The following is a 60948-nucleotide window of genomic DNA, read 5'->3' as shown; positions in this document are numbered from 1 at the left end:
ATAGTGCATATAACATTGTAGAATATATTGTTAGCACTTAATTATTGACCAAAAATGTAGAATATATTGTAAGCATTTAATTATTGACCAAAAAATGTAGTTCAGTGTGAATTTCGAACTAACTTCGAATCAATGCGATGATGTGATGATGATGTCATGGAAACAATCAACAAAATGATTGATTGTGGTTTCCACTGTGTGTGTATTTGAATTCACGATGCAAACGATTTGCGGATTATGCATCGTTCGAGTTGGTGACTGTCACTGAAGAAAGAAAGAGAAGGTGGACGAAGGGTATACACTAGCGTGCATGAAATGGATTGTACGCTAAAATCCACCTTGTATGAGTGTTGGTATTCGTTCAGAGGCGAGAGGTTCGGTTTTTATGTATATAGCGACTTCTCGACATTCTGTTGGCTAATCTTGAAGCGGCATGTTGGCGAGTCTTGCGAGCGCCTGTTCAGGAGCGTTTTCGGTTACGACAAACATCTCATGTCAAGATTCTCTATATCAAGTAGCTATATCACCAATCTGAACGTAGTCTAAAACTTATACTGGGTGCTACGGGCTGGAGCACGAAAGGAAAGCAGCCTTCATGAGGCATATCCGCCGATGCGATGTGTGCTAGTTCTCCGTATGCAGCCAGCCGGACTCGAACTGCCATAATGCAGCGACCGACGAACCAGTGACGAATTGCAAAAAATTGAGAAAATTATCATTAACTCTCTTGATGATGATGATGATACTACCATCTATTGTAGCAAGGCACCTGCCGATAGCACTGGCCATATCTGATAAACGATTTGATCATGATTATACTATTGTTTGTATTTCATCAAACTCCTGTATGAAGGGCCAAAAATGGGTGGGGTGGTTCCATAAGCAGAGACACTTATGCGAATCCACGGGATGAATAGAGAATCTCCTTCCAGAAGAAAGTTCGTACATACAATAACATAATCTAGCCCTCGTTTCCCAGATTGACCCAATAGATGGGGAGAAGAGCCCGCCCTTTATCCACGAGATGTTAACAATAGGAAGTTGGCGATTCCACTCTTCCAATCCAAATCGCTTCAATCAGTCGCCCTGATAGTTTTTTTATGGCATATAGTCATATAGTTTCAATATAATTTGTCAAAAAGGTATATATCCAGCTTTTTATCCTATCCAGCTATAATTTTTGAATCACCCCTTTTGACATTAGCGTTGCCCACTATAAATTTGCGTAGCATAGATTAAAGTATGCTGTACTATGATGAAAAATGTTTGTTTACAATGAAACTTCAAACGTTTCTATTATCGCTCAAAAGATCCAACATTCAATTATCAAACTGTTCCTCTCAATTCATTCCTTTTCTCTACCTTAAATTTTCTAATCATTTTAGGTTCGGTGGAAATGGTCTTCAAGAAAGCTTCAATCGTACGACTAATGTGGGACGGAATATGTGAGACACAACCGTACGGCGGAATTCAAATTTTATTTGTCCACATTCGAAGCATATGAAAAGAGCACGATGCACGATGTTTCAATGAATTCAGGGGCTCGAGAAATTTATTTGGGAATATGACTTTTGATGAAGTAGGACAAAGTATTCGTAAAATTGGTGTGATCCACTCGATATCTTCGTGGTGTCAATCGAAAGAGCCAAAGACTCTCCCTTATATTAGATTCAGACTTTTCGAAATTATCAGCAGAGCATCACGGTAGAGCGCAATATTCACGAGTAGTTTAGAGTCAATGATACATATATTTGAGGGACTGTTTGTATGGCTAATATAGGCCTATAAAATATGACTATCCTCATTGACGCACTGGTTGATCCAGCAGATGCACTGACGAAGATTCGTGGAGAGATGGAGTAATATAAAACCTCCATTCGTAGGCTTCCAAATAATGACAAATTCATCACAATCGTTGACAGTAAAGAACATAGTCCTTTCCGATTAAATTAAGGAACCGTAGAGCACAAAAAACATGTGTTCCTGCCGCACCAAAGTAAATCATTGCGAACATCAAATTCGTACAATTTTCCTATCTCGTGTCACCAGACTCGCTAGAATGGAAAAAATATATAATAGTTGTAGACCCAAATTACGTTACCGTGATTTGTAAACATTCACCCATTAGTGAAAATTTATGACAGATAACAAAACAATCCAAAATCAAAGTCTACTGCGATGCTCCTACAAACTTCTGTACACAGCATCTGTCATGATTGAATCACCCCCTTTTCAGTTTATGGATAGCGTAAAAAGCTTGATAATGGAATTCTCTCACCAAGTTTCAATTCACATATCCTGGATGAGGAGGGACCAGCTCGTTAGATGTATGCTGTCTTCAGAGATGGAAAGGAAATAGTTCGTCAAGAAATTGCCTGGTTTGAATCAAGGAATATGCTTCATTCTAGTTCAAAGATCGAAAAATAGACTTCTTGATTTCTGAAAAGATGAAATAAAAAGACGGATGGCAGTATCATACATATTAACATAAGCGTTTAGATTAAAATAAATATGTAAAATAAACACGATTAAAATAAGTATTTCCACAAACATTTTTTAATACATTGTAAAAACAAACAATTCCTATAATTATCATTAAACAAAACAACTGTATTTAGGTCCAATATGTTGAAAGCAATATATAATTTTAAAATTATGCTCAGAAAACGATTGAGGCATTCGAGGAGACGCCCCGTTGAAAAAAAAACACCTGCGAAAATGCACTAGTTTTACACCACGTATACGAGACCGCATGAGTGATTCCGCATGAAGAAGTCCCGGAATATTAGAAATCGCATTTTTCACACCTATAAGCATGTATAGAATTTTTCTTCAGTTGGCATAGTTTTCAAATAGGGACTCACTAACTGAGGCAAAGCCTGGCAAAACCTAATTAAAAAGCAGTCAAACATAGAAATGTTATGCCCAAACAGGGTTGAGATTTCCTTTTCGCGATTGGAGGGATCGATTTACTTTGGTGCATAAAGTTTTTCAATGAACACTTTTTTCTAGGTACTATTAGCAAACTGTACACTGTATGGGATAAACGAATCAATTGAGATTTTCTATTTGCTGGCAAATGGAATCCCAATTGAAAAGATGAAATAGATTTGATTAGATTGAACATTTAAATTTTAGATATGATTTAATACGGCTGAAATTTCCTTTACATTCTTTTGAAACATATCTATATATACTCTCTTGGCCCTGATAAGGGCCGAAAATTAACTTATCCAGGGACAACTTGTTGACCGAGTGAGTTTCTTGCTCGAAACCAAACCCATACAATTTTTTTTATAGCAGATTGCAATTCCTTCTCTTGCTTTTCTTTAGCCTGTCTCGGCTCGATGCCAATGCCGCCCGGCCTCGGCTCGACTCTGCGACTGCTGCCGGTCGGGTCTACAGGGTGAGCTGCTTCTGCATCTTCTTCTGTTGCTGTACTGGTTTATGCTTCGGCTGATGCTGGCCCCGACGATGCCGATCCGAAAATGCGGAATGGGTACGATGCTACCTGGCTAAAAGGCTCGAGTGCCAATCTGCTGTCGAATCGATGCTGCTTGCTCCGCTTGTCCCAGTCAGAATGAAAGAAAAAAGAATAGCGTTGCGCTATTTTATGCCTTTTCGGCACACCCAGCGGCAGCTCATTCGCTGGAGTCTATACCAATCAGAAGATGCTAAAGGAATGATGCAAGAATGATGCGGTACCCATATTTATAGGTTCCCTTGAACTCAATGTTTTGCATTGAAAACAGTTTTAGGCCTATTGAAACAATGTTTTCGGATCTTATCAAGTATGGACATGAAAGGCATACTCATAATCTGTCGATTTAGGGGCTTACCGTATAAATTCGTTCACTGAGACGAACGATATTAACGATTACAATCTTTCAACACAACGTAACGCGGTCGATTTAGAAATTTTGAAATGACCGCCTGAATAAAAAATTCAGTAGAATAACAATACAATTTATTGCAACACTACTATTAATAACATTAAATTGGCAATAGATTATATTGTAAATGAAACCATACAAATACATTAGAATGCATTGTTATGAACCATTTACTCAAATGTAAATGAAGTTTTCGCAATAGAATGTACACGTAAAAAATAACCTTATATGTTATGGCAAAAAAACCATTTGAAAATACTTATACTCTTCATTATGCTATCTAATGAATGATCCCATATCAAAAAGCTAATAACATTCATAAGTTAATGAAAAGTATAAGTTTCGGAATGTATGTGACTAATGCGATGTATAAGTTTTTTTCTTATACATATCATTAAGCGCCTGCTTCGGTAAAAAAATATTAGAAATCTTAATAATATATAACATTGAATTTTTTTACGTGTACGGGTTGTTAAGTATCGTAACTATACAAAATCTGAGATTTTTCCATACATTTTTCGTCACACAATAGAGTGTACGGTTAATATATTGTTGAAATATCCGAACAAAACTATTCAAAATACAATGGATTGTATTGTATTTGTATAGTAAAACAATACGATTTTGATTTCTTAGTTGTGACAGCTTTACTGTTCAACAATGCAATTTAAAGGGAAAAATGCATATTTGGCGCTATGAGGCAAATATTGTTATATAGTTTATATGTAATGTAAAGAAACGTTTCAAATGTTATCAATGCATGAATCTTATGTACGAAAACGTTTCTAAAACAATTGCAAGTATTGTTACATTAGCGAAATATGTTGATGTATTGTATCCTCAGTGTTGATACAATCTGTGCAACCATCAAGAAACAATGTATCCTATTGTATACCGTACATTGTATGGTAAATCAATTGTTTACACTATTGAACCAATAGTACATTTTTATCCGGGCGGTATACTAAAGAGAGACGTAAGTCCTAAGTCAAAAGCATCACCGTATAGTCTCCCATGGGCCTTTTCACGAGACGTTTAAAAACAGCTGATTTTATCGTCAATTGACAGTTCTTCTATGAAAGTGACAGCTTCGGACTTGCAGGCCTGTTCAGCGGTTGTAAACAAGTGCAGTCTCGGCAGTGTCACATGAAAAGGCCTATTTTGCTTTCGCGCTGCAGTCAGGGCTAATTTATTTTAATGTGTAAGAGCATCATTATCGGTCGCGAGCATTTTAATCACCCGCGCAGCGCTTTCATTTTAGTTTCGTCACTCGTTTCCGTATCGGTCACTATTTTCGGCTCTCATTTTGGTTGCTGTATTCCGTACCGGTGACGTTTGACAGTTGAAAGTTCATCAAATAGCAGCGCTATTATCGCGCTACCAAATTTGGTCACCTGTCAGTCGCGCTACTGTTATAGCAGCGTGTTTAGTAGCGACCGGTAAAGTGTCAAGTAATGATACTGCGCTGCCAAACGGCTTAAACTCACCACTGACACAAACCGATTTATCAAAAAATAATCTGGCTTCCCTGATTTTGAGCAAATTTATCCGACATTTCCAGTCACAGGGCCTAGAAAAGAAAGTTTGGTCAGTTTGATACAACACTGAAGTCTTGTCCGTGTAAAAAGTGTAATTTTCAGCTCTTAAATCATAGGCCCGGGGCGAAATGAACCCGTTAATCTCCACCGGAGATGACCTACTGGATGTGTAAGTAGTGGAGATCCGCATAGCGGCCAGACATCGCGATGAAATAGAGATCTTAAAATTTGTTTCTTATAAAAATTTGCTTGCGTCTTCTTTTTGTCTTGCTTATTTATGTACCTACACATGAACACACGCACACCACTGCGTTTCCGGACCGATGCTGATGCCGATGCATTCGATCCGGATTTAGGCCTAGTGGCGATCCGGCTAAATTTTGCCGCCTGTGCTTTTCGGAGCTTGATGTTGAAGAGCTGTTCCCAGATGGGCAGGGAATTCGTCAGGATGTGATCGAAAGGATCCACAAGTGCACCGGGATTCAGATAACCCTGGAGGATGACTATCCGTCGGCAGTGTGTTGGATGTGTTTGATGTCTTTGGAGCAGTTCCAGTGGTTCCGAGAACGGTGTTTGCGGTCCGATGTGTTGATACGTTGCAAACGTAAACAAATGATCGCTAAAAAGGTCGGCCCGGTGGTGGTCACGAATCCAGAGTTTCCTATGATAGAGGATGATGATGGGGATTATGATGACGACGATGATGATGAGCCCGATGGACCGGTGTTGCGGATTTCATCTGTTCAAGAAAATGTCCAACCAATGGATGAAGACATTTCAAAGGTAATACCGCAGTCGTATGAACCACCGGCTGAGGAGCAAGACGTTAAGCCAAATGCAGAAGCGCTGGCAGCTTTTGCCACACATTTCATGGCCGGTGGCGATGGGTCGGACAACCTGGACGCGACGTCGACGTCGGAAGATGCAGAGAGGCGGTTCAAGTGCAACCTGTGCAGCAGAAGCTTCAAGAACAAAGCAAACCTTTGGGAGCACAATCGTTTGCACCAGGGCACTCTTCCGTTCCCGTGCGAAGACTGCGGAACGATGTTCAGCCGGCTGAAATCGCTGGAGGCTCACCGGATAAAGTACCACTCGAAGGATTCCACCGAGGATCCTCCACTCCGCTTGCAGTGCCCATTCTGTCCGCGGGTATTTCCTCGGAAGGGTGATCGCACACAGCACGTCAAGATGGGTCATCCGGATTTGTACGTTCCGAGTATGATGGATTCATCGACACCGACGTTGTCGAGTGGAAGGAATACGCCAGCGTCTGGCTTCGGAGGTGAGTTCAATGTTGCTGATTAATGTTCGGCTCGGATGTCGGGTCGGTTAATTCGACATCCTTGTTGTTGGCTATTTTCTTGTTTATTTCCACCACATTGTTAGTTTATCAGTGGCATTCGCCAATTAATATTTTTCTTCATCCCCAGCAGCTTCATCTACCATGCAAAGCATGCCGGACAAGAAGACCATTGTCACCATCAAGCCACCTCCCCCTTCCAACACACCCACGCCGAGGAGGCGAGGGCTTTTGGCTTATGCCGGACAGGATGGTCCCAATCTCAACTGTACGATCTGTACAAAGATTTTCCCGTCCGTTCGGGAGCTGGAGGAACATGTCAGCAAGGATCATCCCATTGGTTCGATCATGGCATGTCCGTTTTGCCCCAAAACGTTCAAATCCAGACAGACCATCCGGATGCATATACTCAATCATCAGGGCAAGCTGCCATTCAAGTGCGACGATTGTGATGCACGATTTGATCGCAAATTCTACCTGCAAAAGCATCGCGAGCGCTACCACCAGGGTGACGATGCGGATAAGACGCTGAAGTGTCGCTTCCGGTGCAAGTTTTGTCCAAGAATTTTTCTGCGCAAAATTGACCGCAAAACGCATACCAGACTCGTACATCAGGCAGAGATCAAAGTAAAAAAGGAGAAGCTTGACCCGGAAATTGACAGTAATGAAGTACTGCAGGCGCAGGAATCGAACAGTTCAACTCCGAGTAGTCTGCAGCAAACCGAGCTGAGTTTCGGTTGTCTCCAGTGTGGAATGCAGTTTCGATCAGCGGAAAAGCTCCGTAGCCATACCGCCTTGCATCATCAGAAAAAAGACGTCAAACCCCTGGTGGCAACCAAGAGCCAGAATCCGAGACCAACCCGACTGGGGGTGAACGTTCGTCGGCCGTTCAAGTGCCAGTACTGTCCGAAAACCTTTGCTCAGAAATATGTCATGAAGGAGCACACGTTCATTCACACTGGATCGTTGCGCTACCCATGTGACATCTGCATGGCCATGTTCAATCGTCCGCATTACTTGCGGGCTCACAAATCAAAGTATCATAGCGAAAATTCAACCTTCGAAGCAATCAAGTGTCGTTTCTGCACTCGGACCTTCGTGCGGAAGCAGGACATCAAAATCCACGAACGGGTCGCGCATAATGTGTCCGATTATGACGATGCAAACGTTCAGCGGGAAATTTTTCAGACATCACAAAACGGATCGTTAGAGGAGGCCGCCGATGGTGACGGTGGAGTAGAGGGTGAAGAAAAAACCACGAATCAATCGGGGAAAACGAGTGTGGTGCCGTACACGATCGACGAGGAAGTGGACGATTTCGATGGCGATGATGACGATGACTACATTGGCGAGGAAAACGTGGAAGAAGAGACTAATGATGAGTAAGTTGCTTTGGTTACTGATTTAACTACTTCCTGTATTTTTTAATCATTAGGTAACAGTTTTACCACAGACAAACAGACATAACACTCAACAAATTTCCATCATTCAGTGATTTACTGGTCAATTCAAATAATCATTAGTTGGCCAATCGATCACTCGTGGCGCGCACATCGAATTTGCTCTAGTTTGACGTTTGCTTACTACCGCCATCTGGGTCGTGATTTGCCCAACCAACTGAAATCAACAGATGTCGTTAGTGTTTAAACGACGATGAATTTGATAAGTGAATGTTCAATGTGTTATGTCTGTTTGTCTGTGGTTTTACATTATTTATAGAGAAAAATAAGAACATCTCTAGGAGAAAGCAAAACTTTGCTAAGGTGCTAAAAACTTGTTCTGACAGTTTAAAAAGCTTTTCTCAAAAGCATACACAAATTTTGCATAAAAGCTTTTTCCGAAAGTTTTAAGAGCTTTACTTAAAAGCTTTCAATTCTCGCTTAACTTTTCAAAAGGACCAGAGTAACATTTTTTCATAAATTAATTTGAGTAGGTACTACAATCAAAGGCTTTCATATTGGATTATTGATTGCAATATTCAAATTAATTCATGAAGGAAATGTTACTTAGGTCCTTTGAAAAGTTAAGCGAGAATTCTCGCTTAACTTTTCAAAAGGTCCTAAGTAACATTTTTTTCATGAATTAATTTGAATACAGCAATCAATTGCTTTCATGTTGTTCTTGATTGCGCTATTCAAATTAATTCATGAAAAAAATGTTACTTAGGTCCTTTTGAAAAGTTAAGCGAGAATTAGTTTTTTTTTCACGAAAGCCTATGCAGCTTTAAAAGCTTTTCCCGAAAGCTTGGAAAGCTTTTCCCAAAAGCTTGGAAAGCTTTTCCCAAAAGCTTGGAAAGCTTTTCCCAAAAGCTTGGAAAGCTTTTCCCAAAAGCTTGGAAAGCTTTCCCCAAAGCTCTGGTGCTTTCCCAAAAGCCTGGAAAGCTTTTCCCAAAAGCCTGGAAAGCTTTTCCCAAAATCTCAGAGCTTTTCCCAAAAGCTCGAAGCTTTTCCCAAAGCTCAGAGCTTTTCCCAAAAGCTCAAACTTTCCCAAAAGCTGGAGCTTTTCCCAAAAGCTCAAGCTTTCCCAAAAGCTCAAAGCTTTTCCCAAAAGCTCAAGCTTTTCCCAAAGCTCAAAGCTTTTCCCAAAGCTCAAACTTTCCCAAAAGCTCGGAAGCTTTTCCCAAAAGCTCAAACTTTTCCCAAAAGCTCAGGCTTTCCCAAAAGCTCGAGCTTTTCCCAAAGCTCAGGCTTTTCAAAAGCTCAAACTTTCCCAAAAGCTCAGCTTTTCCCAAAAGCTCAAGCTTTCCCAAAGCCTGACTTTAAAGCTCAGAGCTTTTCCCAAAAGCTCAGGCTTTTCCCCAAAGCTCAGAGCTTTTCCCAAGCTCAAGCTTTCCCAAAAGCTCAGGCTTTTCCCAAAAGCTCAAAGCTTTTCCCAAAGCTCAAAGCTTTTCCCAAAAGCTCAAACTTTCCCAAAGCTCAAAGCTTTTCCCAAAGCTCAGAGCTTTCCCAAAGCTCAAAGCTTTTCCCAAAAGCTCAAGCTTTTCCCAAAAGCTCAAAGCTTTTTCCCAAAGCTCAAAGCTTTTCCCAAAAGCTCAGACTTTTCCCAAAGCTCGGAAAGCTTCCCAAAAGCTCAGGCTTTCCCAAAGCTCAAACTTTTCCCAAAGCTCAAAGCTTTTCCCAAAAGCTCAAAAAGCTTTTCCCAAAAGCTCAAAAAGCTTTTCCCAAAAGCTCAAAAAGCTTTTCCCAAAAGCTCGGAAAGCTTTTCCCAAAAGCTCGGAAAGCTTTTCCCAAAAGCTCGGAAAGCTTTTCCCAAAAGCTCGGAAAGCTTTTCCCAAAAGCTCGGAAAGCTTTTCCCAAAAGCTCGGAAAGCTTTTCCCAAAAGCTCGGAAAGCTTTTCCCAAAAGCTTGGAAAGCTTTTCCCAAAAGCTTGGAAAGCTTTTCCCAAAAGCTTGGAAAGCTTTTCCCAAAAGCTTGGAAAGCTTTTCCCAAAAGCTTGGAAAGCTTTTCCCAAAAGCTTGGAAAGCTTTTCCCAAAAGCTTGGAAAGCTTTTCGATTGTCGGGCCGAAGAAGAATCTTTTTTCTAATGGGCCAAACACAATGCATACGTTTGCGTGCGTTTTGACAGTTTTCCCATGGAAAAACTGTCAAACCGCACGCAAACGTATCCATTGTGTTTGGCCCATAAGTCTGGCGAGAAACATCTTTCACTCGCTACTTTTTTTCTCTAGAACAAGCCTGAAAGATAAAAGAAAATCGTGCCTACCTGATGAAATTCTTTTTTCGTTTCATCGTTCTTACGCCTCACTAATTTTTCGCAAAAATTTTCAGTTTGCATTTATAAAAAAATTATGACCGCAACGGGATTCGATCTCAGAACACCAACAAAAACGGCACTTGGTTGCGCTCACTCTAGCCACACCACCACATCGACTGCTTGTTAGGGAATAGGCTACTTGTTCCATAAAAGCTACTCTTGTTTGCATTGGTGAAGTAATGAAAAGGATGAAAGAAGTGAGAAAACGAGCAAATAAACTTTTCGCGGCATTGACAGTGAGGGAGAAATAGAAATAGTCTCATCAGGTCTTTTTTTCTTTCCCGCAAAATGATTTTTCGGTGAAAATCTGCGTGAGTGAGCATGAGGGAGCATTACGATCTCTGCTCTGGACTAAACATCTCCAGCACTCGAAACTTTCGTATTGGATTTCAAAGCCGCGGTCTAATTTTTTCGAAAAATTTCTTCACTACCAATAAGGGATTCCAAACTTCAGTTAATTTTTGGTTGCATCTTGAATCGCGGTCCGAGAAAGAAACAAATAAATGAATTTCCGAAACTGACTAATTCTTTCTGGACTAAACATCTCCAGGACAGCACACAATCTTCTATTTTGGATTGCAAAGCCCTGTTGCAAGGCGGCTTTTCAATGTTTGTATGGAGGTCTGAGAATGATCAGTCTGGAAGAAGTTGATTGGCATTGACAATTTCTAATTAATTACCTCACTAGCTTGTGCTTCAAGATGCAATTAAATATTAACCAAAGTTTGGAGTCCCTACACAGAAAAAAATAATGAAAAGTAAACAGCGTGTAAAACTTGAGATGCGGAAATTTACGCTTTTCTACGCTGAAACGGTGCCCTTCCTAACAAGTTTGCTTACAACTTGCATGCAATATTGATGATTCACGTCAAATATTTTATACATTTAGGCCCTATCCCGCATGGAATTACGCTAATAATGGCGTTCCATTTATGTGCATGATTTTTAGCGTAAATTGCAGTGGATTTTTTTATCTGTGTAATTGAGCCAAGTACATATAAGCAATTTAGAGTGGGTTGCATCATAGAAGTTTGGTGTCTTACACAAAGTTGTTGTAATTAGGCCTTCATATGGTGATAAACATATAGTTCGGAGCTCTCCCGCTAGGGCGGCGCAACAGCTAACTTTTTGTATAAGCATGATAGGATAATGGTGCCTCCAGCAAAAATCAAGAATTCAGTATTATGAGCAACTCTTGTGAAGGAACTATCTTTGAAACGGCTTTTGATTCTGAGATACAATGCATTTCATGTATAAAATGTGAGCTTTTATATCCAAAATTTGATTATTTTTAGTTTAATTTCGTATCCACGTGCAATATTCATCTTCGCATAATTTTCCTGTATCTCAGAGAGCAATATATAGTGTACCGTGCACGCACCTAACTTTGCGCATATTCCGGTTATTTTTGTATAGAATGCGTTTAAATTGAATTTCGAAATATAATTACAATTTGTCAGCACAATATACATGTTATTATGACAGTGCATGCATTTTTCTGCAGTTAAATGGCACATTTTTCATTTTAATAGTTGAAATGTGTACTGAAAACAGTGAAAATGACCAAAATGGCGTGTTCTTAGCACAAATGACAAGTGATGGTCTACCCGAAAAATTGTATTTTTTGTAATTTTTTACGTTCGGTGACAACTAATTACACATGGATCCAATAATTATAATATTGTTGAAGCCATCTCATGAGAATTTGGTTTGTTATTTATATTTTTCGTTAAAATATAGTATGCGCAATGTTAGGAACCATTTTTCAATACAGTGTACCTAATTTTGCGCACAACTCGTATTTCTTCGATATTTTAAACATTTATGATATACCTCATCGGAAAAGGGTTTGCGCCAAAAAGAACTTTTGTTAGCTGTGTTCAATGTACATAAATGAGGCTGTACATACACCAACAGACGTGAAAATATACCAAGTATGTCAAATCATATGAAAATAATGCCGGGCATCCTCATTTTCTCAAATATGCTCATATATGCCTACAAATGAAATGAACATCATTTGTAATAGTAGTATTAGTTGAAAAAATAAAATTTGGATGAAAAATTGTATGATAGACGCTTGCTTCGTGTTAGAAATTTTCCATGTTATGTGCGCAAAGTTAGGCATATAATAAGGGGTCTGCTTTGAAGTTCAATTTACTATTTATTTTAAATTTTTGTTCCAAATTTAGTTCTCAAACAATAGTATGATAATAATATTACAGCATGAAAACTATTTCAGGCGGATAGCTACTTTCTATAAGTTGCACGAGTTGATTAAATTTTGAATTTCCTTAACTGCGCAAAGTATGGTGCATGCACGGTAATGTCTAAAACGATTTGACCATGAAATAACTTGGAGAACGCCTTAATCATAGTAAAATATTCAAAAATATGATGAAAAATCGATTTATTTTCCTACTCCCTCCACTTTCCGCTAAGATTTTTATCTCGAATAGAATTTTTGGGTTATAAAGAATGTAACAGACGCGAATTCGGTTGCAGAAATTTGCCGTAAATCTTCCACAGTGTCTTATTATTTATTGAGTTCCGCATGTGTTCGACGGACCCGACCCGAAGACGAGAAACAAGCGTTCTACGCACAGCTGGTGCAGACATACGATGGATGCCCACTGCGGGACGTCAAAATCGTCATCTGTGACATGAACGCTCAGGTAGGAAGGGAGGAAATGTATAGACCGGTCATCGGGCCGGATAGTCTGCACACCGTATCGAATGACAACGGCCAACGATGCATAAACTTCGCCGCCTCCCGCGGAATGGTAGTCCGAAGCACCTTCTTTCCCCGCAAAAATATCCACAAGGCCATATGGAAATCACCAAATCAAGTAACGGAAAACCAAATCGACCACGTTCTAATCGACGGTAAATTCTTCTCCGACATCACGAACGTCCGCACTTACTGCAGTGCGAATATTGAATCCGACCACTACCTCGTTGCAGTATGCCTGCGCTCAAAACTCTCGACAGTGTACAACACGCGTTGAAGTCGGACGCCGCGTTTTAACATTGTGCGGCTACAAGACAGTAGACTAGCCAAAGAATACGCACAGCCGCTGGAAGTGGCACTCCCAACCAAAGAGCAGCTAGGCGCAGCATCTCTTGAAGATGGCTGGAGAGGTATTTGATCCGTCATTGGTAGCACCGTAACCACTGCACTTGGCACGGCGCCCCCGGATCAGGAAAACGACTGGTATGACGGCGAATGCGAGTAGTTAGTGGAAGAGAAGCATGCAGCATGGGCGATATAAACGGACGCGGAATAGACAAAACTCGGTTTTCCGGAGGAAAAAGCGCCAGCAGGAATATTGAGACCGTGAAGAGACGGAGCAACTGTACAGCGCTAATAACACACGAAAGTTCTATGAGAAGTTGAACCGTTCACGTAAGGGCCACGTGCCACAGCCTGATATGTGTAAGGACATAAACGGGAACCTTCTTACGAACGAGCGTGATGTGATCCGAAGGTGGCGGCAGCACTACGAAGAACACCTGAATGGCGCTGTGGCAGACGAAGATGGCGGTATGGTGATGGACCTGGGAGAACGCGCGCAGGACATGCGACGCCCTGCTCCGAATCTCCAGGAAGTCCAGGAGGAGATCGGCCGGCTGAAAAACAACAAAGCCCCTGGAGTTGACCAACTACCAGAAGAGCTGTTTAAACACGGTGGTGATGCACTGGCTAGAGCGCTGCACTGGGTGATTACCAAAGCTAGGGAGGATGAGGTTCTGTCGCAGGAGTGGATGGAAGGTTATCTACAAAAAGGGCCATCTACTACCGCGCAATCACATTGCTGAACGCCGCCTACAAGGTACTCTCCCAAATTTTATGCCGATGACTAACACCAATTGCAAGAGAGTTCGTGGGGCAGTACCAGGCGGACCAGGTGTTCGCCATTCGCCAAGTACTGCAGAAATGCCGCGAATACAACGTGCCCACACATCATCTATTCATCGACTCCAAAGCCGCATGTGATACAATCGATCGGGACCAGCTATTGCAGCTAATGCACGAACACGGATTTCCGGATAAACTGACATGGTTGATCAAAGCGACGATGGATCGGGTGATGTGCGTAGTTCAAGTTTCAGGTGCATTCTTGAGTCCCTTCGAAACCTGCAGAGGGTTACGGCAAGGTGATGGTCTTTCATGTCTGCTATTCAACATCGCTTTGGAAGGGGTAATACGAAGAGCAGGGATTACAACATAAGTGGTACAATTTTCAATAAGTCCGTCTAGCTATTTGGCTTCGCCGACGACATAGATATTATGGCACGTAACTTTGAGAAGATGGAGGAAGCCTACATCGGACTGAAGAGGGAAGCCAAGCGGATCGGACTAGTCATCAACACGTCGAAGACGAAGTACATGATAGGAAGAGGTTCAAGAGAAGACAATGTGAGCCACCCACCGCGAGTTTGCATCGGTGGTGACGAAATCGAGGTGGTAGAAGAATTTGTGTACTTGGGCTCACTGGTGACTGCCGAAAATGATACCAGCAGAGACATTCGGAGACGCATAGTGGCTGGAAATCGTACATACTTTGGACTCCGCAAGACGCTCCGATCGAATAGAGTTCGCCGCCGTACCAAACTGATAATCTACAAAACGCTCATTAGACCGGTAGTCCTCTACGGACACGAGACCTGGACGATGCTCGTGGAGGACCAACGCGCACTTGGAGTTTTCGTAAGGAAAGTGCTGCGTACAATCTATGGTGGGGTGCAGATGGCGGACGGTACGTGGAGGAGGCGAATGAACCACGAGTTGCATGAGCTACTGGGAGAACCATCCATCGTTCACACCGCGAAAATCGGACGACTGCGGTGGGCCGGGCACGTAGCCAGAATGTCGGACAGTAACCCGGTGAAAATGGTTCTCGACAACGATCCGACGGGCACAAGAAGGCGAGGTGCGCAGCGGGCAAGGTGGATCGATCAGGTGGAAGATGACTTGCGGACCCTCCGTAGACTGCGTGGTTGGCGACGTGTAGCCATGGACCGAGCCGAATGGAGACGACTCTTATATACCGCACAGGCCACTTCGGCCTTAGTCTGAATAAATAATAATAATAATGCTGAGGGTGGCTGACTTCGATTCCCGGTGCCGGTTTAGGCAATTTTCGGTTTGGAAATCGACTCTCGGCATAAAAGTATCATCGTGTAAGCCTCATGATATACGAATGCAAAAATGATAACTTGGCTTAGAAACCTCTATTAAGATTTGAAAGATTTTACAATCAGCTGCTCACGATTCTTAATGTTATGTGTTTGCAAAATACATTCACTCTCCTTCTATGATATGATTTAATCGATTCTAAAATAACTAACTAATACGTAAATTTTTATTTCCAGCATTCCGGAAAATCCGGAGATCCGTGACGTAGTTGTGACGTTGGAGCGCATCCCTGACGCAGTATTGGAAACGCTGGAAACTTCCTACGATGATTATGAAGGGGAAGAGGAAACGGACGACGAAAAGCAAGACAATGAACCCAACGGCGATGCAGAATCTGGCAGTAATCGCACTGACACCCCTCGGCTCAACATGAGCATAACCCTGCACCGATGTCCAAAGTGTCAAAAAGTATTCAAAACCCTCAAATCGCTCAAGCATCACATGATATACCATCAAAGTCAGTTGCCATTCGCGTGCGACGAGTGTGGAGTTCAGTTTGCCCGCAATCGGCCGCTTCAAATTCACAAAGAACGCTACCACTCGGAAGATGCTCCCTACCAAGGACAGCGCTTCAGCTGCGACTACTGTCCGCGAATCTTCCTACGCGATCGCGACAAAGTGTTTCATCAGAAGATTGTTCATTCGATGGAACGCAGCTACCACAACCGGGACGATGGTACCCCCGAACTAAAGAAATCTAAGATTAAAAAGCGCAAAGACTATGTATGTCTAACATGTTGCGAACGGTTTGAGTCGGAAAAGGCCTGCCAGCGGCACATCAACCTGGAACATCCCGACGAAACGATCGACAAAATGGCTTGCGATTCTGTTATTCCTGCGTTGTTGGTCACACCCAAGCTGGAACCGGATAGACATTCTCCGGGAAACCCCGAAGACAAAGTCAACATTCCAGACTCTGAGCAGCCTCCGCCACCTCCTGCGCCATCCACCAGCAGGCCATACAAACTGTGCCGCTGTACCATTTGTGTGTCAACGTTTAAAAATCGGGATAATTGGGATGATCATCTGGCGAACCACCCGAACGTACGCCCGCATCACTGCGAGACGTGTCTAATCAAACGCAAGAGCCGCTCGAACCGCAAGATCACGTCCGTCGGGTTCAAGTGTCAACACTGCCCCAAGGTATTCACCAAGGCCAACACCCTGCGAACGCATTCCCGTTTGCATACCTCAGAGCTGCGGTTCCCCTGCGACGAGTGCGGCATGATGTACGACCGCTATCGGTTGCTGCAGGCCCACAAAGATAAATACCACTCGGAGGACTCGTACATGCATCCACCGCTGGAGACGTTCCGCTGTATGTATTGCCCGCGGACGTTCATGAGGCAGCGCGATTGCAACTTCCACCAGGAGTCGGTGCACGCGGTCTAACGGAATTGGAATTAGGTATTTTCAAAACACTGTCAAAGCATACACACTTCTATAATAGGGGTGATTGGGGGGAAATAATCGATTTGGTTTGGTTCGATTCTGGGCCGGATAGTGGCTGGAAGTGCCGGCACAATGCGGCGTAAATGTGTTGTTTTTTTTACAAAACTGTGATGATTATGGCGGCAAATCAATAGCGTTTGATTTGAAGACGAATTTTTATTTTACATTGTTTGTCAAGTGGCATTTTTTTGTGTAATTCAAAGATGTGAAGGGATTTTTTTTCGTTCTATTATGGATGAATGAGATTACCGGTAGAAAGTAATTTTTATTTAGTTGCGGCGGTTTAGTCTTTCTCGTATTTTCAAGGTGCTTCCAGAAGGAAGGCATATGCTGTAGGCCAGCTCGATGCATTGAGGTGATTAAGGTCTGTTTGTTTATGTGTGTGAGAGAAAAAAACACCTTTTGTTACTTACAATTTTTATTCAACGGGGAAAATTGTTTCATTGTTTTCCTTTGAAATAGTATCAGATCGGCTATTATTTTCCGGAGTTTAGGGCAAAATACACGACGAAAACGGAATTATGTAAAAAAGTGAAGGCGCCGTTGTGTGTCCTCACTTTTTATTTTTTCTATGTAAATCAAAAATAAAATTAAAATTGATTTAGATATGCAAAACTCGTCATTGCATATTTTTTGCGTATTAAATCCGTAGATAAGTCACCAAATTCGTTTCTCAAGAGTTTCCTTGAGTTTTTGTTTTAGTTCAGCATTACTTTGTTTTTTTTTTGACTGCGCTAATACTTCCTTAGGTAAAAGTAGGTGTAGTCAACGCAGGTAAAAGTATGTTCTAACAATGTTATTTGAACTCCCATCAAATTCCTTAACATATTTCACTGCCTCTCTAATTCCTAGAGGATCAGCGTTGTCTGGCATTAAGGTTATATCTTTATTTTCTTATTATTTAATTCAAGCCTCCCTAATGCTTAGTGTAACGGTGTAACTGATTTTTATATCCTTGATATAATATAATATATGGATGAAAAGTAGTTCAATTTTGATGATGATCCTGAAAAAAGACAATCGTTAACGTTCAAATTCTGTGTTTATTTGCTATATTTATCTGATGTGTACTGCCGTGAATCGCATATCTGTCCCATCTTTGCTGGGTTTCCTATTCATATGGGACAAATATGCGATTCACGGCAGTGTAATCCCTCATTTTCCTCGGTAATTATCGTAGCTTTGCATTTAAACACTAACGAACTAACTTCACTTACGGTTTTTTTTTGAGACGAGTTCTCGCTTCCTATCTCCGAGCCACCAATACTGGTAGCGATTTGATGTTTAATAATAGATGTTGCGGTCAATTTTTCCCTTGGTTTCAAAAGTACGCTTTGATTTTTCAGAATCGTTTCGAAGAGTCTATCCTTTTCAAGTGGTGATAAGTGTTCGGTACGTATTATTTTAGATAGTGTGTCTTTTGGTTGTTGATGATAAGGATTTCCTTATTGTAATCGATTGTAGCTTTATATTTTGCCAAAAATTCAGAACCGATAATACCATCGAAATAATCATGAAAGTTCAATTCGTAGTATATTTGTGGGGTAACGTTTCTGTCAATTAGGTTTGCTTTTCCTTTCTTATTAATTCTGTGGTTTCCTGAAATATTGTTTATTCTGGTGTCTTTCGTTGTGGTTATGTTTGTGATTATACCGGGACGTATAACATTTTCATTGGCCCCTGTATCTATTAAAAGTCTAATGGTCTGTCCTGTTTGTGAGTTTTTACTTGTCAAGTAAGGTAGGTAGTTCAAGTTTCTCTTACTTTTTGCTGAGTCCAAAAATTTAGGTCAATGTTTTCGTCTTCTGATTCTGATTCTGAGGATTTATCTGGTTCCGCGATTTCGGTATTATATAATTGTTTCTTGTTGAGAATCAATTTTGATCTGGTTGAACCTATATCCATAGGTTGAGCTGATTCCTTATTTTCAAATTTTCTGTCTTGTCTTTCAGTTTGTTCTTTTTTCTCATCGTTACTGAAGTTCTTTCTGTTTATTTCTTGTTGGAAGTTGTTCCATATTGGAAGCGGTTGCCTTTTTGGATCTAAATTTACAAACAAAAGCATAGGCTGCTTCCATGTCCTCTGGGCAAGCGGCCTGAGCGTAACCAAAGTACGGCTCTTTCAACCCGGCAAGAAATGCGGCTAGGGCATCTTCCTCAATAAATGCGTTGATCGCATCCCAGTTATCTTTGTACTTCTGTTTCTGCTTAGCCAAAGTCTTGATATTTTGCGTAATCTCCTTACACCTTGAATAGTATTTATGGATGGACATGGTGTCCATCATTTTGTTTTGCCAAAGTTGGCTCTTGTAAAATGTTAGCTCCTGCCTGTCGCCAAGAGCGTTGGTTAAAATTTCTTGGATTTTCTCGAATGTCTGAGGGTTTCCCGCAAGACAAATTATGTCTTTAGCTTTGCCTTCTATTTTGTGTATTACAGCAGACACATAGATGGCAAACTGATTTGGTGTTACTAGGGGTTTAAATATTTCTAAAGTGTTTTCGACCGTTGTGAGCCAAGCAGTCAACTGCTTTCGGCTACCATCGAATTTTGGGACTTTAATTGGATCAGGAAGCTTAAAAAAGTCTTCCATCGTTCCTCTATTTTGTTGCGGCGTTGCAGCGACGTTTGGCTGGTTCAATGATAATGAGTTGATAGCCAGTTGTTGTTGATCTTGCCGTTCCATTAATTGTTGCATCATTTGGGTAAAACTACCCGACTAGAAGGTCATATCAAAATTATATCATCCTATGTTATTATGTTATACTAAATTTTTATAACAAAATTTGTTAGAAACATGGTGCAGCATGTTGTTAAAATATCTAAATTTCTATCAAAAACTACACTACTGGAAACAAAAAACTATCAAATTTTGTTACAATTTTATCATAAAAATGACATATTTTGTTAGAAATTTATAACAGAATCAGATACAAAATATATTGTTTCTGTGCAGTTGGAATTTTTACAGGTCGTGATAGGTTTCCAGATTGTGATCAACAATCATAGTTTTTTGTTTTTGTTTGAACAAGAATATTTTTCGAGCACATGAAATTAACAACATTACAAATAAGGCAACCTTTTCAAATTATATCAGCGTTGTGATATCTATGGCTGGGAGACTTTGCTACATCTATTTTAATTGCCTACTGTTGGGCAATTCGGTGTTAAGCATTTTTTAAATCATATTATGATATAATCCTGTTACAACATTTGAAAGATAATGGCTACTGAGAACAAAATTGTATCAAAATAAGTTATAAATATCACAATATGTTAAAATTGTGTTCAATTTTTGTTATGCTCTTCTAGTAGGGTACTCATCTGGGCAGAAATCTGTTCCATCGTTATGTTTTCTAAAGTTAGAGAGCAGATATCTGGGGTCTCTTCAACTGGGATATGAGAGAATTCACCAGAATCTAAACTGGAAGCTTCTGAGTCTGAGCTACTGTCGGTAATTTTAATTTGTACCTTTTTGAGCAGCGCTCGAGCTTCTTTTAACGCTGAATTGGTTTTTGGCATCAAATTAAACCACTGAAAACCACAGTCAGATGCGTATGTAAGGGGGACAAAGAAAAATCTCTGTTTGTGAAGTAGTCAAGGAGCCCACTAAAAAGTGTTGATTCGCTTCTCTCTTACTTGCCAAGAAGCCCACGTAAAGTGTTGATTCGCTTCTCTCTTAGTTTGCCTATCTGGTAGTACAAACTAACGACGTGAATGTTTATGAAAATATCACACACTGATGCCCGCTTTGCGGTTGAGTTGCACTGAATGAGGATAATTAAATAAAATTACTCACGATTTTATGCTGTCGTTGTGCGTAGTGGTGTTGGTTGTCCAAGTGTTCACTGCGGGGGGATCCTCAAGTCTTAAGCTGCCCTGTGGTGCTTCGGATGTTTCAAGTATTTTGGAATACTTTCCACGGAATCACTTCAATCACGGTTATTAATCATAACTATTCCACTTTTTTATCACAATGATTCACTCCAGCCAGTTCCGTACGGCTGCGCCAATTATAAGTCTCACAGAATGTTTAATATAAAAAAAAATAATTTTATTCACTTTTTATTACATTAATACGGTTTCACTACTTAAGATCTAATTGTAACTAACACTTCCTACTCTGAATAAAGACTGACTGTCCGTTTGCTGATCGAACCCTATTTATTAATTAAATCTGTCTACGCTGCAATACCTGGCCAACGGGGTCGAACTCCTCCAAAACTGCTGACTAAAACTTTGGTAACAACGGTGGCTTGGTGGCGTGGTGACTCGGTGACGCGATGTTGTCTTAGCAAGGGCGGTTATACTGACCTTGCAGGTTGTTCGGAAAGGTTCACGCGTAACAATATATATATATATATATATATTACGCGTGAACCTTTCCGATCAACCAGCAAGGTCAGCATAACTGCTGTGTAGAGCACTTGAATACTGACGAGACTCAATTTTATCCACAGTTTATCTCGTGTTGATCGTGTAGCTCTGTGTGGATCTCTCGGGTGTTGATAACAATATTGTCATTATCACCCGTATTTTTAGCACTCGTTGATTTTCTGTTACCCATATTCACAATTACACTTTCACTAAATTTTCTTAACAAAGTAACAAAAGGCATCGACAGATCCAAACAACACAGGTCGCCATGTAATATTATCACTGCTAGAATAAATGTAGATGCTTACTCATCAATGGTTACCGTTTGACTGCTTTATTGAAATCCTTTTTTTGTTTCAATTCAATTTACTAAGAAAGACTATAATGCAACACCTGCATTAAATGTAAACTGAATCCCACCTATGAACGTTGTCACGTTTTAGCTTATGTAAGCATTTTGATAATTTCCGTGAGAGACTTAAAGCAAATCAAATAACAATCGAATTTAATATGCTTTGAAAATGAGTAATGGAAAATTCTACTACATCTGTCTTTGATTAATACAAACTTATTTCCGTGAAGGTATGATCTGTATTCATCAACTGCCCACCCGATCTCGGCAATATCTTGAAAGTCATGAGGGTTTCCTGCCAGACATAATATGTCCTTTGTTTTACCCTCAATTTTATTGAGCGCTGCTCTTACGTGGATTTTGTATTGATTTACGGTAACATGCGGTTGTTGTTCGTCTAAAGTGTCTTTCACGGTTTCAAGCTGCTTTCTTTTGCCATCGTATGTTTGGAGGCCTTTTGTAGGATCTTGATTTGAGCCTTGATTTGTTGATTCTGGTTGTGGTCTTTGTATATCAGAAGAGCCACTTGCAGCTGCAGCGCCAACTTTGCTCGACAACTGATTGATTTGTTGGTCTTGGTGATGTGTTTGAATACCGTGCACGCATTCCATGGTTGCGCTAAGTCGTGCAGTAATTTGTTCCATATAGTGATTTGTTGCTTCTACCGATATAAGGCTGTTAAGAGTATGGAAATTTGACCTTTTAGAGGTATATCAGAATATTTCTCAGATGCTTCAGTGTCTTCTTTGGCTGCGCTAATTACAGGTCCGTGGCCTGTGATAGTCTTTGAGAAAACTTGTTTGCATTAAAACAAACACTTTTATTCAATTATTCATTATCACAAAAGTACACGGGTCGATGTTCAGCAGGTAACAGACAAAGCAGTTGAACTTTATAAAACCAATAAGCACCAATGAATGCTTATTGATTTTATAAGGTTAAAGGCTTACCAGGCGAATTCCTTAGTTGCCTGATTGATTACCCAACCGCAGTATTCGAGTCTAGTTGTGCTATCGGGTATGGTTTGGAAATGTTTGGCATCAGTGCTATTCAAAAGTTTTGAAAATCGTTTTTACTCAATAAATAACCAAATAAAACATTTGTGAAACGATTTATATATATATATATATATATATATATATATATATATAAATTACATTTAGGGACTTCGGGAGAGGTTTTTTTAAAAAAATACAAAACGCGACGTGCACACGGGTACGGGTAAAACTAGAATGTGGTAATTTTATTTTCGAATGGTTTACAGAGGCCTGACTTGCTAACTGAAATGTGCTGACTTATCTACAGACCGGACGCGTGTTGCTGATGTGGAATTCCGCGAAGTACAGTAACCATTCGCTAACTGGGCGCTCTTTAACTGGGCTGCTTTTTAACTGGGCGTTCGCTAACTGGGCTACAGCCCAGTTAAAAGCAGACAACAGTCAAAAATAGACGTCAAAAGTAGTTTGACATTTCATTGTCAATGCTAGCAAGGGGCATGCAAAAGGGAGACGAGTGAATATAATTGATTCTAGAGTAACATGATAATCGGGCGTAAACCAATTATTATTTTTATTCAGAAATTAAAACAATAATTAGGGTCGCAAAATAATGTTCAGGAATGTGGAAGACCTTTTAAAAATTAACTTCTTGACCAAATGCAGAGCATCGAAATCAATCGAACCCATTTCAATATCTACCGTTAAAATCTGTTAATCTGTAAAAAGTACCCTCATAATAAACCCGAATCAGTTGAGTTAATAATCTCGGTAGTTGAAATTTGCGAGAATTAGTGAACATGGTCAGACCGCATCGTGCTTTCGTGCTGTGCGGTTCTTTCTCTCTTTGCGGAAGGAAGTTTTTAATACTACCCGAAGCTATTTTAATTTCAACGGTGCTTCTTAGCGCTATTTGTACCCACTGATCCCGTTACGATCTTTGCAAGGACCCGTGCCTTCGTTTTACGTTGGACCCGTTTGCGGAAGTAAAATTCCGACAAGCGGTGGTAATCCTGCAGGGACACCGTTCTGGGAAAAAACCTCTTAGAAGGTCACGTCTCCACGCTCAGCCATGAGCATTAATAAAAATAAGAGGAAGGGGGAGTCTCTGAATTCTCCACTTCCTTCAAAGAAACAAGGTTTCAAGACCGTTCTGCCAAAGCGCGGAAAAAATAGAAGGAAGCTGGAGAATTCAGATATTCCTTCTAACTCTAATATCGCAAATAATTCTTCTCCAATCGAACTGAGCAATCAGTTCGATTTGATTAATGATGAAATTGAGCAAATCGAATCTACCTCTAGCCCAGGTGATTCGATTCATGCGAAAAAGCAAAGGATTCCGCCAATTGTGGTATCTGTTGCCGAGTTTTCTGGCTTCCGGAATGAGATTTTGAGTAACCTTCAGGGGATCAAGGTTTCATTTCAGATTGCTAGGAAGGGTGACTGCCGCGTTTTGCCGGGATCCTTTGACGATCGCAAACGTCTTCTTCACTATTTAACTGAGAAGCGCCATAAATTCTTCACATACGACGACAAAACTGAGCGACTGTTCAAAGTCGTCTTGAAAGGTCTCCCCAGTGATGATAAATCACTGGATGAGATTAAAATTGAAATTTCTCAATTACTTGGATTTTCACCAGTCCAAGTAATTAAGATGAAAAGAAATACCACTCGGTACTTCCCAGAGGGCATTTCTCAAGAATTTTATTTAGTTCATTTTAACAAAAGTGAACTAAATAATATGAAAAGTTTGGAAAAGGCCTGTATTATGTCTCATGTCCGTGTTACATAGGAACATTTCCGCAGGCCTGGGGGAAATTTCCAAAACCCTACCCAGTGCCGTAAGTGCCAAAAGTGGGGTCATGGAACCAAACATTGTCACATGGATGCTAAATGCATGATTTGTGGTGGAACCTCTCACGCCAAGGATGCATGTCCTGTGAGAGAAGATTCCAATAAATTTAAGTGCGCAAACTGTGGGGGCAATCATAAATCCAATTTCTGGGAATGCCCTTCACGCAAAAAAGTTTTGAATTCCCGTGCAAAATTGATGACGGGAAATTCCAATCGGATCCCAGATTCGACGGGTAGAAATTTTTCAAACGCTCAAATTTCGAAACCGGTTACCGGTCGAGCAATTCATACCCACCACAATCCACAAACAAATTTTGCCGCTCGTCAACGGGTAGCAAGCACTTCAGTAAATTCCAATTTTTCCAATGTACCTACGTATGCAAACATCGCTGCTGGTAGACCAAATTTCTCTTCTCAAAATGAGGTTTATACCCATGTCCCAACGGAAAATAATGGTCATGTTGCCGATTCAGGTAGCATGACTGCTTCCGATTTTGATTTTTTAACTGAACAATTGCATCACATGATTGATGCAATGTTCAAAGCAAATACCATTCCTGAAGCTGTTCAGGTTGGTATAAAGTACACACAAAAAATTGTTATCGGACTCCGTTTCAATGGATCCAAATAATTGTGTGAATCTTCTAAATTGGAATGCCCGCTCTCTAAAGGGTAAGGAAGATGAATTATTCAACTTCCTTTCAGTTCATAATGTGCATATTGCCATTATAACTGAAACGTATTTAAAACCAGGACTCTCCATTAAAAGAGATCCAAACTATTTTATCTACAGAAATGATCGTCTTGACAGCGCCTGTGGTGGGGTCGCCATTGTCATAAATAGACGTATCAAACATAAATTATTTTCTTCGTTTGAAACCAAAGTTTTTGAAACCTTGGGAGTTTCTGTTGAAACAAATTTTGGACAATTTTCCTTCATTGCAGCCTACTTGCCTTTTCAATGCAATGGGCAGCAAAAGAATTTGTTGAAAGCTGATCTTCAAATTCTGACTCGCAACAAATCAAAATTCTTCGTAATTGGTGACTTCAATGCCAAACACCGTTCATGGAATAATGCTCAAAGCAATTCCAATGGTAAAATTTTATTTGAAGATTGTTCTGCGGGATATTATACTATTCAATATCCCAATGGCCCTACTTGTTTTTCTTCCAGTCGAAATCCTTCTACAATTGATTTAGTTTTAACGGATTCAAGTCAGCTGTGTGGCCAATTGGTAACTCATGCTGACTTTGACTCTGATCACCTTCCTGTGACATTTGAAATCTCACAAGAAGCCATTTATAATCAAATCAGCTCTACTTTTAACTATCATAGAGCTGATTGGGATTTATATAAAACGTATATCGATAGGAATTTTGATGTTGATATTCCTCTCGATACCAAAAGTGATATTGATAATGCTCTCGTATCTTTGACAAATTTAATTGTCGAAGCCAGAGGCATTGCAATTCCAAAATGTGAAGTTAAATTCAACTCCATTATTATTGATGACGATCTTCAGCTACTGATCCGTCTTAAAAATGTGAGAAGAAGGCAATACTAAAGAACTCGCGATCCCGCGTTGAAAGTTATTTGGCGAGATTTGCAAAATGAAATTAAAAACGTTTCGCTATTCTGAGAAATACCAACTTTGAGAATAATGTCTCGAAGTTGGATCCCAGTTCGAAACCCTTTTGAAATTAACAAAATTCTTAAAAACCTTAAAAGCCAATTCCAGCGCTGAATGAGGGAAATAAAACTTTATTAGCAAATGGCGAAAAGGCTCAAAACTTGCTCAGTAGTTCGAGAGTGCCCATAATTTCAGTCTAGGTCTCACTAGTCCAATTGAAGATCAGGTTACATGGAGCTTCGAAGACATTCTCAATCAAGAGAATGTTTTCGACTCTTCGTTGGGAACTAATTTGGATGAAGTGAGATCTATTACTAGAAAATTTAAAAATATGAAAACCCCGGGTGATGATGGTTTTTTTACATACTTATCAAAAAACTTCCTGAGAGCTCTTTATCATTTTTGGTTAATTTGTTTAACAAATGTTTTCAATTGGCATACTTTCCAGATAAATGGAAAAACGCCAAAGTTGTTCCAATTTTGAAGCCGGACAAAAATCCAGCTGAGGCTTCTAGTTATCGCTTAAACAGTTTGCTTTCTTCAATAAGCAAACTGTTTGAAAAGATTATTTTAAATAGAATGATGGGTCATATTAAAGACAATTCTATTTTTGCTGATGAGCAATTTGGTTTTCGCCATGGGCATTCAACCACTCATCAGTTATTAAGAGTTACGAACTTAATTCGGCTCAACAAATCTGAAGGATATTCGACTGGAGTTGCTCTTCTTGATATAGAGAAAGCATTTGACAGTGTTTGGCATGAAGGTTTGATTGTAAAATTGATGAATTTTAATTTTCCTCTGTACATCATTAAACTGATCCAAAATTATTTATCAGATCGCTCACTGCAGGTAAACTATCAGAATACTAAATCTGATAGATTACCTGTAAGGGCTGGTGTTCCCCAAGGCAGCATACTGGGGCCCATAGTGTATAACATTTTTACTTCTGACTTACCTGATTTACCACCAAGGTGTCAAAAATCTTTGTTTGCAGATGACACGGGCCTCTCAGCCAAAGGGCGAAGGGTAGATTACAAAAAAAGTTTGGGTATTTTCTCCACTTGCAAAAATGAAAAATTTACTGAATGATTCCAAAACTCAGCATATAATTTTTCCACATAAGCCGAGAGCTTCTTATTGAAACCTTCTAGCAGACATATTGTCACTATGAATAGGGTTTCAATTACTTGCTCTAGCGAAGCTAAATATTTAGGACTTCTGCTAGATCAAAATTAACTTTTAAAAATCACATTGAAGGCCTTCAAGCCAAATGTAACAAATATATTAAGTGCCTATATCCACTTATAAACAGAAAATCAAAACTTTGTCTTAAGAACAAACTTTTGATTTACAAACAAATTTTAGACCTGCCATGTTGTATGCTGTGCCAATATGGGCTAGTTGCTGCAATACCAGAAAGAAGGCACTCCAGAGGATTCAAAATAAAATTTTGAAAATGATTCTGAAGTTGCCTCCGTGGTATAGTACCAATGAACTTCATAGAATTTCTAATATTGAGACATTGCAACAAATGTCCAACAAAATAATTCCAATTTTAGACAAAAATCGTTGCAATCTTCTATTGCAACGATTAACTCCTTGTACCCTTAGTATAAAATAGGTTAAGTTTAGTTTAAGTTGAAAACATTGTAATTCCTACAAGGTTCAATTCAACCAGAGGAAAAATTCTAACTGCCAGAGGCAATTGAAATGTATTAATAATAACTAAAAGCGTAACATAGCAAATAAGGATGATAGTGTTAAGAAAACACGGAACACCTAGTCTAAAAGATGAATGCATGTATTAGATAATTAGCAAATAAAATTAGTTAAAAAAAAAAAAAAAAAAAAAAAAAAAAGTGAACATGGCCACAACTAAAATTCAGAATGTGAACCATTCCACCATTGTGAACCATTTAAAGTTCAGCAGTTTGATGGTTATTTCTCTGTGGTTATAAATGACATTTTCAATACCCCTAAAATGTCCAATTGCTGCTTACATTTTTAAAATTGCTGCCAAACAATAATGCATGACTTAAAGCTAGTACGCTGCTGAAAAGTACTTTGCAAATAGATAGGATACGGAATGGTCACGGAATGATTCCGCTACTGAAATTCCGTGAGCAGTACGGAGCTGACAAGTAGAGAAAATTTCGTAACGCTAATAACGCTAAAATGCTGGGTAAGCTAAATGGAGCTATCACTTTTCCTTACCAAAAAATATTCCGTACCATTATTCCGTACGGAAAAGTAACATTTTTCCCATACTGAATCAGCTGTCAAATTTACCTTGGTAATTTGATCTAATTTTCCGTAAACCCATTCCGTAAGAGCAGCGTACTAGGCTTTAGCTATGTAGTTGTTTGAATAAAATCAAGACTATCTTGTACAAATGAATAATTTTAAAGCAACACAACAAACAAGGAGTGAGATCTTTTAGTATATAATGCAAATAATTGTGGTTGAGTTATTTGCATTTTGTTAGATTCGACCAATTGGCAAATTACTCGTGTTGCATATTTTTATAGTTTTTAAAAAGCAATTCAAAACATTGCATCGACATCACCCTCGGTGTCCATCAGCGTTTGACAGGTCAGCCCAGTTAGCGAGCAGCATTCGCTAACTGGGCTGTGCTCTTAGCCCAGTTAGCGAACGGTTACTGTACTTTGATCCGCTGCTCCAATTCCTGTAGTCTGTCCGATGCATGTTGCAGTTGTTCTTGTTGTTGTTGTTGTTCGTGTTGGTTTATTGATGAGCTAGATGTTTCGGCGATTTCCGTCGAAGTGTTTTCAGTTGAATTAGGGTTTGTAACTACTCCCCCCTTAAGAAAGGAACGTCCCGTTCCGTATCTGATTATGAATGAGATAAAGATGAACATGATTACAATTCCAGAAAATGAAAATCCTCCAAATAGGCTCCAGAATTTAAAATTGAGTTCGCTTTGCTCCAAGTACACGTGTTCCAAAGTCTTACGGTTCTGAATGGTTTTTTGATGAATATCTCCCAAATCGTGATCTTCATGCAGTTTCCAATTCGGTTGAAGATTGTAGAATGCGTTGTGAATAATTTGGGGTTCCTCGGTGTATTCTTCATTTCTAAATGTCTGGTTATTGATTCGAATTGTACAATTCGAAAAAGTGATAAGTAGATTTCCATCAAGAGTGCGATTCTCTGGACCACAATTTGATTCCAACTTCTGGTTCCTGATGTTAGAAATTAAAAGCGTATTATCCGATATAACTTTGTAGATTGTTTGATTATTGAAAACAACGCTGCATTCCGGGTTTCTCCCATTAAGTAAAGCGTTTATGCATCTGTCGTTAAGTTCCCTGAGATACATAAATCGTTGAACGAAATCTCCTGGTTTCTGCGTTGTGAATATACGATCTCCGTTTTTTACAATGAACTCTGGGTACTGTCTGATGGTTTGATTTTTGTGAATCATGGGATAAATCCTGATAATTGATGAAGTAGTGTTTTCTAGCAATGGTACGTGCATAAAGTAGAGTAGTGTTCCTGGACTTGTTGCGAACTTGGGTGTGACGAACTGTAAAGCTTCGTCCGGTAGATGAATGTTGATTCCTTGATCATCAAGTAATCCTTTCATAGTTATTATCTCTTTGATTGATAATATTTTGGTGGTTGCTATGGATACCTTTGACAACATGATTGCGTCTTGGATACCGTTTTGCTTCGAAATCCGGACACTTCTGTTGTTATTCGACTTTATTTACCATCTCGACAAGTTTTTCTTGGGTTATCAATGCAGGGAACGTTTCTTAGATTTGAAACCAATTTAACAAATGTAAATAATCCGTGATCTGTGGTAAAAACTTGAAAATTAGACGTAAAAATTGAAGGCATGTCATAATCAATGGAACATTTCGTTTTTCTTAGGATGCAGCTGAAGACTCAACAATAGGAAAACTAAGCTCATAATTTCTATAGTCTATCATTTGCAAGGGGTATTAGTGATTTATTAACACAGTATGATAGCAATCTTTGTCATGAATTAGAGAAATTGCTTGGGAATTCATAGCTTTATAATTTTTATTACATTTTCTGTATGTCCGGACTTCGAGGCAAGTTTTTAGAATTGCTTCGATTTCCGGACATGCTGAAATGACGTTAAATAACTGTTTATCAATTAAGCTAATTGAATTGAAATGATTCGTAATAAGCAAGCATAGTTACAATTTTATTAGATTTGAGTTGCTACACCTCAAAAGGAACATTGCTTACTCTCAGCTTATCGATACATACTTATACACATATTCCTAGTGGTATCCGTTTTTGAATTACTTTACACAAGTAGCAAAATTTGCTTTCAGTTTCTAGTAGAAAGTTGTCTTCAAAAGTATTTTTTAATCATTCACATTTTTGTAAAAAAAAGTTCGTAAAACAAGCTTTTTTAAGACATTTGTATCAGTTCTACAGACACGTTGTGAACGACACCAGTCAAATAAAAAACTCAACATTTCTCGGACGCCCCGGCGCCCGGATTTATCAATCCACATGAATTAATTATTTCAATCGTTTCCCATTTCCCCCTTATCATAATTATTTCTGATATGATTCATTAGAAAATAATTTTGGTCATCTAATCCTTCCTATGATCTCATTGTCCAATTTTGAAAATTTCTAAGGGTTCTACCTTAAGGGGGGAGGGACGGTGTGAAATTATAAGTTTCCCAATGTTGTATATTGCAGTTGAATGCTCCCGCTTGGTTTCAATCACTGTTTTTTGGAGTCCTGGTTAATCACGGATCAAAAAAGTGTCCGGAAATTCGAAGCAAAATTGTCCGGTAATTGAAGCATTCCTCATACTGTGTCCGGATTTCGAAGCAAGCGATGTTCAATGTTTTCGATTATATTGGCTATTTCGTGCATACAAAATGTCATTTTCAGTACACTACAGCAAATTTGATAAGTTAATCTTGACAGGGTGTGGTATCACTCAGTGTCAAGTACTTAATTCCGTTTGAAATATTGAACTAAAAATTCAGCAGTGCTTAGGTGTCCGGACTTCGAGTCAAAACGGTATCCTCGAGAAGTTTGTTGATGATGTCGATATTAAAAATTGAAGAAATGATTCTGATATCATTCATCAACAGGTCGTTTAGGTTTGCCTGTATGGTTATCTCACGAATTGCGTGCGTGAGTTCCTGGATCCTGTCATTTAAGTTTTGGTTTATTTTAAATTGTTGATTGTTCTGGTCGATTAGCTCATTCATCGTTGTATTGATAGCGTGTAGATCAGAAGCGTCTGGGGTGCCAGCAATCCACTTCCATACGGTTCCGACTGCATTCCATCTTTTCATCCTGTGCGGTTCTTGGGGTTTTAGTTGGTGCAGTTTACTGTATAGCTGCCTCGTTTTAAATCTCAATATGTTTGTTAATGGATTAGTTATGTGAACATCATTTTTATAAGACGATCTTACTAGAAGTTCTGCGGTTTCCTCAATTGATGAAAGGTTAATGGGGTGAATTATCTTTATGGTACCTGTCTGAATTTTACATGATTTTTCTTTTATGAGCAATAGTGGGTCGTTTCGTAGATTTCTTATTGTAAGTGTTTGTGGTTTAACTGATATGATCGTCAATATAAGCGCAATAATTGTAATCTGTAAGTTTAACAAAAATAGCAGGTTGTTAGTATTGTTATGAAAAACGTTGAAGATGGTTTAGAATATGAGCTAAGTTTTCCTTTTCCTTTTTAATTTTGATTTGTGTAGCTTTATTTCGCGATGGTCTATATAAGTTTTCCTCCTGTCTTGTTTGACCTTAACCTCTTTGTACCTTGGTTTTCTTTTGTTTCGTATTCCCTGAATTTTATTAAAGACTTTCTCTCCTTTATTGAATAGAGGCTCGTTTTCCCTATGCTTGTTTCTATTTTCAAGATTTGATCGCTGATTTTCCTGTAACTTTTCTACTATCTCATCAAAGATTTTATTCCGGTTTTCCAAAATTGTTTCTAAATTGTGCGGTCTCTCTTCTCCATCTCTAATTCCGTAAAATATTTCTACCGGTTTCAATTTTGTGGTACTATGGATGGTGCTATTGTATAGTGTGGTTGCGATACGGTAAACTTCTTTGTTAGATAAATCATCATATTTAGTTCGAACACACTGGAAGATTTCATTAAGCGTAGAGTGGAAACGCTCTACAATCCCGTTGACCTCACTTTGGTTTGACGGAGTGTAGTACATTTCCACTTCTAATCTTTGAAGTAATCCTCTAATTTCGATACACTTAAACGCAGCTTCATTATCACAAACTATCATACGGGGTGTTCCGTATGTTGAAATCAGTTTAATAAGGCCACGTTTAACGTCGGGTATCGATCTGGATTTTATAGGGATAAGCATTGCGAATTTGGATAATTTATCTACTGCCGAAAGAAAATGTTTGGGCAGGAGATGAAAATGTCAATATGTACGATATCAAGAGGCTTCTTAGGAATGGGGGTGTCTGAAAATGTAATTCTGTAAGGGTTTCTTTCATACTTACTCTCCAAACATTTGGAACATAGATTGACAAACGTCTGTATTGCGGAACGCATGTTTGGGAAGAAGAATGTTCTTCGGGTGACCTCATGGTTGTCTTCTGCTCCTCTGTGTGCCCGCTGGTGGACTTCGTCAATAACCCTGTTCTGCTCTTCTGGAGTCGTAAGATCCTGCAATATTGATTGGGTGAGTGTGATTTTAAAGGTTTTATTTCTTGAGAAATTATTTCTGTACGCAATCTGCAACGTATTAATCCATTTTTCAGGACATAATATACAGTTACCTCTGGTTGGATGCATGAAATCTCTGAAAATTTTAATAGCAAATGGTATACCGAATGTTATCCTTGTTATGGTTCTCCGAAATACCGAGGGAAAGATTTCGTTGTACGATTCCTCATTCTGTAAGCCTTCTTTGATAAGTATTTGGTTCTTGAAAATGTTCAAAGGTTTTTCAGTTAAATTAATCAAATTTTCGTTATCCGAATCTGCCGAGTGTACGATGTCGTCGTCTGATGATGACTCTTCGTCCTCTTGGTCGTTTGCGTTTATTTCATGATTGTTATTATTTATGTTTTCTGGCATAATTCTAGACAATCCATCTGCAACGACATTCTGTTTTCCGGGTCGGTATTGAATTTCGTAATCGAATTCCTCCAACCTTAGCTTCCATCTGATCAATCGATCATTGGGAGTTTTCAAGTTCAGCGCATAAGTCAGTGGCTTATGGTCTGTATATAGGGTAAATTTACGACCGTAGAGATAGGGTCGGAAATACTTACATGCCCAATATATGGCGAGAAGCTCTTTTTCTATTGTGGAGTATTTTTCCTCCGTTTTCGTTAGAGTACGCGATGCATAGGCGATTGGTTTATCCTGGCCAATAGGACCTTGGGATAATACTGCACCTAAGGCAAAATTAGACGCATCCGTCGTAAGAATGAATCTTCTGTTAAAGTCAGGATATTGCAAAATCTGACTGCTACTGAGAATATGTTTGCATCTTTCAAAAGCTGAAACAAATTCTTTTGTATGCGTAATTGTTTCGCCTTTACGAAGATGTTGAGTTAAAGGCTTCGATATTTTTGCTAAATCCTTAATGAATTTTCTGAAATACCCAATCACACCGAGAAATCCTCGTAATTCCTTTTCATTCTTGGGTAATGGCCATTCTTGAATTGTTTTAATCTTATTTGGGTTGGGTTTAACTCCTTCGGGAGTAACCACGTGGCCAAGAAATGCGACTTCTTTGCGTAAGAACTCATTTTGTTTAGATATTTGTCGTCAATGGTTTTTTGGTTGAGCTTGCGATAATCAATCACAAGTCGCCATTTCTGTGTACCGGAAGCATCGGTCTTCTTCGGTACGATCCAAATGGGTGACGACCAGGGGCTACTCGACTGTCGAATGATTCCTTGGTCTAGCATCTTTACGATTTGTCGCTGCACCTCTTCCCTGTGGCAGAATGGGTAGCGATAGTTTTTAGAGTATACTGGAAGATCATCTTTCGTATTGATTCGATGTCTAACAGCGTTAGAAAAAGTAAGCTTTTCATCGTTATCATGACATACTTCTGGGAATTGCGTCAAGAGGTTGATGAGTTTATCTTTTTCCTCCATGCAAATGCTCTGTTCTGAGTTGCTGTTTTATGGTTGGATCTGACTTTCGCTGCTTGCCAATCTTGTTGAGTGACTTGCAAGGAAGTATCTCCGCAAAATTGAGAAGTTCAGTAAACAAGGCTTCTTTATCGATATCGATATTTGCCTGTTTGTTATCCAGGTTCATCATTGGAAATGTAGCCGTACCGTTTTGAGCACTATATACTCCGGACGGTATGCTTATATTTTCACCAATGAAAATGTCATTTTCAATAAAAAAAGTCTCCCTCCGTGGTTCTCACGGGTAGTTGCTTATAAATAATTTCATTCTCATGAAAGTTAATTTGTTCTTTCATTGGGAATTTTTTATTTAGGGGTATCCTTATGTCATTTATGAGCATTGTGTTGGATGCCGTTTCAATAACAGCACCCATAGATCTCAGTGATTCAAAGCCGATGAGGCCATCAAAGAAATCGTGAAATCTGAAAATAAAGAATTTCAGATTTGGTAAACCGTATATGAAATTTGCTAATGGATTTAGAAGCGTGAATTTGTCGGTCGTATGTGAACCGTTGATATTTTTTACCCTTTTCGTTGATCCTAATTGAATATATTTTGCCGGGACTAATTCTGGTGCAATATAATTTTTGTTGGCTTTTGTTGGCTAAGAAATCTGTAAGGTCTACCAGTTTTCCTTTTGATTTCTAGATACGGAAGAAAGTTGTTGGTTATTCCTCTTCCTGTTTGTTCGTAGCTTCGCAAAAATTTAGCTCTTCTTGCGGTTCATCTGCTGGATCTGTTGCTGTAACATCACTATTATCTTCCTCATAGAGGTATTCGGCATATGGAAAATCTTCATGAATATTGACTTGATTTGGTCTTCTTATAAGGAACGACTTGGTTTGAGAAATTTTGTTTGACTTGACCTGACGGATCGGGTTTAATATACGGCAGGGCCGGTCGAGATGGGCCCGGTAAAGCATGATTTACTGGCTTCGGTAAGTATGGCATAAAAGGTCTTTGCTGATTAAACTGATTAGGAACAAATGATTTATTTTGTTGTGTTTGAATAAAGTTAGGCCTGTATGGCACTGCAGGCATAAATCCATACGGTCTTGGAATGTTATTATTTATATTTGGCGGAGGTTTTTTCAAAACATCAACTTGCTTTCTTTCTCGTCTTCTACGTAGCGCTGTTTCGTGCTCTGAAGCAACATTGTAAACATCAGCGAGAGACTGAGGGCGGGTTGATCTGGTTAGATCGGAAGTTACGTCGTGGAGACCGTCGATAAGCGCGTTAATCATGAGGGTGTCATAAGTACCCATGATTGCCTTTGCCTCTATAGGTGTATTGTTCAACAAGATTTTTGCGTTGATCTCTGTTAAAAGCGATCTGCAATTTTGATAAAATTCCAATACACTTTGGGCACCTTGTTTTAAATTTGTCATCCTCGATACAAGGATTGATAAATTAGTTTTATCCCCAAAATATTCAATGAGTGTTGATTTAATTTTGTCCCATTCTAGAGGTGTATGACATCATTTGCATTGTCCTTGATTTTATCTCTTATTACCCCTAACCAAATGGGTACAAGACGAGCATGTTCGTTTTGAGCTACACACGCCTTGGTCTCGTTAAGTTTTTCCTCAACAGAATCAATCCATCTAGGAAGATTCCGTGGGTTCCCGTCAAACTCTGGAACTAAACGAATTAAATCCGGAATTCGGGGAAAGGTTGTATTATTGGCTTGCACTTCAGGAACTGCTTGTGCAGATGCCGAAGTGGATGCTGCCGCCAAAGCTTGCAAAGCAGCGATTTGACCTGCTGCTTCTTCGGCTTGTCGACTTTGCCTTTCGACAATGTTCACTAATTCTTCGATCTGCTGTTGCAGATCGCTAACTGACATAGCTCTTGTTGTCATTTTTCTTAAAACTACACTTGCACTATCCACTTGCACTGATCACTTCTTATAGCTAATATTAGTAGTGAAAAATAATAAAATGTTATGGTGAATAGTCACACCAGAGAGAAATGATAGACAGATAGTGGGAATGATAGCAAATTTTGAAGGGACTTACCACAAATCAGTTGGTATTCCACCAACGATGCTGTAGAGCGGGTAGGCCGGTAGATCCGATGAGGGTCTGAGCACGAGTCCCAGTGCTTGATGAATCTTCCTGATCGGGGAACACTTTGAGATTCACAAAACCGGCGAAATTTCAATTTGCACAATTTCGGTTCACTCGCGGAGCGCAGCGAGAACTGATCCAACTGATGGCGGATCCTTCCTGATATTTCCTTTAATGTGATGGTGTTTAATGTGATGTGATATGTTGGAACTATTCCCTTTGCTAGAATTAATTCCCGCACAGGGTTATCTCCAATTCCCCGAACGAGGATCTCCTCATCGTTGTCTACATCAACCTCCTGCACCTGGGCAGCACTCAGACCCCTCGTACTTAATTTCTCAACAACTGTCCTCATCGGTCCCACCAAGGCCCGGCCGACCTGGCATGCTTGGACTAATCTTTCACGTTCTTCTTGCGACATAACGGCGATGGATGTCAAAACGGATAAAAAACTTCTTGCTCGTAGAATCGAGTAAAAAGACGTTGATTCCTGTTCTACTCTAGTCGTTTACTCCGACAAAACTGGCTGCATGCTTAGCCTTACAAATGAAAAATCCCTAACACTTGTTTTAATTTTTCATAATTTTTGTTTTTTTATTTTACTTTTCTGTGAGCTCACCATTGCGGCCGTTCGTTGAGGTGGTCGACTTGCAGCAACTCCATCGTCGTAAGAGCGTCCTTCTCGTTCACCTGGGCTTCCTTCTTCTTCTTTTTCTTCTTCTTTCTTCACCTTCTTCTTCTTTTTCTGCTTTCAGTTCTTCATTATTCCCACACTTAACAAGGGAAATGTTCGTAATGTTCGTGTGTCACTATGGCCTTTGGTAGCATAGGCCAGTGTTCCTTGCCCGGGGAGTGGTACCGAAACGCGCATGCACAACATTCACCAGTGGAATCGAACAAGCGGGCTTACCCCGGAATCTAACATCAGTCCTCAGACAAATTATTTTCCACTACACTGTCTGTCCTCTTACCGTTTTTTCTTTTTTTCTTTTTTCTTTTTTTCTTTTTTTCCTTTTTTTTTCTTTTTTTTTTTTTTTTTTTCTTTTTTTTTATATATATATTTTTTTTCTTAGTATTCATACTATATTTTGTCTTCCCTAAATCTAATTGGTTATTTGATTGTCTTATGAATTATCGGCGAGCCTAATGATTTTGTGCCCTTCCCATTCGCTTCGCGAATTCACCCACTGTTCCTGGTCGAACATCCTTGACTTGCGACCATCTATTGTATGCGACTGCTCGCATGCGATCTGGGATCGAGCCTTTGCAGTGTTTCGCTATATAGGAGTACCAGTCCAAGGCATCTCTGCTTCGTGGCTCCTCCGGATAGAAATCGTCAACGTCGCCCGCATCTATATTTTCCAGGTCTCCACCTCCCCCGGTGCTGCCATCTTCTGGTACAGATCCGGACTTTTCCTCGATTCCTTCTTGATTGCCTGCACCTGGCTCGTCCTCTTCAGCAGCGAACTCAAGCAGTTGTTTACGTAGTACTTCAATTTGCTTACGGGCTTCTTCTTCGATCGCCTTCACCACCCCTACTTCTCGTTTACGGAAGAACTGCATCTGCAGTGATCCGGTACATGAATGTGCGTAGATAAATAGAATCGCGTTGTCAATTATAGCACTTAAGCCTTTTGGCTGGAAAAATATCGCGTTGATTGACCTTGTCGAGAGGACGGCACATCCTATTAAATGCGTGAACATATGAAGTCCACAGTTGAGGGTCGCGGAATAGGAACTCTTGTCGACTAACCCAAGTCCGGACAAGTACGGTCCATATGAGTATGGGAGGGTGATTTCCTGACCTGGAATATTCATTCTATTAAAGTCCTGTCGAAGGGTTGGAGTCATTAACCACCGGGTGAATATCTTCGTGTTATGACTCATCAACTCACACCCATGACCGACTGCAGTTACTCCTGTGCAGTCTTTGTATGATAGGATCAATGTTCCAAAACGAAGTTTTGTCATGGGATGTTTGGGGAACATGGCGAAGAACATATCTATCGCACATTGCATTTTCATAAATTCCGTGTCGATATAGACTGCCGCCAAATTGACAATTGCGACTTCGATCGCATCTCGGAGAGCCGGTGTGGTGAGCTGGTTCTCAAGGGCATCCCGCAGTTTGTCAACATATGCCGGATTGGTAGCATGGAACACTCGAAATCCCTCTAGGATGAGCATCCCGAGATCCACTAATTCTTCATAGGTTGGGGCACCTGAACTATCGCCTACCTGCGGTGCGATTGAGCCACGGGTTACTGTCAGCAGTTGTAGAGGTGAGATCATATGGTGTTTGATTCCGATCGGGACTCCCAGACTCACCCAATCGAATCGGAGTGTATCCTGCAGGGTAGAACATAGAAGTTCTAAGAAAGCGAGAACTGATCCAACTGATGGCGGATCCTTCCTGATATTTCCTTTAATGTGATGGTAATACCCCCCGACAGGAGTATTCGGTCTGGCAGCTGGTAACGTTATGGTCGGCTTGCTCCAGTTATTAGCTGCGAAGTATTCCAACGGATATGTTGGAACTATTCCCTTTGCTAGAATTAATTCCCGCACAGGGTTATCTCCAATTCCCCGAACGAGGATCTCCTCATCATTGTCTACATCAACCTCCTGCACCTGGGCAGCACTCAGACCCCCCGTACTTAATTTCTCGACAGCTGTCCTCATCGGTCCCACCAAGGCCCGACCGACCTGGCATGCTTGGACTAATCTTTCACGTTCTTCTTGCGACATAACGGCGATGGATGTCAAAACGGATAAAAAACTTCTTGCTCGTAGAATCGAGTAAAAAGACGTTGATTCCTGTTCTACTCTAGTCGTTTACTCCGACAAAACTGGCTGCATGCTTAGCCTTACAAATGAAAAATCCCTAACACTTGTTTTAATTTTTCATAATTTTTGTTTTTTTATTTTACTTTTCTGTGAGCTCACCATTGCGGCCATTCGTTGAGGTGGTCGACTTGCAGCAACTCCATCGTCGTAAGAGCGTCCTTCTCGTTCACCTGGGCTTCCTTCTTCTTCTTTTTCTTCTTCTTTCTTCACCTTCTTCTTCTTTTTCTGCTTTCAGTTCTTCATTATTCCCACACTTAACAAGGGAAATGTTCGTAATGTTCGTGTGTCACTATGGCCTTTGGTAGCGTAGGCCAGTGTTCCTTGCCCGGGGAGTGGTACCGAAACGCGCATGCACAACATTCACCAGTGGAATCGGACAAGCGGGCTTACCCCGGAATCTAACATCAGTCCTCAGACAAATTATTTTCCACTACACTGTCTGTCCTCTTACCGTGACTACGGACAAAGTGGAAGTCATGTGAAACTTAACTTTTGGAGCACTATTGTCTTCCACTCAAAGTAAAGGTGCGCTGTTTACTAAGAATGAATACTTTTTTATTCATCAAGTTCATTCATTCAAATAAACATATTTCAACTGAGCGGTAATTTAATCGATTTGTTCGCAAAAGTCAGTCACGTCTTTCTTTTGTTTGATTGCAGCTAGTTTAAAAGAGTTAGTTAAAAATAATTTAGCTATGAGGTTTTCTGCCGATACTTTCGGCATACAGTGATTTTTAACCGCATCTAAAGTTTAGGCTAGTCTTTGATTTTCGCTCACGGCTTGGCGAGCCGGTCATTTTTCTGGGCTTCCGTTGCCCCCTCAAATGTTTCTTCTACATTTGAGTGGAACAAACTCACTGCGTCAAGGAAAGTTGTTAAATGTTCCGCTGTGCCATCAAAGATTTGCACATGGGATGTGCCTAGTTTTAGATCTACTTTTGGTGTAACAGCCGGATGAGCCATGTTTGCAATTTTTGAATTAACTCTTTTCCTCAACTCGTTATAAAAAACAGAAATATATGTGACAGGTTTAATGTCTAACGTACTATTTTTGGCAAGTCGAATTTAATTTTCTGCAAGTTTTTGATTGATTATTTAATGGATTTCAAACTTCCACTGTCGGGTGCTCCTACAAATTTCCGAAAATTTCAATTCTCCTACTTGTTCGTAATTATGTTGTAGATAATCTTCAATATCTTGATAAACGAAATCACATTGGATGTCTTTCGCCCGTAAAGTTTTGTTTGTGTTTATATTATTTATTGATTTTTTTACATTAGACTGCAAAGCCTTTAGCTTTTGATAGCAATTGCTCATCGACTCAAATTCTGACATTGTACATACTCATTACTTTATGCAAAAATAATATTTCTTTTCGTATCACTTAGTCATTTACTCTAAACATATTAAAATTACTTCTTATTGACCCACCCTCTCATCGCTCGTTTAGGTGTGGAGGAGGCGTACTCTTCGACATTCGTTCCTTACACTTGTTTCGGATGCGTCTCAGTTGCGTTGCAGGTGACGTCATGAGATTACTGTAGTCATAAGGGTTTCCGGAACGTCTGCTCTTAATAGTACACCGACGAGAAATGCCGGCTTGTACAATTGAGTTACACTTCATTTACTGCTGCAATTTTGGTTGCAATTGATTTAGAAACTCGAACTCGGTTCATAAAACAAAATTACTTTACGTAAGACTCGATAAACTGTTCCACTTTCAAGATCACTTGAATTTATGAATCTTCTTTGCCCCGAGAGTAGGGGACGATCTCGATGAATACTCGGCGCGCTCAATGCAAATTCATATACGGATAAACGTGAAAGTTTAAAAATCAGGCACTTTCATCACGTTTGTTTCTGTCAGCCCAACTAAACTTGGTTTAGTACTGCAATGCTTTTCACCCTTTGCATCGGTTTTCTTTGTTCCGCATTTGCGTAATAACAAGACCTGTGGTTACTTTATGGACGTCAGCTGCACGTCCACTGTCTCCAATATCAGGAATGATATAGGATATGTATTCCAAATCCTAAAACGTTTTGAAGATCTGCTGCCAAAGCTTTTATTGTTTTTTTTTCTGTTGTATTTCTCCAGTTGCTTGTAATCTAGAACAACGACCTGAATTGATACAAAAATTAACCAAAGCTTAAGTTCATGTGACTCGTGGAGCTCTTGGTGTTGTTCCAATATGTTGTTGACTTTCACCTAGGTTACAGTTATGGTTACATTTGAATCTGACAAAATTTTGTCCATCTTTTCCATTATTATCAATTTGTGCATTGTGTGTGGATATCTGTCACTTAGTTAAACTTTGTCACGGTCGCCATGTGATCATCCGTCCCGGAGATGTGATATTCATTTACTACCTGACTGAGCAAACGCCTCTCATTACGGTTCTAACAGAACTGGTCCTATGCATAGTTCGTCGCAACATACTTGTGATAAGTTTTGAATTTATTGACGGCCCAAATTATAGCTAAAGCTTCTTTTTCTATTCAAGGTTCTTAAAGAAAATGCGATTGGTCTTTCTATTGAATCTTGAATCTGGGAAAGTATAGCCCCAATGGCGTATTGGACGCGTATGTCGTTAATATGAATGGTTGCTCGAAATTCGGGTATGCTAACACTTGTTCTGTTGAAATTATTTTTTCAGAGTTGAAAAAGCTTGTATGTAATTTTAATCCTGCAAATCTACTGATTCTTCTCTCTTAAGATACTTTGTCATTGGACGGCTTATCTTAGAAAAATCTTTAATGAATGGATGATAGCAATAGGCTGGACCTAGAAATTGCTTAATTTCTTTCTGATTTTTCGGTAACGGCCAGCTAATAATTTTCTTTATCTTCTCGGGATTTGGTTTCACTCCCTCGCTAGATATAATATGTCCGAGAAACTCTGTTTCTCTTTTTAAAAATTTACATTTGTCAGGTTGAATTTTCAAATTAAAATCTGAAAGGCGTTTTAGAACCAGACAAAGGTATCGGATTGTAAATTACTCAAATTATCTTTTTCTATCATTTCATGGTTGTTAATCATGTGTTTGTTTAAAGTTAGTCGACTCTGTGTCTGTTTTCCCCTCTGTAACGTGATTTTGTGGGTGCGGTTTCGAATTATTTTTAAATGGTTTTGTTCGTGTCCGCCATGTATGAGGCGGTCAACTCTTTAGATTTAAATTTACAAAGGAATTCATAAGCATCCTCTATATCCGTAGGGCTTGCAGCTTGTGCATAGCCGAAGTACGGTTCTTTGAGAACTGTTATGAAGGCAGTGAGGCCGTCTTCCTTAATGAACTATAGCTGCCAATCGTCTTAATAAGTTTGCTTTTGCTTAGCTAAATTTTTGATGCATTGTATGATATCTTTGGTTTTCTGGTAGCATCTTTGAATAGATATACCATCCACCATTTTGTTTTGCCAAAGTTGACATTTGTAGGTCGAAAGCTCCCGTCAATCACCCAGATCATTTATCAAAACATCTTTAATCGAGTCGAATTAGCTTTCCCTTGAATTTTATTAGTCGTCGCGGGGAGGTACATTTTTTTTTTTTTTTTTTGTGCTTAAGTGATCCATCAAGCACTTGTACTTTTGATTTTGTACTCATTTTCTCTTCTTTCCTTTGTATAACCTGGGACTCCTCTAATAATTTCTTTCTCTCTGGTTCATATTCTCCAGTATTATTGTCAAAGAGGATGTCAATAACTACCTCTTCAGATATTTTTTCAGCTGTACTCTGTTGACGCGTGGGTTGGCATGGAAGCTTCCCTGTGTCTTGGCCTGGTTCACTGACATCACCATCATTTAATGCATTGCTTATGAAATCTAATGGAAGTTGATTCACGATAGGCTTTGGGCTTACTTGTGCTGGAACATTTACATAGTTTATTAGCTCATCCTCTTCCTGAATAGACTGTATAGTCTGATTTATCTCCTCAGTGATCTCTATTTCCCCTTCTACACCCTGATTCCACCAACTATCAATAATCATATCTGCTTGCTCTTTCCTTGATATATACTTACCTGAATCAAGAGAGTCTAGCACAATACCCATCTCCTTCCCAAATAATACGATCTGTGCAACTAATCCAGAGATGACTTTCTTGGACATAGGGATCAGATCCTTAGTACCAATACCAAGGCCCATACCTGCTTGACTGATGAATTTATCATATATTTCCATACCACAATCATATTGATGTATCCAGGCCATACAGGAAACATATTCAGGGAATAAGGGTGTTGGGTTGAACAGCTCTAGCATGCCCAACCATGATGTTGGTCGAGACAACTTAGACTTACCTATGAATCTGCTCTCTTCAAAAATGATATCTAACAATAGTTCACAGGTGAAGCTTCTCTCCCTGTTCTCTATACAGTAGGATAGGAGTGTAGGAAAAAACCACATAAAACATGTTAATTCTTTAGTCCTTTCTTCAAAAATCTTAGGTTTTATAGGTACCAGGTTCCTGACAATTCTAGCTATATTATCAGACATTTTGATCTGTGATTAACGCGACACGTAATTTAAAAAGATTGAGAGTATTTTCTGCCGTTTGCAGTCAGGTAGATAACCGTTTACGATTGCTGTCAAAAACTTGCAACGATTTTATGGGGTCAGGTATCTTAAATGAACAGTCTATCAGGTATCAGGTATCAGAACGTCGGCTCCAGGGGCACGTTCACCTCAATTCGGGAGATTTGTGCCATCGCCTTCACAGCCTTTTTCATCACGCACCTGACGGAAAAGGAAGTGAACAAAAAGGAAAGGAATATGGATGGGGAAAAATTGGAAGTTTGGGAAAGGTACCCTTGAAGAGGGCATACAACGTATACAACGCTCATAGCTCCTTACCACAACGGGTTATGAACAACAGAATACTTTGAAGGTTCAGGTTTCTGTAGTCAATTTCACTTAGTAAGTGTTTACCAAATATTTGGAAACGCAGTTGCGCATAAACTGGGCAGTTACATATCAGATGATACGAAGTTTCATAATCGGATTCACAACCATCACAGACAAAGGATTCAACACGTTGAATATTTGCCATGTGATTAGACAGATTAGCTAAATAGTTAGCTACTACCGGAGATGGCTCTCGGATATACAATTTTGTTTGTCGACATGAATCCAAACTACTCCAATACCGTTTGTGCTGAGTGGAAGCCCAAGAGCTAATCAAACGCTTCACCCAACACTTAGATATTGGAATAGCTGGCTCAGGACCAAACAAGTCTTGTGATGCTCCAGTGCGAGCTAACTCATCAGCCAAATCGTTTCCAGCTATGGAAGAATGGCCAGGTACCCATATAAGGTGCAATGTATTAACTGAATTCAGTTCCTCTATTTGAGTTCGACATGCGATTACTAACTTCGACCTTGAGTTGGCCGAAGCGAGGGCTTTGATAGCTGCTTGACTATCTGAACAGAAGTATATTACTTTGCCCATTATGTGTTTCTGCAGTGCGGATTGCACTCCACACATAATGGCAAATATTTCGGCTTGAAAGACAGTGCAGTGTCTACCCAGTGAGTGGGACTGTTCCAATCTCAGCTTACGCAAGTAGACACCTGCACCCGCTAGCCGTCAGTGTAACAAACCATGTTGTCCGACATACTTCTCTCCAAATAGCCAAACGTCCACTCATCCCGGGAGGGGAATTGTGTTGAAAATGTCCTATAAGGAAAGCTACTAGCGAGTGTGAGATCACTTGAGCTGTAACAACGAAGTGTGTGTAGAAATGCGGTTTACTGGATTCTCTTACAACAAACCGAAAACCCATAATCGGTAAGTACAAGAAAGTGCTTCTTGTTTGAGATGTATGTGTAGTGGGGCCACGTGGAAGAGAACCGCGAGAGCAGCCATGGGAGTCGAGGAGAACGCACCAGTCATTGCCATTAGGCACATCCTTTGAAGATGGCCTAATTTAGACTGAATTGTCCTCACTTCACCCTTTTGCCACCACACAAAACATCCATAAGCCAAAATTGGTCGTACTACAGATAACCGTTTACGTTTGCTGTCAAAAACTTGCAACGATTTTATGGGGTCAGGTATCTTAAATGAACAGTCTAAGTCGCCCCGATTGAGAGGTTTTTGTACTATGGATTGTGTCGCACTTGACGACGAAGAAGCACCAGGAGATAAAGTCTGTCCACGTTAGATTTCGGACAGTTTGATTATGTTCAATCGATTTGTCACCATTCCATCAATTTGGAGTGAGCGAAAATATGCTGAAAGCAGCACATAGACCGAAGAGATTTAGCTGTCATGTAAATGGATTGTCTCTTCAGTTTGTAAAAATGTTTAAAAATCGCGTTGAAAGATGGGTGTCCGAAATTTAGCGTGGACAGGTTTTACTCCGGTTACATTGCGAATAGCGGCATCGTGTTCGCTTTGTTTGGCATCCAATCGGTTGATTGTATCCATCATTGCGCTAAGTTGCTGAGTAATCAACTCGAGCGGGTTAATTTGGTCTCCGATGGACATGGCCATGTGCATTTGTCTTAAGGATATATCAAGGCCTTGGATTGGAACGTGCGAGAATTTAGCTGATTCCACCGAATCGCTATCCGATTCACTACTTGATTCGGAAACTGAGGGGGGGGGCTTAGGTTCTTGACCGTTGTCTCATGCTAGATTTTAAGTGTTCAGTCTGTGCGACCTCGAAGACGGTGATTCTGTCTTTTTTTAAATTACTAGCGGACTTACTCTAGGATTCAAGAATCCTAATAAACACTGTTTTTCACGTACGGGCACAGATACCGGAACCGGACGGTTGCGCCATTATTATTATAACCTACTTGCTGGGTTATTCTTCAATTCAATTACTTATCACGACCGTGGTTGGGTTCATACTCGTTTATTAAAAACTTGACTACAAATAGGTAAGCTACTTATTCTAGTACTTCTTAAGGATAGGTTTCGTAGTGGGAGAAACAACCATTTCAATTATCCAATCAGTGCAAGGGAACATAAACAAACTATAAACACATAAGCGCAGACGCGCGTTGGGTGTGATTAGTTGGCTTAGCAAAAGAAAGACAACATGACAAGGCATGTTATTGGTTCTATGTTATTTGACACCATGCGACCCTTTTCTAGTATGATGCAACATGTGCATCGGTTATTGAGTCACTACTTGAATGCATGAGAACACAAGTGTTTTATTTATATTGCTCAACTTGTGTCGTAAGATATATGAATTATTTTGACCTAATGTGTTGTAAGAAATATGAGTAAGCTGTTTGTGGAACATGTAAGAATTCTAAGATTTCAAGTGGGTCATAAATTAGTTAAGCCATGAAGATTCTAATTTATGGTGCAAAGAAAATAAATGTAAACTGATATGCTACATTATGTACGGGGAACGGTTCTGGCTTTTAAAAAACACTAACGCGACATTTATTCATTAATCGGATTGATATATTGATTACTAGAACTTAACACCTAGAGGTCTGAATTACAAAAGAGGAGGCGTGGTCGATCGAGTGCACCTTTTATAATATTGAAGTGCTGATGATGCAGATTCTTGGTGGCAATTGTTCGGTGATTGGCCTGGATGTAACTATATTTCGAGTGAAACGCTAGAATAAGGGGTTTTGCTCCAAACTTCTTTACATATTTTTTAAAAATAAAATGATGAAATAAACTAGATATTACGTTTAATTATTTGTAATTGGATGTGAGAGGTCCCTCCGATGAATTAAAAATGACTTATTTTATTTCATCCCATCCGTTGGGATTTTCTTGCAGTGATCAGTATTTCTTTAGCCTCGAAAACAATCTTGTCTATTACGGCTCTTACAATTTGACCGTAAGTTGGGTCATTCTTATAATTTTTAAACAAATGAATTTTTTTTATTGCATCAGGAGTTCTAAACATTAGAAATGGATCCTCTGATCTATTCTTCATTGTATTCATTGTAACTATTTATCAATTTATTTTGATTGTCTGTGAGGTGTTCTAGAAGGCTATCGATTGAAATCGAAGATTGGCTTGAGCCAGGTTGAACAATTTGTTCTAGATCTGGGTCAAATAATTACAATGGGTTAGCGGAAATCAAGTCGCGGTGTATTTTCCCGATTAGAGAGAAAAAATTTCTTCTACTACTTATTTTACGGGCTTCTGTCGGATGATTACGACAGTTTAAAGCAAAAGTATTTATTAAATTTAATAAATAAAGCGTTTGTACTTACAAGAGTATTATAAGCATATCCCGAAACCTAAGCGTGTCATTGAAAATATGTGATTTTGTGTGTAGGCCTTTCTTCGCTCTGTTCCACATAAACTGCTGGATATTCTCTCATGGAGGTTTTCGGTTTATAATTCCTAGTAAGAGACGTTGATGATTTGCCCAACAATCGATAAATGCGTCATCCAAGTCATCCTTTAAGGTTTGCTCAATAGCGTTCCAATCTAGATTCACTTGGTTCCTTACGAGGACATCGTTTGCTTGTTTGATTATTTTGTCTCCCTAAGTTTCCCACGTTGGATTCTGTTCCGCGCTGCTCTACTTAGGAATCACACAACACTTTTTCTCACTGCACAACACTTAGCGCATCCTACCGACTGCGCCAATTACTGGTTTGGGCTTTCGGGAGTTGTTTAAAAAAAACTATAGTCCCGAACTACACGGGTTTAAAGATAGATTAAGAGATATTAAATTTGATTTAATTGCTTGTTACAGAGGCCTCGCCGGTTAAAAATACCTAGCAATGCTAAATTGAATGTAAACTGATTCGCGCCGTCCGGTCATCGTTGTTGTTGTCACGGGTTGCTGATTCGGCTCGATGAACGTCTAGCAGTTATCGTGAGGTGTGTTTTCTAGAATCTGCATCGTAGTTCGATGGCTAGAGTTGTAACCGTTCGCTAATCGTCTGAGGGAATTATTTAAACTTTGGTGGCTTTAGCGCCACTCTCGCGTACGAGAGACCACCAGTCTGTTGACTTGCCCGACTATTTTTGAGACAATTCCTCAGGGGAAATCCTCGAACGGTTGCTGGCTGAATTTTCAAATCACCCGCTGTTACCTGGAAAACCACCCTAAAATCCCTTGCCCTGATTACCCTTGTAATCACTTAAGCTCGCTCAACAATAAACGCAGAATCAAAAGAGGAATCGAAGTCTGAGATGCAATCTACCAACGAAATAACGGAAACGTAAAAGAGAACAGCAGGTTCTCACGGAACTGCCGAAACAAAATCAATTGACTCTCAGAGCTTCAAATTCAACAAATTTATTATAATGACTTCATTCGGGTTGGACGGGATTTTGTACTAGCTAGGGGGAAACTAATTCATGGCCATGATTATTCAAGTTTCCACGTACCTGCGCAGGATTTTTAGTAGCGATGACGGGTTCCGGCGGGTGCCGAAGACGGAGGGCTTTCCGGCAGGGTGCCGAAGACGATGTTTTCCGGCGGGACGCCGAAGACGAAGGTTTTCCGGCGGTGTGCCCAAGACGGAGGTTCTTCCGGCGGTGTGCCGAAGACGAAGGTTCTTCCGGCGGTGTGCCGAAGACGAAGGTTCTTCCGGCGGTGTGCCGAAGACGAAGGTTCTTCCGGCGGTGTGCCGAAGACGACGGTTCTTCCGGCGGTGCTGGTGACGCAGTTGTCGCGATGGCGTCGTGGTACCAGCGGCTTGCCAGTGGGCGTTCGAAGCTCCACACGATGGCGGCGTGAGCTTGTGTCAAAATGGCCGAACTAAAGGTGCGGAGGGAGTGGCGGCTGGACGGAAGGCTTCCGATTTGAAACCGTCGAGAGCGTCCGGAATGACCGTTCCCTCAAACTAGTAGCCCACTTTCCCTTACGACCCGGCTTCACGTACCTTTCCGATTCACCGGGCGAGGGCTAAAAGAAAGCTACTAATTCTCGGTTCGGGTTCGGTTCAACGTACGACAATTTGCGACGTACGGGAACCGTGCTCTCGACACCTGACCACCAAGGGGGTTGTAGCGAAATGGTGGTCTTATCGACAGTTTTAGGCGACTGTCGGGTGAGTTTCGCTCGACTAACTAAACGAACTTCACTCCCCTCCGTTTGACTACCTCGGAAGGCGGGCCTTAGCGGACACACAAGCTCAATTTGGTCGCACCGCGACCCACAGCAAAAAAGGACGGAACCCCAATTCGACTCCGCTGGTCGTTACACAATTCCAGCCCGTACAAAAAAAGCGCCTACGCGCTGGAAGTCCAACGCGAATGGCAAACGTTAGTCGTGTGCAAAATTAAAGTCATAAATTAAAATTACCTTTCTTTGTCTCTATATCTGCTCCGGCAAATGGAGAGAATCGCAAAATTGTCAGACGCACTGACCGAAATAAGCAGCTATCTGGAAGACACCAAAAGATTTTGCTTCAAGCACTTCACTTTACACCACTGTTCTCAATTATTACCTTCTGCAAACTTTGAAGGAACACGTTTCACTTTTGTAGAAATACTTTAAATTCTTCGGAACTTGGAAACCGCGATACTTCTCTTCCTCTAGTGCGAGCGAAAATGAACGAGCTTATGATTTCTACCTTCAAGAAACCTTGAAGGACAATTACTGGTTATGTACACAGATTCAAATGGCGATATCAATTTGGCGCCTTCCCAGGATCGAGCAAATGGTTGAAAAAGAGCTATCTAGTTTCAGGAGCCATTACTGCACTCACTGAAACAGTATACCACTTTGCTTAGCCGAGACGCAAACCGCTCGAAATATTTCCTCACCCAAGACAGTCAAATAGTCGGGCAAATACTGATAATATTATGGTCTCGCTTTGGACTGTGAATCGTCAAGCCGACTTGACGAATTCAAGCATTATTTTGCTTAAAAAGAGAAAAACGTCCAAAGCTAATTAAATTCAAATAATCTAATAATTACAACAACAAAACAAAAGCAAAAAATAATTTATTACTAATAATTAAGCTTCAACTCATTTCAATGATATTTTACTTAAAAGGATAAAAACGTCAAAGCTATTTATTAATTAAAAATAATAATTTAATTTCATAATATATTTACAAATGATTTTGCTTAAAAAAATAAAAACGTCTGAAGCTTTAAGCAAATCCAATAAAATTATTCCAAAAAATCCACACCGCGTTACAGAGTATAATTCATTTTTCACGATAAGGTGTTGCTAAATAAGATACGTGATTGCTGTGGGGTTAGTTGAACTTTTGGTGTGTCTACATGTCACAGGGGTATTGTGTAACGAGTCAAGGTCGCCATGTATGGGTTGGGTTGGGCTATCGAACTGAGGATATCGTCTTCTACATCTGGTAGATGTTTGAAATTGTTGCGAAATTGTACAGAGAACACAATGAATGGGGCTTGGTGTTAGCTACCCATTCTCAATGTACACGCTCCCGAAACGTTCACGCTCACGCTACACGCTCAAATATTTCAAGTCAATAACGGTGCCGGCCACGTCCTTACGGTCATATAGGAAGGGAAGGATTAGTTAAACGAATTACTATCCTAAATCTATTTTTAAAAAAATAACTTTATTCACTTATTAATCCTACTGTCTAAGTCCTAAGCTAATCACAAACTGACTGTTCACATTCCGATGGTGGCTGATATTTATAGATGGTGAAAAGTGTTTTCTTCTGACTCCTTATTTTGATTCGATAATGATAATTATCGATTGTTGATGTTTGGTCTCCGTGTGGCTCGGTGATATCGTTGACTTGATCGTGTGTCGGGTCGACGTGTTTTGGTTTTGCAATTGTTTTGAATTGGCGGTAACTGTGTTTTAGATTGGTGGTAACTGATTATTAGTCCGACTCTCATTGCTACTTGAGACCGAGTATACCTCTGCATCTCCACGATTGTCTTGGGATAGGATATCGTTTTAGTTACAAAGGAAAATTTATCTGGATTCGCTTCGGTAAGCGATGTGATCTATGGGATGAGATAACACTAATTAATTACTTTTGCTGTCTCGCGACGAGAAAAAGAAGTTAAATTATACACGCCCGGTGGCATATGCAAACTGTGAAGAATCGCGTTTTGGGCGACCGAATCGACGTGCAGCACTCAGTACTTACTTGCCCGATAACTACTACAAGCTATAGAAGAGCGCACTTGTCTCAACCGGATCAAAGCGCAATACAAGCGCATTATCCGCCGAATATCAAAAAGATATTTTTTCTCCGGCTCGCGACGAATAACACACGCACTGCACTAACTTTCCCGATGGCTAGTCATAATCAATGATGATTAACTGATTAACAAAAACTTCAACAAATGGCGTAATCGATGCGTAGATGATGCAAGATTACCTTGTTTTATCTCGTAAAATGCTTCGCGAAACTTTTAATCGCGAAGACGAGCCAGCCTAGAGCTGAAAGTCTCCAAAATGAAGATAATAATAATAAAAAAAGCTTTTTATCGTTCTAATATGTTTTTTTTCATTAGGGATTCAATTTCTCATTGACATATAATTACGATACTAAGTCACGTTCGGATTCAAAAAAAAAACTAACACTGACATTATTTCTTATTTTACACACTATATTCGATGAATTAAACTGCACTGATTGAAATATAAACTTAGAATGAATCGATAATCGAGCCTCGGGCTCTATTTAATAAGTAAAACTGCTGATCCAGCGTAACTGAGGAATTCTGCTGACTACTGTGGTCTGTTGCTGGGTGCTGGTCGACAATTGCTGACTTTGCTTGGTGCAAAGTCCGATGTTGGGTTGATGGCCTGATGATTCGTTGCGATGGCTAACGTAACGAGTCGTGGCTTGTGGATTAAAAAAAAACATATTTTTATTCACATTAACACTACTTTTAAACACGTCTTAACTCTACGCGTACACGAACTGAAGTGAATTTAATTAACAATCGTATAGACCTCGAAACCTCACAGCCTATTCTAAATCTGCTGACTCCAAAGGGTCCGAAGTTCGATGGTCGATGGCCAGTCGATGCACTTGCTGACGCGGCATCCATCCACTGATTGCGTGTTGTCAAAATTAACTTCTGGGTCAGTACATTGGTAATTGGTGCCAACGTAACTATGTATGATCGAAAAATTTCATTTGCCGGTCCTCCGACAACGGCTTTTTTGCAGTTGAAACTTTAATTTTCAATGATTTGTGATTTGTGATTTTAGGTTCCAAGAATTTTAGGATAAATTTATATTTATTAACAAGTTCGCTTAATTTTTTTTCTTTCTTGCTTTAATAATTTGTAGTGATCTTGGTAGATTAATATTTTTATATAGATTTATATTTTCTCTTTTGATAAATTCTTCAATTTCTTGAAATTCTTCTTTGGACATTGAGATTAAATTTTTGTGGATTGTATGGCGGATTATCGGCATTGTTCCAATATTCTATTAGACATTTTCAATCATTCACATTTGTTTTTCCACAAAAATCGTATAATAACCACAATCGAACACTATATCATTTTATTATCAACTTCTAGTGGATATTTTCATCTGATCTTCTAAAACTTCCGTCATACTTTCTCATTTTTTTTTGTAATTTTTCATTCAACTAAATCACTCTAACAGTTTAGTGGCAAGTTTTTTTTATTTGTAGCTTTAGCGCTGTGCGCTTCACAAGTTCTTGGTACGGTCTAAGTCACTAAGTCACGGTCGCCATGTAGAGTCAGCATTGACACCACGACGTAAGGATCAAGAATCATGTGGAGACGCAGAATTGTAGAAAAAAGGACAGAAAAAAACTGTTCCTGCTCCTGGATTGTTCGTCAATCACAATTTGGTGAACACCTGACATAAGACCGTGCGAGGAAATTTGTTTCGTTCTGCCTAATTGGTCTAAAAAGTCATCAATTCTAGGCAAAGGGAATTTATCTGCGAGTAATTTCTTGTTCAGTTGATGGTAGTCAACCACAACTGTCTATCACTTGTCACGGTCGCCATGTGGACTTCGGATATTTCGAAGAGAGACTTGACGCGATGACATGCGTGACGAAACTGTACTGTCTGTTTATTCGATATTTGCTTTATGAGATTTATTTTTATTTTACTTTTAATATGTACATTTTTTTATTTATTTGTCTACGATATGCTCCTGATTCCATCTGTTTTGGGACGTCAATGATAATGGTTTTGTTAACAATTAATGGGAGTATTTTGATAATTTAATGCTTGTTCCGGATATGATGTTTAAATGCCTTGCTCGTGTAATAGTGTTTCGATGTGCAGTAACTCCTTCAGTGTCAATAGTTTGCTGTTTGGTAAGGAAATGCGTGTCCCTAAGATTGTGTCTTGGGTTTTTGTTATGATGTTATTAATGGTGTCCATGGAGAGAAGCAATTAAATGAAATCTGTGAAATCTGTTATTTCCTGGCAATTCTTGTTATTGGTATTACATTCGTTTCAAGGGTTGTTACATTAATGTGGTGAATTATGTTTAACAAACCTGTTTCTATCCTACATTCCTTGTGTTTTCCAATTGGATCTTGGTGTAAATTCCTTATTTGCATGTTCTTGGTTTTAACGAGTTTGAGTAGTATAGACGTTGCTCAGCATCTGTGATGAGAAGTGTAAATATGAATATGAATAATGAATGTCTTAATGAAGGTTTTGATTTTAGAATATATTTTTGGAAAGAAATAGCTGCTTTTTACTTGACTTTCTACTTCTGATTAATTGTGACTCTCAGATTGTGGCGTCAATCGGGTCGTTGATGTTGTTTCATCTTGTCAATGCGTCTGCATTCCTCCTCGATGAAATATGTTTTGTCGCCATTATGCAAAGCAACACGAGCTGGAAGTTTTGAAATCATACTATGATTAGGAAGGGATTCTCACAGGAATTCTGTATAGGTAGAGTAATCTATTCTAGGAATTGAAACAATGAAAATTAATTTTGGTTATTATAATATACAGAGAGTTCCATAAATTCGTAAATTTGATCTGTGCTAGTAGGTCTAACATTTCGTTGTTTTAGAATACCTAAGATGAATGCTAGTTTGATATGCTTTGGAATGATTTTTGTTCTGGCTAGCTGTACCGATTTAAAAAGATTATCAAGATGGTATTTTAAATGATCTAAGTTGTAGCTAATTTCCATGCTTTCTCTAAGAATTTGTGAGTTTCTGTTAGTTTCAACTGCTAATATAGCTGATATGATGTTTTTTTTGTAATTTGATGCTAGTTTAATCTGATAACTGCTGAATTAATTCTGTTATATTCTGTTATTCTAATTATGCTAATTTTAAATCGCGTTGTTTTAATTCGTTAGCATTCTATTATTAATCTGCAAATCAGAGATATTTTTTGAAATTTGTTCGCAATCATTGTGGTCCATGTTCCCAGTTATTTGTTAAATTCCTGTTCCAATCAGATTGAACAGTTCTCTTTCGGGTGAAGATCATTCAAATGCTTTGAAGGGAAGTTAACAAAATTTTGTAGCCCTTGATTATTCTTAAACAGTTTTGTAGAGGTAGATTCATAGTTGATCAATTCTATTATTTCTATCAATTCTATGTATATGAAAAGGTTTGTGCTTGCCTTTCTTTGTAAAACTGTTACCGGTTTCGATAATAAGGAGACCAGGATTTTGTTTTAGATTAAGGATTCTGGACGTTTGTGGATGATGAAATTATCCGTTTGGGTATCATCTAAAAAACGTGTTAAAAATCGTAGCACTGTCACAATTTCGAATACCACGGAGTTTTTCTTTTTGCAACTTCCGTCTGTTGGTGTCGTCATACGTTTGTTTCCTATTGAATTGAACCTGAAATCTCTGACATCTATCTTTAGCAGGGATTGGAAAAATCAAATTTTCAAATAATCGAGGATAAGCAACACTCTCATGCTATCACATACCCAAATTATCAAATAATATAAACTCGCTAGCGAGTTCGAATCGCTCGATAATTGTATCTCGATTTAAATACTTACCGTTACTTTTCTAACTTATTTCTCTACATAACACTAAAACAAAATACCAAACATCAGATTGAACTTCATTGTTGACATTAAATTTCTATTGGTAAGGTTCACATTTAATTGATAATTTTGTGTTTATTATCAATTGATTCCAAAATTTGAAAAGTTATCGCCGAGGACAACTCGCCTACTTTTTCACACCTGAGATGTTATCAAATGATAACTCCAATCATTATCGTGTGAGAATGATTCAACACAACCCTGGTCTTTAGTTTTAGATTTCACTCCTTTTACTCTGTTGTAGACAACTTGGCCTGGTTTCAACGTCGGAGCATCTTCTCTTTTCCTGTTGTGTTGTTCGTTTTTCCGGTTCTGAGTCCTCATTAGCTGCAGGACAGTTTCATCGTAGACTTCGTTCCGAAGTTTCTTCGGTCCATGTCTAGTGGTCTATCTTCTCCCTGTTTTAATCCAAATAAATTTGTTGTTGGCAGGACTCCTCTCTATGCTGTTCTAAACATTTGACACAACGGGGCTTGTTGTCGCAAAACTCGGCAGTGTGCCCCAACTGTTTGCAGGTGGTACAACATATTTTCTATATCTACATATTTTGTATCAAACTGGCGAACGTTACCCGTAGCGCACCTGTCTTCGAATATACTTTTTTTTACCATCCACCATAGCTGCTAAATGCAATTCCTTCCAATCCAGAATGTCCACCGTAGACTCCAAAGCATTCTTCAAAGGACGTTTTTCTTTCAGACTCGCTGCGCTGATAACACCTTCAATTTCGACATCCCGCGAGGGCACATAAACCACATATTCTACCTTATACAGTTGGTCTTTTGCGATAGCATTTGCATTCTGATATGTAGATGCAGTTACACGTAGTTTGCTCCGGTTAATCTGATGGAAATCAGTTTTGTCATTCACGTCAAGTCACGTTTGATTTCTAGAAAATCTAGGTTTTTTACTTTCTGCCGAAAGTAAACAACCCAGGGACCAGGTGATGTGGCTTGGTAAAATCGTGTGCGAACAACATTTTCTTTTGGAGGCGAATCGCCTTCACTCGCTTCGTCCATGTATGCAAAAAAACTTAAATGAGTTTATTTATGAAAAAAAAGTGGACCGGGCTAATTCCCACTCTTTCGGTACTGTCCGATTATTTCTGTCGAGAAAAAAGTCTTACCAACTTCGCTTTTAATTTGTTGTTTTATGGCCCTCATATAGTGGCCGGGAAGGGTATCAGGAGCACCATTCTCCACCACCTACTTACAATTAAGCTCATCTAGTTCTTCCAACGAAGCGATCAATACTCATCCACAGTATGTTTTATTCGACAGCGATTTATCACGATCATCTCTAAAAACATTGAATCGATTCCCAAATACTTCTTTATTATTTACACTAGAATCCCATCTCGTCTAAGTTCCTGAAGTAATGTTATAATCACAAGATGTACCCTGTTTGTAAATTTCATTTATTTTACAGGCACTCTTCATTATGTATACAACAATAATTGTTTTTGTTGAATTCTCATATTCACGCCAGTCGGCTCTCCACACCTTTCTCAATGTTCATTGATCCACCTCCAATTCGTATCGTTGGAGCGATTCGGTTTTGGAGTAAAAATATTCATATCCAGGTTAATCAATTCATCAGCAATGTTTGGGGCATGGTCTTGCATCGTAGGGTTCAAATTTGACTCCCAGAGTACTGAAAGCCACAGATAGAGCTCATCTAATAATTGTCTTCCGTGATGAACTTACTTTTAAGATAAAAAATCATGTTAATAAAGTATTAAAAAAAATTAAGAATTGTCTTCCAACTCGTCTAATACTTTATAGTTGATAATGTTTATCTGTTCTACTACTTGTCAGTGATTAGCAAATTAAGGCGCAATCTCCTGCGTGCGGTTTGTGAAATTGGTCACTTCGAAGATTGGTCATCATTGAATTGAGCGAATCAGTAATGTTTTGTTCGCTTTCAGCTCGTTTTTAATACTGTCAAGCTGGAACTCAGGAGTCAGGACAATCAACTGCATCGTGGAATACACTGTCGTTCTTCAGCTTTAGGGTAGATCAATTCCTTCATATAGATGTCGATACCGACACGGGATTGGCAATCTGTGCAAGCGTTTAGCATGTAGACGCGCACCAAATCTTCATGCTCTCGTTTAACTTCAATCCAGGCAGCGTGGAATCGTTTTGGTAACCGATTTCTTCTGTAACTGCTTTAATTCTATTTCCTTTTTTCTTTGGGGGTGAACTTGGCTGCTTCTCTTGACATCTTGTGTGTTTATTTGGGTTCTTCTGTCCATTATGGGGAGTGCTATCATGCCTCAACTTAATTTGGCAGGTTCGTAGCACGATTTTTACGATGTGGAATACGTTGCGGTTGACCCTAAAGGGAGTTTCTTTTAAACAGTGTCTTAACCCATAATATGAGTAGGAGAGAATCACTAATCAGAAAACGGTGTGCTTCCGAAGAACGCTAACTACGAACAGAACATTTATTTTAGAGTCCAAATGTGTTTTATATTACAAGTTATGTGTTGCTACATTTTTGCGTCATCGCGCATATACAAAGTGGTTCAATTTTGCTTACACTGATTAAACGTGAGGGTATTGATCCGTGTGACAAATATAATTTATTGAGCATGGGAGAGTCGATGTGCTTGCTCTGCACAAGCATTAGAATAAGTAATTTGAAATTTGACCCGAACGCTTGGGGTGAAATTGCTGAGTTATGAGTTTTGTCAATCGTTAATACAATGTATATGACACTTTTGATGCTTCTGGATGTTAGAAGGCGGAGTTGTTTTTTTATTTGACTGGCTATCAAAGATAAAATTTAATTAATCTTATCATAATATATTTTCAATAGTTTACCAGATTGAGTCAAGTTCATTAGTTGGTAGTCAAGCGTGATGAGATCTCATTTCTCTCCGTAATAAGTGAGTAACGCTTTCTTTGTAAGGTTCCAATTGATATTCACATCTGAATTTACTAGAGCAGTATTTGCTTCACTTTTAATTTTTCTTCGAATTAAACAAAATGAATGAATTAGTGCAAAATGCATAAAATTTATTTTTTTGAGGAACAGTACTTGAAGAGTGTATTTGGTAAGCTCTTACCAGTGTGTCAACATCACGAATTCAACCGGCGGAGTAGAATTTGCTTGTTCTAGAGCATCAAGCCTCTGTAGAATAGTGGTCACGTCGATCGTTTCACTAGTCATTGTAAGGTTTTTAAATTTATCAATCAAATAATTCAGAATGATTAAATATGAATGTCAATAATTCAAGAAATTATCTGTTTTTCTTTCTAATAAACATAAATTGTTATACTAATATTATAGGAAAAAATTGTTTCACTTTTCTTTCTTTATTAAATTATCTAAAAAAAACCAGGCAGTGCGATTGCAATGCTGTATCGTTTGCAATCTCGATTTGAAAAACAGGTGAGTTCCAATTGTCCCAGTGAAGTTGCGGGCTCCCTTTTGTCTGCTGCCTTAATTGCCTAACTTGCACCAGTGACTCGGGGCGCTGTGTCTTCACGGCTGCATTTACACGCGGTAAAATTGAAATGTTTATATAGCCCACGCTGTGGCACTACTAAACACTCACAATGTTTTTTAAGAACCAGTCACGATCTTCCCATTCACTTATATGTTTGTTCACGTTTTATCACTGACAACACAATGGAATGGAATTACGCGCTTAATTCACTACGAACCTTACTGTCTAAGTCCTAAGCTAATTGCAAACTGTTCACATTCTGATGGATGCTGGTATTTATAGATGGTAAAAAATGTTTACTTCTTGCTCCTCCGGAATCAATTGACTTTCCATGTCGCTATCATCTTCGTGCTCTTCCCGGTTCTTATTTTCCTTTTCGTTTCCTTTTTTTCTGTAAGGAGAAGTCAGTGCACGTTCTCATATTGTCTAGTTTTCCGAGTTTTTGACGTAAACTACGTCTAAGGGGAAGACTCAGATACAGGGTGTAAAACCGAAATTTCCAAATTCGAGACCGTCACGAAATTAGGATAGATTTCAAACGCTAATAGCGTCTTTATCTTTCGATGGATTTTCGACATTTGCTTATCAATCGATTCAGAAACTCTCCAGCAATTTGCCAATTCTATTGATACTATTGATTATCAACGTTAAACTATTGAAAATGTTGTTTCTTTCCAAACCGGGTGAAAAATTCAATTCCGTTCATAAATCCCCAACACGGACATCAGATTGCAGTAAGGTACGGGCCTTATGATAAACTGCTTCGTTTTCCCTGTGTATAAAAAGCCCCGTGTTTCGCGTGCGCGCGTCATTTTCATTTTGGATGTCACGGAGAACGGACCAGGGCGTCCAGAAGCGGTCCCAGTGACAACGGCTGTCTCAGCGGATGAAATTTTTTCGGTCGGTGGTGGTGGCGGTCGTGGAAGCAGCAGCACATCATTTTCATCCGTGTCCCATCTTCGACGGATCTGGCAATCGACGGCGTTCGTTGAGTCGAATCATCGGATGGCGGTCGCGCAGCCCAGTGGCTGCTGTTAATAAGGCACATAAGTGGCAATTAATCGGTTCTTTTCAGGACCATCATTATGTTTGGGAGGAAGGTTAAGTTGAAATAATTTTCCTAAAGTGCAAGTGCAATTCTTCGGTGAAATTTTCTAGCGTAATTCGGAGTTATATGATTTTAGTGATTGAGAATGTTGATATTAGACGAACTTTCTTCATAGAACAAAGCATAATTGTTTGGCATCGGTAGCGGAATCATAGCATTAGTGCCGGTCCGAGCATAGGCTGTCATCGGAAGATTGCTACAGCAATTTATTCACTAATGTGGCGTTTGCAACGATTTGGATGTTGTCGGCACAACATGAAATTTTCCCGCGAGACTCTTATTTTGTATTTTTCCTGTTGATGATTGAAAAAGAAATCGGTTCCGAGATGAACTTTATTCAAAGCGCAACGCTAACGTCGGTAGTTGAATCCCAAGCAAGTATCGAAAGAAGACCATGCAAACAATTGATTCGCATTATGACTGAAGAAAATTGTATGGCGTCAGTATTGATGCTTGCTACAGATTTTTTGACGTAAACTACGTCTAAGGGGAAGACTCAGATACAGGGTTTAAAACGGAAATTTCCAAACTCGAGACTGTCACAAAATTAGGATAGATTTCAAACGCGTCTTTATCTTTATCGTCTTATCTTTCGACATTTGCTTATCAATCGATTCGGAAACCCTTCAGCAATTTGCCAATTCTATTGATACTATTGGTTATCATTAATGCTTAATTTTTTTTCTACAACAAATATGATTTTGAAAAAGTATCACCGGCGCGTGCTTACTCGCAATCTACATGCTGATACATTTACAGTTACATCAAACAACTGAAAACCGAAATACGCCACTCCAAAATTACGAGGTGACAATGTTAGAAAGAGACAAAAGATAGGAAAAATAACACGGTGTGTAGTGCCTCCCCGAGTCACCTTAAGGGAAGATCCTTTAATTACGTAACGCAAAAATTGGGCATTTTCAACCCCCTCTCCCCCTTATGTCACACTTTTTGTATGAAGCATCTAAAAATTATGTATGGGTCGTCACACTTCGGCCAACCCCCCCCCCCCTTTTAAGCGTTACGTAATTT

The 60948-nt window shown here is 39.5% G+C and overlaps 2 protein-coding genes across 3 annotated transcripts; one reads left to right on the top strand and one right to left on the bottom strand.

The window, feature by feature from the left end:
* The first annotated feature begins 5454 nt into the window (after positions 1-5454).
* Positions 5455-17758, top strand: LOC134202470 (zinc finger protein Xfin-like). Of its 2 annotated transcripts, none has more exons than XM_062677467.1 (4): positions 5455-5600; positions 5788-6713; positions 6865-8113; positions 15861-17758. In XM_062677467.1, the coding sequence occupies exons 1-4, from the start codon at positions 5560-5562 to the stop codon at positions 17074-17076; spliced, it is 3432 nt and encodes a 1143-aa protein (XP_062533451.1). In that variant the 5' UTR covers positions 5455-5559; the 3' UTR covers positions 17077-17758. The 2 variants fall into 2 exon arrangements, with proteins under 2 accessions (XP_062533451.1, XP_062533444.1); XM_062677460.1 differs by having other exon boundaries at positions 6862-8113.
* Positions 17759-37681: 19923 nt separating this feature from the next.
* On the bottom strand, positions 37682-40011 carry LOC134223773 (uncharacterized). Its single transcript, XM_062702998.1, has one exon. It carries the CDS (start codon positions 39325-39327, stop codon positions 37723-37725), a length of 1605 nt encoding a protein of 534 aa, XP_062558982.1. The 5' UTR covers positions 39328-40011; the 3' UTR covers positions 37682-37722.
* Positions 40012-60948: the final 20937 nt, after the last annotated feature.

The sequence above is a fragment of the Armigeres subalbatus genome, chromosome 1, assembly GCF_024139115.2.
Source record: "Armigeres subalbatus isolate Guangzhou_Male chromosome 1, GZ_Asu_2, whole genome shotgun sequence".
NCBI classification, from domain to species: Eukaryota; Metazoa; Arthropoda; class Insecta; order Diptera; family Culicidae; genus Armigeres; species Armigeres subalbatus.
Note: the sequence above shows the minus strand (reverse complement) of the source record. Positions and strands in the feature narration are given on the sequence as shown.

What these genes read in the sequence shown, in the direction of transcription:
- LOC134223773 (XM_062702998.1), bottom strand. Translation starts at nt 39,327, where the DNA reads ATGTCGCAAGAAGAACGTGAAAGATTAGTCCAAGCATGCCAGGTCGGT.
- LOC134202470 (XM_062677460.1), top strand. Translation starts at nt 5,560, where the DNA reads ATGAACCCGTTAATCTCCACCGGAGATGACCTACTGGATGT. An exon ending in GGAGATGACCTACTGGATGT is followed by an intron (nt 5,601 to 5,787) that starts GTAAGTAGTGGA and finishes ATCCGGATTTAG; the next exon opens with GCCTAGTGGCGATCCGGCTA. An exon ending in GCCAGCGTCTGGCTTCGGAG is followed by an intron (nt 6,714 to 6,861) that starts GTGAGTTCAATG and finishes CTTCATCCCCAG; the next exon opens with CAGCTTCATCTACCATGCAA.